This window comes from Pyxicephalus adspersus, chromosome 9 (assembly GCF_032062135.1).
Source record: "Pyxicephalus adspersus chromosome 9, UCB_Pads_2.0, whole genome shotgun sequence".
Taxonomy (NCBI): domain Eukaryota; kingdom Metazoa; phylum Chordata; class Amphibia; order Anura; family Pyxicephalidae; genus Pyxicephalus; species Pyxicephalus adspersus.
The window spans coordinates 27787612-27859700 of record NC_092866.1 but is presented as its reverse complement, the minus strand read 5'-3'; the positions used below and the strand labels follow the sequence as shown (position 1 = coordinate 27859700).

General features: G+C 36.9%; 1 long non-coding RNA gene across 1 annotated transcript; it reads right to left on the bottom strand.

Annotated features, from left to right (window-relative positions):
* Window positions 1–22099: 22099 nt before the first annotated feature.
* Window positions 22100–57292, bottom strand: LOC140338312 (uncharacterized). The gene is made up of 2 exons (XR_011922222.1): window positions 57212–57292; window positions 22100–23829 (listed from the first exon to the last, which is right to left on the bottom strand). It is a non-coding gene; the product is annotated as an uncharacterized lncRNA (long non-coding RNA).
* Between the last annotated feature and the right edge of the window lie 14797 nt (window positions 57293–72089).

Sequence of the window (72089 nt, the reverse complement as noted above, 5' to 3'; positions counted from 1 at the left end):
ACACAAAATAACCACCTACCCACAGAAAAATAGATGACACTTAACTGCTTATCCTTTTCTGACACCCCCATCTGCCAATGATGATCTATCTGGATCTTAAACTTCAGCTTGTAATGTTTGTGGACCAGTACCAAAATTTGTCAAGAACTGACAAGATACTCTGAACAGGCCAGATGCCTAATGCTTGATGTGTTCTTGTCCAATGGTGGTGATTCCCACAGCACAAACAGTCTGTCACACTCTGCAGAGCACTTTAACACAGCGATTTGAGAAACTGAGGGGCAATAATTCACTGGATCAGCAAATAAAAAGAAGGAAGTTGCATCCTAATTTTTTACCTTCAGACAGACATAAGAGTTATTCTAAGTCACTGCATAACCTAAATCTGTGTAGTAAAGCACCATTCTGTATAGTTATGTTGCTGCTTAATGGTATCTGTGGTGTGTTGATAATCAGTTTTGATCCTAGAGCCAACCCCTGAATAGTACAAATATTAATTTCATTTGTGAATAAAGAATACAACAGAGAGAGAGAAAGAGGTTTATTTTTGGCTCTGTATATTAAAATTATACAAAAATTATACAACACAACAATGTGATAGATTGAAATAATACAATCTTATAGTAGCACATTTGTAGGACCCTTCCTTCATCTGTATTACCTTCATACAATTAGGAAGGGCCTTTGTTAACAAAACCCCGACGCGTTTCGCCCTATTGGGCTTCCTCAGAGGGTTGGGAACCTTTATGTTTGTTGATGCTTAGTCAGAAATAAAATAGTAAATAACCTCTGCTTGCGATGGGTGAAAATGACTGGTTAGATAGGCTGATCGTTTTGTGTTCTGACTTTATATTGACTAAAGGTTTTGCCAATATTTCACAGTAGTTGTGGAATGCGTCTTAAATTGTATGAATGCTACGTTCGTTTAGGAGATTACAGCTTGGAAGGCTGCTGCCTGGCCTGACCACTATACCACCACGATCTAATACAAGTAAAATCTTCATTGTATACACTTGACTGCAAATAAAAACTGGAACACTTCTATTTATCTATAGGAGAGAACACACTAGCATGAATTAAAGAACGTATGACAGCACATTTCTGAATATTTAGGAATATACTACAGATGTATTATGATTACTGTAATGCTCAATTAGAAGTTGTAAGCAGTAATCATCAAAAAAGAAAAATATGTCGTTACACAGTGTAATCTCCTAAACAATCGCACCGTACATTTTTCATTAATGGTCTGTAAGGGATGAGGCCTGCGTAGTTAAAGAAATATATAGGTGGATGTCCCTCTAGATATCATTCTAAAATGTATCTTTTAACAAAAAATCATTAGAAGCACCTTAGAATATCCACTAGAGAATGACACAAAACAAAGAAATTGAGGGTTTGGTACTAGCCTTGTTTATTCCTAAGGGTCATACGGGTATACTTACTTATTACACATTACGCCATTATATGTATTGATATTTATTTTAATAGGTTAAAGAAAAGACACATTTTTGGTGTTTTTTTTTTTTTATTATTATTATGTGTTTATGTAATAGTGAAATATTACACTGAGTTTTCACTTACTGTCCTCTTTTTATTCAAATAAATGGGCTTTATCTGTAGGCACTGTCTGAATTAAGATTTATTGTTTGCCTGTTTGAAAAAAAAAAAAATAGGTTGAAAAATCATTTCCATGGGGTGTACTCACTTTTTGACATGAATAAAACTATGCCACAAGAATACAACTATTATAAGAATAATATAATTGGCAAATACTTATTGTGAGATTTGCACTTGTTTGTCATCATATCAAGACTTATGACATTTTAAAAATTCATATTCAAAGTAAAGTAGGTTTACTTTGATGCTTTTTGAGGGGTAGTTAGTGATATGACTATGGACTTTGTAATGCGCTGCATATTATGTCGGCGCTATATAAATACTGGCTAATAATAATAACAACAATTTTAATGCTTCTCCCACTAGCTGCATATACATTCTTCGCCTTAAGGCTCACTTTCAAGCAAATAACTCACCTCTTTCCAACCAATCATTCCATTCACATTCTTTACTTTGTAAAGAAAGATTTACACACCCAAATTCATATTACAATTCTCTTGCCAGTGCTATTGTTTTGTGTGGGGAGAGGGGAGTGCTAATCTAACTCTAGAGTTTCCCCTGAAAGGACCAGTACCCTGGAAGGACTCTTAAATGGGCAGCCAATAGGAAAAAGAAGAAGGACCCCTTCTGTAAACCTAAAAAGAGAGAAGAATTTAATCATTGGCACCTAGTCTGGAATAACTTAACCTAGTAATAATTGGAATTTTATCATGTCTGTTATTAAGCTTTCCCCAAAGTGCATCATATAATCTACCACATCCCTTTGACTGTAGTAATTCTCTGGAGGAAGCAAATTTTGAATTCCAAGTTGATTATATTGACTTCTGATGAATATATTCAGATTACTTACTATATTACCTGACAAATCGTGTTAATTTGTGATGAGCTGAATGAATACACAAAGTCAGTTTTGTGTGTCATATGTTCATGTATATCACACTTTATTTGTAGGCACTGTGTCAATGAAGATCTGAGGAAGGGCAACCCAATTTCCCCAGACCCCCCGAAGCGAGGCTTCTGACAAGGGTGGGTACTGAGTCCCTCCAGCCGAAGCTGAAATGGACCTACTAGCCCCCTGGCCGAAGCCAGATGGGGTCCTTTTCTCTATGGGACCGCGTAGGCAGTCCCAACTGATACTAGGCTGGGAGCTCTCCTGAAGAGACACTCCCAGTAAGGGAGAGTACCTGGCTGTTAAACCAAAGTACTCCCCAAGACGTCAGGACTAGCCCATAAGGGAAAAGCACCCTCCATCAAAAAGTGACACACAAATACCACACCAGTGACAGTGACAACAGAAAAACACTTAAAAAATATGTACTCAGTGCATAACACACTGGGCAAAGGTATAGAAATTGCCCATCTGCACTAGCCGCAGCTAATTCAGATTAGAGGCGATGTGCTAAAATCAGCATGTGACGTGCCAGTGTACTAAAAATCAAAGTGGGTTCCCGGGCCCAAAGTAATTGTAAGGTACCCCTAGATCACCACTCCAGGGGGACGACACTAAGCGAGATTCTGGCAGCTCTCAAGACCTGATAGCCAGACCAAGGTTTCCCCGCTCCAACCAGCAGGACAGTCCACTATCTAGGAGCTGGTTGGAGGAATTAGCATAGGGCGGCCCCTTACAGAGCTACACCATCAAGTAGTCCGTCCTTACCAAAGGGAATAGTGCACTGCATTCTTGCCAGGAATACAGCGCCGTTCCACCCTGAGCACTCGAAGGATTAGGTACTACACTTGACCAAAAGGCCGAGAAGTGATTCTAAGAATTACACTTAAAGGTTACATTTAGTTAGAAGTGCACTAAAAGCCACACTTAAGCACTTTATATATTTAATGACTGCATGTTGTTTGTTGCTATAATTAAATCAAGTGGAATGAACTTTTGAGATGAATATTGTATTTACCTAATGTGTAGTGCCTGGGTCCATATTATGCAGATTGTATGCAGAAGCAGATGTTTTTTGGTAGAAGGATGCAAAATCAATAAACAAAAGGCTCAAACCTAAACTCTATGCAAACAGCTAAACATGCAGATACTTGTGTGTTATTTGTGTTATGAGTGTTTATTTAACCAAGGCTACCTGAATGATTGGTATTTCTGTTAATATAGGTCTATCTATTTGGCTCTGACACCATCACAGTTTGTGCTGGTAAGAAAACAGATCTTTCTCTGTTACAATTTAACTTTCACTTACATGTCCACCTTCCCCATCCTCTCTCTCTTGCTGATCCCAGATCACTTTTATTCCTCTATCATGACCTCTGTTTTAAACGCGTTGGGAGCAGTGATTAACACATACGCAACTTAAGCATATAGTTATGTCCTGTCTCAAAACTTTAATATCACATCGCAGTTTATATAGTCAGACAACCAGGTGGAAGACACTTAGTAGTTAGTCAGTAACAAGAAACTTAATTAACAACTTCACTGAGCAAGATGTTTCAAGGTAAGAAGCTTCAAGGTAAGGATGGAGCAAATATTGACCTATTGATAAGGAGAATATAACTAGTTTCGACACCACTCAATTATTTGCAAAATATAGCAAAAACACAAAAACAACCTAAATTCAAAACTCAGGAAAAATATATTCCTTTCACATCCCCCAAGCTACACTGTACAGGGACTTCAGAAACTCGTTCAAGTCATATATAGGTACTTATGCTACTAAAATTAAAAATGCATTTATTGATGTATAAATTAACACAGTACTGGGTGTTTGTGCATTTTCTACAGTATGTCTGCCTTAAATTCAATCTCATTTGTTTTCTTTAACCTACCATCGGTAAAGCACAGTAAAACACTGTACTCACAAAATAGTATGTGGCATCACAAAATGGCTATGTTGTATTCCTATAATTCTTTGCATTTGCACTACTGACAGAAAGCATCATTTTCTTCTTCTTATTATCATTAATATACTTTTGTAATTGGTACTTTACTGGTGTAATTTATTAGCAAACACCGAGTAATTTCAAATTTCCAAAGTATATTGTTAGGAATACATAATTACTTTTTACTGCAGAGACCTTATTAAAAAAAACAACCCCCCCCTTCCCAAAAGAAAATTTCCAGTTTATGTACAAATAGTGTAAATAAAGATTCACACAGAGCTTACCCGTAGATTAACCAGCTAAGAATTATGTTTGACATAATTATCTAAAGGGAAAACATTACAATTTACCAAATATGTGCCCTGTTTTCAGATATTCACAGTTTTCTAAATCAGTGGTTATATAATATATAGGAGTTTTACCAGACCTTACAGAAAAGTATTGTGTATTATTTTTGTACTTTTTCTTTTAGATGTGCCTTGTAGTTATAGACATTTTCCAAGTCACATATGTTTTCATACATATTTTCCAAAGGGGAGTCATTCATACTGCCTGATGTAATTTCTGTAGTCTAGTATACCAACATTATGCATGGGAAAACCAAGCAAAGTACCAATGTTGCAATGCTAAAAAAATAGTACAGAATTTTTCTGAAAAGAGTTACTGTTTTTAAGATGTAATTGTTTAGTGTGCTAAGTGGCTGATTTATTAAATATTGACATTCAATACCCAATCAGGTTCTGGAAAAAAATGCTGTAACTTATATGACCTTCATTGAATCTGATTGGGTATTTAGAATCAATACAGACTAAGGTTAATTGTTAGGGAGAGAAATATGTTAAAAGATGATTTCCCAACCCCATCTATGTAAAAACGCTTTATTTCATTCACTTATGCATACAAAAAAAAAAAACACGAATTCAAGTAACTGTAAATAAGTACATGTATATAAAGAACAACATGTATTTGAGACCCCTGGACTAATATACCTATTAAGCTGTAGGACCATTATCAATATCATGTTACACCAACCAAGTGTTGCTACCTGAAAAGTATCAAAGAAGAATATACACTGCTGTATCAACATATGTCTAAGTATATGATATTGCCAAGTAGTACTATCACATTTCTATTTGCCTAACATAAACTTTATTAGTTGTAGAGAAAAGTATCAAAGTACTCTGTAAACAATTTTCCATGTCAGCCGGACTTGCACTCAGACATTGCACTTCATTTTACTGGATTCCTCTGCGCTAGGAGGGTATTAAAATTTCATCAACTGTAAAGCTTTATGCATTGTCTTCATTAAGTATTTCCTGATAAGTGCATTCAATTGATTTATTACAAATTGGGTATTGTCAAGATAAATCTTTCGATTCCAAGAATTTATTTTTGTATTGCATATTCCCTCCACATAGGTAAACTGGTTTATACCCAATGGGGGACTCACTTCTTATACATAAGGATATTTTGTGTATGTAATAGCCTATATTATCTGTTAGATGAAGATAAAGAGTACTTTACTAAAGATCTCTAGAACTAATATGCTTTGTCACATATATCGTATTGGTACCATTTGGTAATAAGATATATAGGCTGTTTGTTTTTCTATCAACGTACGTAAATGAGAGAAACAAAGTGAAAATTAATTTTGCAATCATGTACAGGGAACATCTGAAAATCTGACCTGTAAGTCATTCCAGATTGCTGTCCATTATAATTTATTTACTATGTCAGCCAAATAATGGATATTTTGCTTAAGACTGCAGATTGTTGAGGTTTAGAAATAGAATTTTGTTGTTGCCTCCCTCTGCTTGGCTTATGTGGTAAAAACATGTATTTCTTATCATTTCGTAAAATAATCCAGGTCTTTTCAGGGTAAAATTCAGTTGGATGAAACGTTTATATTAGTAGTTGTTTTGTTTTTTTTCTGACACCCATGTGTCACTCTTTAAAATTTCTGGGCTTTCTGTTTCAAAGCAGGCATTCTTCTTTTAAAAAAAAATATTAATAAAGGTTGGCCTTTACTCTCAAGTCACATATAGTTATGCTCATGTGAGACACAGTATGACTATTTTATTATTATAACACAATATTAACATTGTTGTTACAAATTCACTGTGTAAACAGAATAAAATGTTGCAAGATAGGACCTAATCATGTTTTGTCCATTGACTGGCCAATAAGTGTGATTGAATAGCATAGAAAATACTTTCACACACCAAAAAAACAGTAATGCATCAGGCAAAATAATCAAGGAACCTTATCAGGGCCTCATTATGTAGGTGCACAGAAACCCACAAGCCTTGGAACAGTGATAGTTATTGTGCAGTGGTTAAACTAATTTGTGGCTATATGGTTAGATGTCCACTGAAATGGTACCATAGTGTGAGGTACAACAGTGCTTTCATCCCACTTGTCCTAAATTTGTCTTAAAAAGCAAGTGGGCTAATCAGAATTGCCAAGAAAGAACATAAAAATAAAACTGTGATAAAATAGTATATGCAGAGTGTGGATTAGTGTGGAGTTTGATTGGGAGTAGCTTGTCGACTGTCCTGTCCTGAGCCCGCAAATTAGATGAAAACCACTCTTGCATTACTCTTGCATCTGATTGCAGGAAAATTCCACTTTATCAAACAGCTGTGGCTGAGCCCAAATTTTCATATCTTTTCTAAGGGAAGATAAATATACAGTTATATATGCCAAATATTAGACTGGTGTATACCAAAATATGTTCTTGATCAAACTTGTAATTTTGCCTCTCAAACTAGCTAATGGGGGTGCAAATGGAATCCAAGTGTGATTTCCAACATCTATATGAAGAAATTACATTTCTGTTTCAATACTTTTTTATTAAATAAAGAAAGCAATGTATACACAGAGATGTACAAGAACAATGAGGCCAATGTTAATCAAACAATAGTGAAGATGGTAGGATCAAGTATAATATTCTTCTAGATTATACACAGGTATACAGGTATATTATACAGCTATATTATCTAAAATAAGGGAGCCAGAGCATTGAACAGGGCCATATACTTTCATGCAGCGTAGACTCATCCACAAACATGGTAAATAAGTGATTAGGCTTTGCTCGATCCCTGTTAAAAAGACCCAGATTTCATCCTTAAATATGATAATCCCAAGGATTCACTTTCACTATAGGAAGATTTGTTATTGGATAACTTTTTTTAAATAAATACATGAGCAATTACAATATTTTTTGTTTAATTTGTTTACCTGAGTTTTTTGCATCCACATTTTTTGGAATTCAATTGGATAATGTTCTATTGCTTATATGTATCTAAATCTATTTTTTTTTGTATGCCTGAAAAATATTGTTTTTAACAACATTAATACAAAAATATTGAACATTTTAGAGGGTTCAGAAATTTTCAAGCACCAGTCCATAATGACTAAACTTTTTTCGAAGGCACAAAAACTCACATAGTTTGGACACTCTGACAAAAAAAACACAGATAGCCCAGGTAATTTTCTAGGACAGGGTGCCAAATCAGTAGAAATAGATTTCAAAATGGGAAAAGGCTCTTGCATTTGTTAGGATAAGTAGTCACCACATCCCTCCAGTTCACTCCAGGGGCCTGATTTAAAAAAAGCTCTCCAAGGCTGGAGGGGATACACATTCATGAGTGAAGATGGGTGATCCAGCAAACCTGCAATGAATCTGATCCAGGATTCAAAAAATTTGCTAGCAAATGACTTTGAAGAAATCCAATCCTAACAAAAGATCTAGCAAACCTGGAATGGTATTCCTAAAAGTCATTTGCTATTTGTTAGTAAATGTTTTCAGTCCAGCTCGGTTCCAGGTTTGCTGGATCCCCCAGCTTCACTGGTGAAAGTGTATCCTCTACGGGAGCTTTAGTAAATCAGGCCCCAGGTATTTACCTGTTGCTGAGACGGGTTGTGGTAAAAAAAAGGTAGGTGTAGTGATTCTGCAGGATGGAGAGTTTCTATGTTTTTGCCCCTAGAACTGCTTGCGTGTAAGTTAAGAAGGCACTTAATGTTGTTGACCAAGAAGCTTAAAGCTTAGTATACTTTAAATTAGGTTGTCCTAATACATCTTTCCCACCAAAGTTTAGTAGTTGCTCAGATTCAGGCATCAAGACTGCTGATTGTTTACATCTAGCTCCCATATGCTGCTTGCTGTACAACTCTTTTCACTTCTGTGAAGCCTTATTCACTTTTTCAAGGCTTTGTCTTTTTTTGTCTTCCCTGTCAGTAAACAAACCATAGAGGTGAAAAGTGGGCCTGTACTGCTTAGACACAGGGTGCAGAACTGGCAGATTGATTACCGATTGCTATTGCAATTCTGTTGGTTGAGAGTGGGTTAGTTTAGCTCAGTTTAGGGTAAAGGAGGATTAGGGCTACTTCTTCAAAGTATATTTCTTCCTTTAACTTTGAGTCAGTCCTTGTAAAACCCCCAGTATGCTAAAGCACCCTTTTGAATTGCCTTAGGTTATTATTATTAATAAACATATTATGCAGCGCTGTACATTAACCACCCAACCGATAACCCCGACCTTGGTTCGGGCTAAAAAAAGTTACAACTATCGACAAGCCCGAACTTTTCTCCCTACCTAATTTCCCCTTACTTACCTGGTCCCCGCTGCGATGATCCAGCGTTGATCGAAAAAAAAAAAAATACTCACCTTCTCCCCCGCAGCTCCTCCGGACACGTCTTCCGTCTTCATGCTTCAGCCGGCGAGTGCAGTGACGTTCACCGGGGTGGGAAATTCAAAATTTTGTATTGAGTTCCTTTGCATTAAACTCAATACAAAAATGCTGTATTGAGTCCAATACAAAGAAATCCTTATATAATATATATATATATAATTGTATTATATATATATTATATAAACTACTGTACATTACATTATACACTATTTTTTTTTTTTAAACTTTTTTTTAAAGATTTTTTTTTTAAAGATTTTTTTTTAAAGGTTTTTTTTATGTTTTATAAAAAAAAAATTATTATTAAATATTATAAAATTTTGGACATAATTCGTTGAGTTATGCGGTAATTCGGTGAATTATAAGTAATTATTGAGTAATTCGGTGAATTATAGCCTACAATCTAACATAAATTTCCATGCAAAAAATGTAACACTTTTTGCATGGAAGTACAGAAGTTTGGAAAGAATTAGAATATCCGGCGTTCGCGTACGCGTCCCTCGGCGATTCCTGATGATGTGCGTGCATGCGCCCGTCGATGGGGATTTTATTGGATTCAATACAAAGTTCTGTATCCAGTCCAATACAAAATAATAGAAAATATATTTATGTGCTTTTGTCTATAGGTATGTGACGTTGGACTGTTGGACACTAGGGAGGTGTTTTAGAAAAATATAATACTATACAGTATACCGAATTATCGCATTTTCAGTATTTTTCATTTATTTATGTATTCTTGTTTAAGCTTTCTGTACATTACCACAATTATTTTAAATGAAACAACTTAGATGCAGTTGAACTGCAGACTTTCAGCTTTAATTCAGTGGGTTGAACAAAAAGATTGCATAAAAATGTGAGGGACTAAAGCCTTTTTTTACACAATAACTTCATTCCAGGGGCTCAAAAGTAACTGGACAAATTAAAAAGCTGTAAATAAAATTTTCATTTTTAATACTTGGTTGAAAACCCTTTGCTGGCAATGACAGCCTGTAGTCTTGAATTAATGGACATCACCAGATTCTGGGTTTCCTCCTTTTTAATGCTCTGCCAGGCCTTTACTGTAGCGGCTTTCAGTTGCTGTTTGTTTGTGGGCCTTTCTATCTGAAGTTTAGTCTTCAACAAGTGAAATGTATGTTCAATTGGGTTCAGATCAGGTGACTGACTTGGCCATTCAAGAATATTCCACTTCTTTGCTTTATTAGGCTCCTGGGTTGCTTTGGCTGTATGTTTTGGGTCATTGTCCATCTGTAGTATGAAATGGCTCCCAATCAAATTGACTGCATTTAGCTTTTGAGCTGACATGTCTCTGAACACCTCAGAATTAGTTCGGCTGCTTCTGTCTTGTGTCACATCATGGATAAACACTAGTGTCCCAGTGCCACTGGCAGCCATGCACGCCCAAGCTATCACATTGCCTCCGCCATGTTTTACAGATGATGTGGTATGCTTTGGATCATGAGCTGTTCCACACCTTCTCCATACATTTTTCTTGCTATCATTCTGGTAAAGGTTGATCTTGGTTTCATCTGTTCAAAGAATGTTTTTACAGAACTGTGCTGGCTTTTTTAGATGTTTTTGAGCAAAGTCCAATTTAGCCTTTCTTTTCCTGTGGCTTATGAGTGGCTTGCACCTTGCACTGCACCCTCTGTATTTACTTTCATGCAGTCTTCTCTTTATGGTAGACTTGGATATTGATACGGCTACTTCTTGGAGAGTGTTGTTCACTTGGTTGGCTGTTGTGAAGAAGAAAAGATTCTGATTCACCATGGAAGTGATTCTGTGATCATCCACCACTGTTGTCTTCCATAGACGTCCAGGTCTTTTGGCGTTGCTGAGTTCACCAGTGCTTTGTTTCTGGTGAACTCAGCAACCAGGATGGGTTTTTTTCTGTTTTTGCAGCTTAAGGATGGCTTGTTTCACCTACATGGAGAGCTCCTTTGACTGCATGTTGTCTGTGAACATGCAGTCAAAGGAGCTCTCCAAAATCTTCCACATACAAGCACCCCCTCAAATTAACTCCAGGCCTTTTACAGGACATAACCAAGGAATTGCCCACATCAGCCCATGAAATAGCCTTTGAGTCAATTGTTCAGTTACTTTTGGGCCCCTGGAATGAAGTTATTGTGTAAAAAAAGGCTTTAGTTCCTCACATTTTTATGTAATCTTTTTGTTCAACCCACTGAATTAAAGCTGAAAGTCTGCAGATCAACTGCATCTGAGTTGTTTCATTTAAAATTATTTGTGGTAATGTATACAACCAAAATTAGAAAAAAGTTGTCTCTGTCCAAATATTTATGGACCTAACTGTATATTCTGTATATCTACTGTATTTACATATCAACATATTCTGCAGCTCAATATAAAATATTGTCCACTTACCCCTCTCCACACCCTGCCAACGCAATTGCACCTTAGGCAAACAACCGTACAAAAAGAATTTTAACCTCTCCAATTCATTTCAATGGTTACCAGGACTTTAGGGTGGTTGGGGACTTGTTAGTAGTGACCCTTGGTGGTATTGCTGTTAAAAAAATGCCCATCTGAACCTAGCCTATCTTGTGTACTGTCGCTCTTGTTTTGTTTTTGTGTTGAAGCTAAAGAATAGGCACAACATGCTCAGAATAATTCAGAACAGCTTCTATAATCCAGAGAAGCTATTTAAACACCAATGCACTAAAAAAACCAAACACCTGTACTAATGTTGTAAAGAGCTATGATGCACACATCTTGGAAATGATAGGTATCTAAAGAAAATGTATAAACATTGGAAACCAGATGTTCTGTTTTACTGTATAATGTATTCTCCCTAAATTTACTATAAATTATAAATCAGCAGTTGACATCATAAATAATAGTGAAAAAGGTTTACCTAATTTTACAGAAAATTGATTTGTATTGTTAATCTAGGACATTTATTACTAATGTTTAAATTTGTTTTGAGCATAGGAATCAGAATGTCAGTTTCACGACTCGATTATGTGGTGTATATTGGTATACATTTTTCATGGTGAACTTCAAAAAATATAGAACAATACCAGGATCCTGAAAAATAGCAGAATGAAGAATGTATGAGGCAGCAGTACTGAGAAGCTACTAAAATGTGTGACAAAATAAGCCTCTCCTAATGCAAAACTGACCCAGTCTCAAAAAGAGTTCTGCTGTAAAATGTTTTCATCTAGTTTTAAAGTTGCTTGCATACACCTTGTATGGTGTGTTTGGTTATGTTTTATATTTAGTTTTTTTACTTTCAAACACTGGTGGACTTTAAAGGGTTTCCGAGGACCCCCTAAAGCAAGTTTATCTGGGAGGAAAAAAACACCTACTTGGCCTTAATGGGGTGCAGGTAGATGGGACATAAGTCTTTCCATGCAAAACTTCTTCTCCTGAATTCGTGGGGTGCCAGGGAGCCCACTGTTTATAAGCAGCACAGCAACAGTGGTCGAGGTAGGACCCCTGTTTTTTGGATAACCGTATTTCTCTAATGCTGAAAGGCACAAGGGCTGAAATCAGAAGAATAGCATATCTGGTGTACCAGCCTGATTTGTGTCATGCCCCCACTTTTTTTTTCATTTTCATGGCTGCTGCTGCCACACACACTTCACACAAACTTCTTCTCCTGAATTCGTGGGGTGCCAGGGAGCCCACTGTTTATAAGCAGCACAGCAACAGTGGTCGAGGTAGGACCCCTGTTTTTTGGATAACCGTATTTGTCTAATGCTGAAAGGTACAAGGGCTGAAATCAGAAGAATAGCATATCTGGTGTACCAGCCTGATTTGTGTCATGCCCTCACTTTTTTTTCATTTTCATGGCTGCTGCTGCCACACACACAAGAGCTAATCATAAAAAGAACTGGAAGGGGGCATGGAGGTACACTAGTAATTAGTAGCTCAACATACTATACCCACTTCATTGATAGTTCATACAAAATGAGCCCTCTGTGGAACTAGAGCACTATATAGTACAGTATAGCGATGTCTTCCTTTCTCCCTAATACCTTACATACTACAAATGACTGGCACATACTCAACCCCACTGTTGGCCTTATAGTTCTGTTGACCATGTTTTTAGGATTAGGTACTGTATCATATATGGCACAATATACAAGGTTCAGAAGTCTGTTTTATAAAATATATAGTGTAGATTACATACTACGTTTTGCCATAGTTTTGTATGTTTTGCTGTAGAGTACATACCCATGTTAACTACTTGAGCCTGCATCACTCTGTATGCTGGACTGTACATTACATACTTCTGACTGCTGCATGGTGGGCTGTATGTTACATATTCCTGACCCCTGCACTCAGTATGCTAGACTTCTCATTACATACAACTGACCACTGTTTTCTGTTTGCTAGGACATACATTAGATGCCCCTGACCCCCTGCTCTGTATACTGTATACCAATAGTATTTACATACTCCTAACTCAAATGTTCATGGTCAGACGTTCACTAGTTGCAGAAAAGCATATATAGAAGAGGTTCATTTTTTAAAAATGAACTTTAGAGTTGTTTTTATATTGTAAAGGTTTATTTATTTAAGACTTTTGTTTGTGGCATATGTAATTAAAGCATATTTGGAGGGTATAAGGAATATGGCATAAAGTATAGGTGCATTGCACTAAAGTTTTTTTTAAGTATACTCCTTCTACCTTTTTCCACTGTCAGTGCATGGTGGCCACATTGTATGCAAACCAGCATTTAGGAAACAAATGTAAAATATCCTTTTTAAGAAGAATCATGTTGCTAAAAATGTTGTTTTCAAAATACCCTGATTTTTAGAGATCTTATAAATATTTTTGTCAATGATGTGTTCGTTATGTAATGAAAATTGCTCACAATTGTCTTTGATTGAAAATCAAGGAATATGACAATTTCTTTGGTTAGTTAGATCAAAAATAGACTCACTGACAAGCAATCAACAACTGCTTACTTATAATTAAGCCACTGTTCTTATTTTTTTTCAGTCTGATTAAAAAATAGAACAGCTATTGTTATGTTGCTATCCAGATTTAGCTTTTACATCAGTGGTACTTGCTTTCATTTTAAGTTTACCAAGGTCCATAAAACAGGCATACAATGGTATCTGCTCAACAATTATCTGCCCAGGGATCCCAAAAGCCTATCAGTGAATTAGGTGCCAATAAAAACAAGTGTGGGAGAAGCCAATAGTTCAACCAATAGTTATGAGATTATTATTTACTTTTAAGTTTAGGGGACTCCTAGGTGCTCTGAAGTAGGGTTGGCAGTACTATATTAGGCATTTTTAGATCTAACAGTTAAGCTCCAGCTCTTGGGTTGTTCAGGAGCCTGAACAAATCCTCAGCTCCAGCTGGACGAAAATTCTGATTTCGGAGCTGCTGCAACTACAAATAGTGTGCATTTTCATAGGTGCTTTAGCCTTACTACAGGATTGTTTTTTATTTATTTTTTCGTGGGTCAAGCTACCTATGTTAATGGTCCAAGTAAAAGTGTGCCCTGACAAAGTATAGAAGACAATTATTAAATTATTTAAGCTGAAGGGTGACTTGTTATTGGACTCTCTTGCCCAGAAGGTGAGGATTGGGGTCCTACTTATGTGTAGGTAGGGGTGTCAATTACTGCTCCTGAGCTTTTCAGTTTCGTGGCATTTTCCCATCTTATTTGTTAGTTGTTATGGCTTTTTCATACAGCAGTTAAATAGTACCTGCCTGATCTATGCACATGAGCATCAGGGGTCTGTGGTTTGTTACATGCCTAGGCCGGGAACTTTTACACAGGCACCAAAAGCAGTTAAGCTGTGACTGGCACAGGTTTTATATTTAAAATATTAGGTTGTTTTTGTATTGTTCGTGGAAAAATTATGTGGTTTATTGATTATAGTTGTGGTCAAGGTGCAGAGCTTTGCCAATTCTACAATTATCAGTTTAAAAGTCTCCACGAGGCTAAGTATGTTTTTCACCACCCAGGAAACCTCCGCATTCCCTAGTTCTAGAAATGAGCAGGCAACTGAAAAGCAGTAACTTACTTCTATTCTAGAGCCAAAAGACTGATTTACATCAGGGAAATAGACCACAGCTTCAGTAGAGTTTGTGTAACGATCAGGGGTCAGGCTCAGAGTCCAGTGGCTAAAACAGCAAGCAAGACGCAGGTGGAAGCAGTCCTGGATCTATGCACAAGCAGCGGTAGCAGAGAAGGAGCAAACACAAACGTAATAAAAGCACGAGCCAAGGTCGGTAGCCAATGGTGTCAGTTGAAGACGGAGTGAGAGGAAGGTAGCAGTTTGGAGAGCGCAATGTAACAATAGCAGGAAGAGGAAGATATTGGCAGAGCACATTAATTTGGCAACAGGATGTTCAGAGACATGGCTTAAATAGAAAGGTCATGGGAGAGGTCAGGAGTTCAAGGTGCAGCAAGAAACTAGGTATCAAGGTATCTTTGTCCAAGGAATCCAACAGAGTGCAAACCCTCAAGTGGCGCAGTAGACAGAGCTACAGCCAGACACCAAAGCATTCCTGGGTTGGGATCCTGACAGTTTGCTTACATCTCTATGCTACTATGTCATATTGTTGCCACCCCAGTATTATGAATTGGGCTCCAGCTTCAGAGATCATCAAAAATTTTTAATTAGATTCACTCAGACTCAAGTCAAGAGAGCCAAAGCCCTACCAAGCCTACTGTGATGATGACCGCCTCAGCAATCAAATAGGTAATAATCAAACATACAGTTTACTCACTGATAACTGTCCTCCAATTGGCCAAGTTTGCAATGGTTTTTGGAATCTGATTAGAAAATGTGGTGAAAAATTTGTTCGAAAAGAATACTAAATCACATGCAAGGAAACCAAAAAAATTTGATTTTTGCTTGACATATCATTAGGTTGACCTGAAAGAAAGAAATCTACCTCTGAAACAAAAACTTCTGCAGCTCCCTGGAATGGAGTAGAGCAAAAACTACCCAAAGGTAGCTAACATAAACCTTTTTTGTTTTTATATTTAGACTTATGGGCACTTTTGGATCATGGGAGATACTGAGGACATACATTCCTGCACCTTCTCTGTAAGAAACAACCTATGCTAACGGGTGTATATTCTGTAACTCATACACACTACTGACTGGTTTCAGATTTGACTTTTCTAAATTGACCCTCACAACCCCTAAATGGTCGGGAGGATCTTTTTCCAGTATGTACAGTATGTGTGTATAGTACCTCCATGAAAAAATCAAAAGGTCCTTTAGATGAGGTATTATTTTTATATTTTGCAGGTGCAAAACAGCCATAACACTGCACAACAACGATTTAGCTACTGGGAATAACACATGTGATTTTCATGATATTGAGTGTGCTGATTCCAAATCTAAACTCAGAATTTGCCTATCACGTACTGATTTTAGGTTATAGGCGTGCTAAAGCTGTTCAAATGGTTGGTAATTGGGTAATGTATTTTTACATGGGAATATTATAACAGTTGCAGCTACCATTATGCCTGCTGCCACCTCAGCTGAATCACGTCCCCTGGTGGCATGCATGTTCCTGCAGCGGCTGGGCATGTCTGGAAAAGTCAAAAAGCTGACAGCTCTCAAAAATAGGTATATAAGGCGAGATGGACCAAGGGCTTGTCTCCAGTGCGAAACCATCCTATTGGATAATACAGCTAGGCCATAGTGAGTCTGTTTCAAGCTAAAGGTGAGTAGGCGCAGCTGTAGTAATAATTAAATTTTTGCTACATTTGTGGCAAATATATCCCGCGTGATCAATGCAAGAACCTTACCAGGAGGGTGAGATTTGCTTTGGATGTGAAATTGGAGACCAGGATTAAAGCTGGACACCTCATATCTACTGTCAGGTGTGTTAAGTTGGCCTAACAGAATGGTTGAATAGGAAAAAGAAAAAAAAAGCCTTTTGCTGTGCCTATGGTTTGGCATGAGCCAAAAGACCATCACTGGAACTGCTACTTCTGTAAGTGAGTAAAACTGCTGGGTTTTGGAAGAAAAATCAAAAGAGTAAAAAATTGTCTATCCTGATTGTGAATCTGATCTGCAGCCAGTGCCACATGACACAGAGAATCCAGTGCCAGTCCCTCCTCAATCTGTTGTTACTGACAGTGACATGTTGGAGTAGGAACAGGAGGATGATGTAGATGTTAATAAATGTTATGAACCCCAATTTGAAGAGGGTAAGCCACATTTTAATAGCCAATCAGATTTAGATGATCTAGTAAGGGACCTGTCTTTGTCAAAAAAGAAATCTGAACTGTTAGCCTCCAGATTAAAGGAGTGGAATCTGCTACAAAAAGGAATGACAACACTTTTGTGATCGTCACATAAAGTTTGCAGGTTATTGCAAGCTGGAAAACGACATTTGCTTCTGTACCAAAGTGAGTGGTCTGATGATGGAGTTAGGTTGCAAATACATACCAGAGCAGTGGAGATTGGTTATAGACTCGAGCAAAACAAATTTGAAAGCTGCATTGCTGCAAAAAGGTAATGAAAAACCTTCTGTTCCTCTTGCTAATGCCGAGGGAATGAAAGAGACATACGAATCCATGGAGGTCATTTTGAAACTGATTAACTAATCAGAACACAAGTGGAATGTTTGGGGTGACCTGAAGGTGGTGGCACTCCTTCTTGGCCTGCAATTGGGATATAAAAAATATATGTGCTTTCTGTGCCTGTGGAACAGTCGTGATGACAGCAACCATTACAAAGTGAAAGAATGGCCACCTAGACCTGAACACAGTGTTGGTCAGTACAATGTGAAGCATAAAGCACTCATTGATCCACAGAAAGTTTACCTTCTGCCACTTCATATTAAACTTGGATGAACGAAAAACTTTGTTGTTGCAATGGATCATGATGGTATGGGTTTTTAGTATCTGAGGACAAGTTTGGAAAAGGTATAACAGATGCTAAACTGAAAGCAGGCATTTTTGTTTCTCCCCAAATCCGCAATTTGATGCGTGATGCCACATTCAGAGACAAACTCAACTCACTTGAACTTGCTGCTTAGGATTCATTTGTGTTAGTTGCACAAAACTTTCTGGGCAACCAGCAAGCTGAAAACCATGCTGAACTCGTGAACAACACGCTAACAGCATACCATCAACTTGGCTGCCGAATGTCACCCTAATTTAAATTCTTAAATTCCCATCTGGACTTCTTCCCACAGTGAGTGATGAACAAGGGGAGAGGTTCCACCAGGACATTTCTGTTATGGAAACAAGATATTAAGGCCGGTGCAAACCCAACATGATGGGCGACTGCTGCTGGTTTCTGCAACGGGATACAGCGGGAAGCCACAAACACACTATACATGTGTGTTGAACAAAGTGGTGAATTATGTTTAATTGTATATGTTGTTGCAACATTAAACTACAATTTTGTAATGTCATGAAACTTTAAGGCAAAAGTTAGTTATGTATAGAGAATGTAGCTAACCTTAGATTTTGATTCAGCACACTTGATTTAGTATAGGACACATGGATTAGATCAAGTAGCAGACAATATTTATTTTTTTGTGATGCAGTGTTTGTGGCTAACTTTGTAAAACTGGGGCTTTGTAAGTGGCTAGAGGGAAGTGTTGTAGACTCCTCTTTATATAGATGGAAAATGCCAGGAACTTGTTGTGGTTTTTGAATAATAACATGCAGAAAAGCATTTTGGAGAGACCAAAAGGGTGTTTGAAAGAAAAAGGCTCCTCTCCCTCCAAAACCCTTAGTAAAGGAGAAATGTGTTAATTTTCTTTTAAATGTATGATCAATACTTGAAATTACCATATCTAGAACAAAAGGCCATCTTCCATTCATCCATTCCTAATGCAAATTATATTTTGTCATGTACCAGGGCCAGAATCCATTTAAAAGTCTTGACCAAGCTGGTGCTGGGTACTGTAGCTGGAGTGGCTATAGTTGTAGCCAAGGCGCAGAGTCCAATGGCTGTACAGGTAGTCCTCCTTTAATGACTTACCTGTTTTTCAACTGCCCACACTTATGACTGGCTCTCCCGATGATTACCACGCGTCTCCTCTTCTGTCGTCTGGAGAGACGTTATATCTGTTTTCTTGCTTTGCTATCCTTCAAGATCCACAGTCTGCAGAGTGTCATTGAAGCATGCAACCCTGCAGACAGGGTCTATCCTATGCTTCTCGCCTAATGACAAATTCGTTTAATGACCAGGTTGCAGGAACGGAACCTGGTCATTAATCTAGAAGCATCTGTAGTTATAAATTCTTTGCTCATAAATTTAGTCATTTGTATTTGATTTTTGTGTTCATGCAGTTCTCTCTTCAATTCATTTTAATACTAAGACTCATTCTGGCACCTAGTGGCCAATTATCAACAAAGCACAGCAGTCACAATAGCAAAGGTTATATCTTCTTGTATCAAACAAAAAAATGGCCAAATTCTGGCTGAACTGACAGATAACTTATTTAAAAGGAGTATTGGACTATGTGGATGAGTTCCAGGCTGGGGTTCTCAGAAACACAAGAGCAAGTAACCAAAATGTGACAAACCAGGACTAAAGACTAAGAGTCAGGGACAAGACACAGGTCAGGATGAGCAGCAAGCAGACATAGCATCAAGGTTTCATCAGACAGGTAGCACAGGATCTTTCCAGGTGCAATGTGACACCAGGTCTTTACCAGTGCACCCTGCGAGGAGTGGTGGGCTAGTAGCCTTGAGCCACTGGTCTCTTTGCTGAGTGCCACCAGGTCACAGCCCTCAGGGTCACCCTACCTAGTCATCCTGATAAGCAGATACCAGAGATTGTAGGTATTGCTCCAAGGACTGATTGCCCCTTTCAGTTTGACTATTAGTTTAGGGATAGTAGGCTGAAAAATACTTTAGGATTGATGGATTTGCAGAAAGTATTCCAGTAATAGGAGGTGAAACCTAGTCCAAGATGATGGGAGATATGTACGATGCATTGGTACAAAAACGATATGTACTATTCAATCTAAAGATTTCCCTGGTGAAAACTCCAGCCAAGGGCAAATAGCAAAAAAACATGAAGTGCTCCCTTTTTAAAAAGCACCTCACCACATTCCAAATCACTGTACAATTATTACAGATAGGGGATCTGTGTTGGTCCAGCAAAGAAACTTTAGTCCTTAGTTTCGGCATCAAGGTTTTACCTGATGAAATGGACTATTCCTAAAAAATTAAACCAGAATAGGGTGGGAGGAATAAAGAATTTTGCTTTGGGCTCAGGTTGAACATCAAAGAAAGGAGAAAGCACTTTTGCTCTGGTAGTGGTGTATCTGGGCTTGAAGTTGATAAAATCATGGCGAGAAAAAAACAGGTACAAATAAGCTTACCTGGGATTTAGATGAACAGTGGTTTGGAAGCACTGTAAATATTTTGATTTGTGTATATCTAAATACCATGGGGTGAACCCTGGAAAAGGTACTGCCATTCCTGTAAAGCCATTTTGGCAAGCAAAAGATCCCAATCCCTGATAGAATAGTTCTTAGGACCTTAAATAGGCTCCAACCACCACACAGAAGGGTTTTAAGATGTCTGACCTAGTTAAAGGTGAAAAAGAAAGGTAAAAGGAAAGTCTTTTTGACAGTATAGAAGGTTTCCTCTCTATTGGGTGGCCGCCAGACTTCAGCTTCACCAGTGGACCCCACTAGGGGTATCGACACTTCTGCCAGCAGATGTAGCACGCCTGCAGAACATTCTAGTTCTCTGGGGTAAGAGGGCAAGTCTCCGGGAGTCAAATGAGCCAGAAGTGACCAGTGGATAGTTCTTAATGAGTTGTAGTTTATGCAGCTTTGAAAATTTGAATTGATCCTTACTATCAATCTTCACATTGCTGTTATCTAGATGGTAGGTAGATGGAGATCAACAAGACAGGATGGTATCATCTACCTTTGATATCTGTGGAGGTTGTGATAGAGGTTCTACCTGCCAGGCATAATTCTGGACCAGGGAGACTGCTCTTAGGTCAAGGAAGGCATGCATTTAAGGCATTTTAATAATTAAACTACACTGACATAAATTGATTGTAATATTAGTAAAGTTCTGATTCCCCTCTTTTACAAATCAGGCAGCAGCTGTTCTGATATGATTGAAAAAGTTCTGTTAGGAATACAAAGCATATATATGTGTGTGTTAGAAACAGTCTATTACTACTATGTGCTAATTCACTAGGCCTGATTCAATAAAGCTCTCCAAGGCTGGAGAGCGTACACTTTTATCAGTGAAGCTGGGTGATCTAGCAAACTTTGAATAGTTTTCCTAACAGCAATTTGCTATTTGTTAGCAAATGTTTTCAGACCAGATCCATTCCAGGTTTGCTGGATCACTCAGGTTTGCTGATGAATGTGAATCCTCTCCAGCTTTTTGAGATCTTCAATAAATCAGACCCTTTGGGTTTACTAGGGCAAAACATTGCCTTCACAATGTTCTGAGGATATGCATGTTTTAATGCAAATTTGACAATTGGTGTGTAGAATGCAGCAGAAGTATACTTTGCCTTGGGACTAGCACTATGTGAGGCAATGGCATCTGCCAGCCTGTCCTAGCAAGTTTCATTTTGTCGAAATACTTTATTACTTCAGCATTTATTTCTAGATAAAGTAACTTCCCAGCACCTTTATATAATATTTAAAGTATTTCAATACAAGAACACAAATACATTTCTGCTCCTGACTGCTTTTAGAACTTTCTTTGCACAGTGTAAGTATTAGCTGACCACATGGTGGTAGCAAAGAGTTATTTTTAAAATCAGTAAATGTAGCATTGTGTTACCTAAATTCTTGTACATCTACTAAGGTGTTTGACATATATTACTCCGGGCAACCTTTTTTTTTTGTTGAGTTAGACACTTGTTTTTTACTAATTTTTGGATGATGAATCCAGAAATGACCCCAGATTTTTGCTATCACATCCAGTTTTTGCGGTACAGGGTACCCTCCATGTCAAAAAACATACAAATTTTACATACAATGAAAAAATAATGTAATATTAACTTAAATGTACTGTTTATTTAAATTTCTTTTGTTCATACAAAGGATTTATTGTTACTCTATGACATTTTTTTTACAGTAAAACATTTGAAAATTAATGGGGTAAGTGGTTAAGGTCAGAATTTATTATTTTAGCTTTTCCTGAAGTGTTCAGTGTTAGGACAATCCCGCCGAATGCTCCAACAATAGTCAGCCATCATATGTACATCCCATCTACTCTGATACCGTCCTTCCATGACCTTCAAATCTTATTGGAATCGTTCACCTTGCTCATCACTGACTGCACCAAGGTTTTCCGGGAAGTTAGAAAGATGGCTATGCAGAAAATGCACCTTGATACTCATATTGCAACCAAGCATTTTGTAGCTCTCCAAGAGTTTCTGGAGTATTTCTGTGTAATTATTTGCTTGTGTGTTTTCAAGAAAGTCTTTGAAAATGGCTTTGAATGATAACCAAGCATTATTTTCAACTTTTTTACACTGTCCTGATGATGTTCATCTTTGATGAGCTGCTGAATCTGTGGATCATCAAACACACCGGCCTTTATTTTTTCAAATGACAGGCTACGAAATGCCATAATGAGGTACTTGAAACTCCTCAGTTGGCAAAGCTTTAACGAACTGCTTCATCAGACCCAATTTCATGTGCAGAGGTGGGAATATAATATTCTATCAACAAGTGGCTCATGTAGAATGTTTGGATCACCTGGTTTTAGGGCAGACTTTGGAGGCCAAATCCTTTCCACCCAATGCCTCTCACAAGCTCTGCTGTCCCACATGCACAGATAACAGGGATACTTGGTGTATCCGCATTGCTGACCAAGAAGGAAGCATACAATTTTAAGGTCAACACAGACAACCCAATTGTGTTTGTGATATTGCAACAACTCAATGACTCTCTTTTTGTCTGCATATTCTTCACTAAAAGAAACTGAATGGCCAACTTGGACTGACCCAAATATTATGCCATTGTGAAGGAGAACACGTTTTAAGCTCTGCTTTGAGCTTTCGATGAATAGTCCCCATTCAGTTGAGTTATAGATTGGAATTCCCAATTCTTCCATTACCCCAGGTATGTTATGGCAATACACAAAGCCACTGTCAGTTCTAAAGTACTGCAGAAATGCATTTTCTCTGGTTTGAAAGTACGATACCTTCGTTCCTTTTTCAAATACGTTTTTTTCACGCAGTCTTGATGCTAGGAGTTCTGAAGCCTTCTTAGGTAGTCCTCTTCAAATTCAAACTGTTCATCATTGTTGTCACCTAGTTCATCACCATAATCATGTTCTTCAAGAGAGGATAGTGTAACGAAAACCGGCACTGGGATTTCATCTGAAAGAGGCACTGGGCATATAGCCGACGGTAGACTAGGGTATTCTACATTATATTTATCTTTCTTGTTGTATCCTGAAGTTTTCACTATACAAAAGTAACAGTCACTGAATGATCACCTGGCTGTCGCCAAACCATAGGTGTACCAAATGGCATCTTATCACGTGTTCCCTTTGTCCACATCCGTAAACCCTCGACACACTGTTTGCACATCTTATGAGGGGCCCAAGACTTTTCTTGATCACCAAGTTTAACTTTGAAATATGCCAAATAGGCTTGCTCTACAAATGTGCTGATGTTCGCTCTTTGACTTGGAATGTTGAAACTGCCACAGGTATAACAAAAAAAATCTGCGTTTTTTAGGCACTTACAACAAGAAACAGCAGAGCCAGACATGATCTGAAAGACAGAAAATACGTGTGTAAGTGGAAAAAAAATTTTAAGAGACCAAATTTTCCATTATTAGGGGCGGCTCTCTGTGACTTGGACTGGGAGAAAATATTATCCTTAAACAACACTAAACTAAAGCTATAAGAAACGGGCATTCCAAAAATAAAAAAAAATAAGGATCACCTTCATCATTTGAAAACTATAAAGAATATAACAAAAGATGTAAAAAGGAAAAAAATGTGCAAAACTTCAAAATGAAAGACAGATTGCAAAGGAAAGTAAGGCAAACCCCCCAAAAATGTTTAAATATACTATTAGCAAAAAGATCAGATCCGAACATGTAGGCCCCTTAAAGGATGTCGCTGGGTTGGTAACTGGGGATAAAGAAAAGGCAGATTTACTAAACACTTTTTTTTAGCTCTTCGTACATAAAGGAAAATGGCAGAGCTCAAGTCCAAATTCACAATAGCAATGTCAGTGCCTTAAAAGAGGCACAAGATCTAATAATTCAACCATCAATTATCTAAAAGTTCACTGACAGGTGTTGGAATATCTGTACATTTCTTATTTTAGCGCCTATTAAAACAATGACTCTTTCTGCTACTTAGTAGCGAGTTGTCAAAATGCTCAGCAGTCAAAATAGGAAATGTTATGTTTGAACAAATATTATATATTATATTAGGTAAACCTCTACGTGAACTGCACTGTCCTTAACACAGTGGGAACAAAACCTACTTCTTTTTTTCCTAGTGAAAATATTATTGATATACCAATAATGGTATACTAATTTTATTTAGTAAGGCAGTATGATAAGAAATGAGGATGCTCAAAGTTCAGTAACTTACAGCAATCAGTCACAAGTTAAATACTGATCTGATATATATATATATATATATATATATATATATATATATATATTTGTTTCTATTCAAAACCTGTATGTCTGTTAGGGTTTTGACAATAATAATGTCCTGTTTTATGTTTTTTATTTAAGATAAAAAAGATGGCAGAGAGCTAAATGTGGTCCTGAAGATAACATTATGGGTGGCTTTGACCAAGTATGTGTATGTGGCTGTGTTTGGTTAGGCAAAATAAGTGTTATGAAAATAAACAAGTATGCTAGCCAATCAACTGATGATGTATGCTAAATGATCAGCTATTAAATCCTTAGAGGTTTTCAAGGAAAGAGAATATGTGTGGGATGATCAACTGTTCGGTCAGGGGAGGAGGTAGCACAATTGGGGAAAATTGCATTTTTATAGCAAGATAAAACCTTCCTTGTCTCTTTCAATTTGCTGTCTATTCAAGTGATCCTGTACTGTCCTGACAGTGGTACCTTGGTATTACACCAAACAAATTTTCCCCATAAGAAATAAAAAGAAATTGATTAATCCATTCCCATGGAAAACAAATCCTATTGGTATTGGCATATTATACATTGATGGGGCTGTATAAAATAATTTAAACATGTCTAATACTAAAAAAACATAAATACAAAAGGAACTGGACAAAAATGAAAATTTATCCTCACTTTACTTTGCTGAGAAGAGTTGAGTGCCTACTAGGATGGTGCTGAGAAGGGAGGAGGAGGAGATGTTATGTAATTCACAGAGAGTTATAGCGCGGGTTGTTCACTGAATGGTAGCAAATGGCGTACTGACGCTCGTGGCCAGTCATGGCTTTGTCTCGAGAGAGGTAATTTTGAGCCATACAAGTTCTAGCAAAAAGATTGTATACCAAGCAATATTTTTCGTGTTCAAACAGGACTTATACCAAGTTGGACTTTTTCCAAAGCAGACCTATACCGAGGTACCACTGTATTTAAAATATTGTGGAAATAAATAGCAACACAGGGATAGAAAAAGGAATAGTGGAATGTGGTGTAAGTGTAAAGTATTTTTATGCACTCAGATCTTTCCTTCTCAAATCCTAATACATTTTTTCAAGGGGAATTAAAACTGCCAATTCATAAAATGTTGGCAATATGTCTATGAAATATAACTCCTGGCAAAGAGCACAATATCAATATTATGGGATCACATTATGGGATAGCCACGTGGTGGCGAACCAATGGCACACGTGCCAGAGAAGGCACTCAGAGCCCTCTCTGTGAGCATCATCTCAGCTGGCCTTCCATTGGCCATGCTATTGACCCTCTGTCATCCCTTGCTGGCTGCGGAATTTCCCTTCTCCGTGAGTCATCATTTAATCCTCAGAATACCAGGCAGTGGGGAGGAGAGGCAGCTGATGTGTACTGAAGCTGATGTGTCTTGATCCAGAATTGAAAGGGTGAAATACAGAGGGAGAGAGGAAAGTGAGCAAGGGGTTAGGCAGAAATGGAGGGGGGATCTTGTTTTGCTCTGTCCTAGTTATGGGAAGTACAGTATGAAAGCTGAAGACACTGAACAGAGCTACACAGCCCAGGGACAGGAGTACCACTCTGTGAGCTATACCCAGTCAGGACCAGGTGAAAGCAAAGCATGTGGTGGAAAGTGCCTTTTGAATGTAATAGCTCTTTGGAAATCTGTCAAGGCTCTAAATATAATGTAAAAACCGGCAATCTGTTAGCGGAGACTTTTTATATATAGCTGATTGAAGAAATGCAGAAGAACCAAACTTTAAACAATTATTAGCAGCTGGGTTATAAAGTAGCAGTATAGTTGTTCTGTGGTTATAGTGATACTTCAGAGAAAAAATCAAAACAATATTCTTTACCCAATTGGCCCTCAGTATGAATTCCAACCGAACACATGTCTGTCTCCTATATTTATAAGTAGAGATACCTCCAGGAACACCCCCTCCCATATTTCTTCCCTTTTTTATGTTTCCTTGGTTTATCCCCTTGTTTGGAAATTACTGTTATTGTATTATTGAACTGTTTTGACCAAAGTGTACTTTCTGCACTATATGTGTAGGAAGGAATGTGAAACTTTCTACAATGTGTTTATCATATTGGCAGAATAAAGCCATAAGGGAACTGATAATTTACACTATTATGCAATACACAAATATGTACTATATGGTCAGCAAGTTTATTTTTATATACATTGGTCTGTTTCTATTATATTTAGTTTGTATTCTTATGAAAAAAAACAAAAACAATGAAAAACTTTTAAAACAAAAAAAACAAACAAAAACAAAACAACACTCCCTGCATATTTATAAATGGCTTGTCACACTGTAAATATAACTTATGTTGTTATGTTGGGGTGCCATTCTTTGGTAATGCCCCCTTCAAACAAGCCTTTGAAATGTGGTATTGTGAACCTTGTAACTGTGTGTTGCTGCCCACAGTGCTTTAAAAAAAATGTGTGCATTGTGCTGCATTGTTATGCAATTGTTATGCGTTTAGTAAAACTCCCTGCATTCCTGTAATGTGAGCGAGCCTTTAAACTCCACTCTGGACTGCTTTTTGATTTACCCCGTACCCCCCCATTGATGTCCTCTCCTGCACTAATTAGACTAAAAGTAACTTGAAATATTTAAGGTGTATGCGCAGGCAATATATATAATTTTTTTATAGCAGGGAATTGTTAAAACCCCTATGAGGTTATTTATTATTATTATTATTATTGCTGTCTGCGCCCTACTAGAAAGATGTTCATCATTTTCTGTCTAAGTGACAATGTCTTAGTTACCGAAATAAATAATGGTGTTAATTCTGCACTGTGGTGATGGCATATAGCCTAAATGCCTTTAAGAGGCGAATGGACAATTTCCTGGAGGAAAAGTCCATCACGGGTTACTAGGGCAGAAAGCTCAGGCTGTGACCCCGCCTCCAGATCTGGTTGGTGCTCATTGCTGGTGTCTGGTTTTGGATTGGTTCTGTCAGAGATCGACATACATGTACATTGCTTGAATGACATCCACGCTTATTGACATCTGTTCTGTGCGTCCAGTACACAAAAGGTTACAATGTCATTGCATAGTAGTAGGTTGCTTATACCTGACATCACATGACCCGTGTAATGCTTGGTGTGTTGGGTTAGGTTGGTGTGCAGGGTTCAGCTCTCTATGGCCTGTGTGTATGCTATATGAGAGGACAGGACAGGCATGGCACTCATTGTACTGGGATTGTAAGGGGGAACTTTCTATTGGCTGCTGTCCATAGGAACCAACCTGGGCTCCTGGTAATGGGAAAATGAGAAATGCGCTACTCCTCCACTTAATCTTATTTATGCAAATTTCCCAGGAAGTTCGTCCAACCCATGTATAGAAGAAGGGAATCAAAGGTAGGAAATGCACTCAGATGACTGAAATGCGCTGGTGGTCAGCAAATTCTAAAGGAACCCCAGCTGAGAATCACTGCTGTAGATTGTTGATTCGGGGAATATCTATTTTTTTACTGTTAACTAATAGTGTTAGCTATTTTTGGTATAGGGATAGATTTGTATTGGGTGCTTCATTTATTTTTTTAATTTTGTGTTTTTGTAGACTCCAAGTCTTGAACACCCAAAAATGAGTACAGCAAAATAGGAAAAACAGATAGTGGAAGGTCATTCCAAGAGGCCTGGACAGTCATTTGGAGTGATTGAACGCAATGGGAAAGCGTTATGTATTCTGTGTAATGAAAGTGTTGTGTGTCACACATCAGTTAGACAGCACTTTGACACAAACCACAAAAGTGTTGCCAAACTTGGTGAAATTAAAAAAAAAAGAGTTTTTTGAAAGGAAATTGAGGACATATCATTTTCAGTATCTTAGTTTTTGCAATTATCCTTCTAGAACAAATCATCTGACAGCTACCAGTTTTCAAATTTCACTGTGCATAACAAAACATGGTAAGCCCCCCTCAGATGGGGATACTATGAAAACCATGTTGTCTGGGAGTAATTCCCTTTTTCATGATTTCCCAAACAAGGATAAAATTAATAGCACAGATATAAATAATCATGCAAGGCCAGTAGTAAATTTCTGTTATGCTGTTGGTGACATCATAAGAGAAGAGCTGGTGAAATTGGTGTTTTTGCCTGACAGAAAACAAGGGATAGATGCTGTACAATGCTGTAATGGAGGCTTTTTTGTCACAAGACATAAGACCAGAAAAAGTGGTTTCTATTACTATTGATGGGGCTTCTTCTACGGTGGAGGTTTCATACAGTTCTTTGTTAAAGAAACAAAACATCAAGTCATTCAGTTCCGTTGTATTATACATCACGAACCTCTTTGTGCCATAGAAAGCAGCAAAAAATTTGATGATGTCCTCAAAGATATCACAAAAATGGTGAATTACATCATGGCTCATGCTCTGAATTTTCAACAGTTTCAAGCACTTCCAGAGGAGGTTTAGGCACAATATAGTCGTTTACTTTTATACAACAATGTCCAGTGGCTGAGCAGAGGACTAGTCCCGGAGAGATTTGTAGCCTGCTTGGATGAAATTAGGCTGTTTATGAATGAAAAATGGCAGGAATATCCACAGCTCACTGATATGGCCTGGCTTACTAACCTCATGTTTTTTTTACAGATTTTACACAACACTTCAATGTACTGAACAAACAACTGCAATGTGTTAGGAAAACAGCAGAAACTGCTGTTTTTGAAAGAGACCTTAAAAGTGGGCTGCTGAAATATTTTCCACATCTAAAAACGCATTCACAGTTGGGTCCATAAATATTTGAGACAATTTTTTTGCTTGGTTGGAGACAATTTTGGTTCTGTACATTACCACAAATAATAAATGAAACAACACAGTGGAACCACAGACTTTCAGCTTTAATTCAGTGGGTTGAACAAAAAGATTGCATAAAAATGTGAGGAACTAAAGCTTTTTTTTTTACACAATCACTCAAAAGTAATTGGACAATTGACTGAAAGGCTATTTCATTGGCTGGTGTGGGCAATTCCTTTGTTATGTCATTATCAATTAAGCAGAAAAAAGGCCTGGAGTTGATTTGAGGGGGGTGCTTGTATTTGGAAGATTTTGCTGTCAACAGACATCATGTGGTCAAAGGAGCTCTCCATGCCGGTGAAACAAGACATCCTTAAGCTGCAAAAACAGAAAAAACCCATCCGAGAAATTGCTACAATAGTAGGAGTGACAAAATCTACAGTTTGGTACATCATGAGAAAGAAACAAAGCACTGGTGAACTCAGCAACGCCAAAAGACCTGGACGTCCATGGAAGACAACAGTGGTGGATGATCGCAGAATAATTTCCATGCTGAAGAGAAACCCCTTCACAACAGCCAACCAAGTGAACAACACTCTCCAGGAAGTAGGCGTATCGATATTCAAGTCTACCATAAAGAGAAGACTTCATGAAAGTAAATACAGAGGGTGCACTGCAAGGTGAAAGCCACTAATAAGCCTCAAGAATAGAAAGGTTAGATTGGACTTTGCTCAAAAACATCTAAAAAAGCCAGCAGTTCTAGAAAAACATTCTTTGGACAGATGAAACCAGGATCATTCTTTACTAGAATGATGACAAGAAAGATGTATGGAGAAGGCGTGGAACAGCTCATGTTCCAAAGCATACCACATCATCTGAGGTGGTGTGATGGCTTGGGCGTACATGGCTGCCAGTGGCACTGGGACACTAGTGTTTATTGATGATGTGACACAGGACAGAAGCAGCTGAATGAATTCTGAGGTGTTCAGAGACATACTGTCTGCTCAAATCCAGCTAAATGCAGTCACATTGATTGGGAGGCATTTCATAAAACAGATGGACAATGACCCAAAACATACAGCAAAAGCAACCCAGGAGTTTATTAAAGCAAAGAAGTGGAATATTCTTGAATGGCCAAGTCAGTCACCTGATCTGAACCCAATTGAGCATCCATTTCACTTGTTGAAAACTAAACTTTAGACAGAAAGGCCCACAAACAAACAGCAACTAAAAGCTGCTGCAGTAAAGGAGGAGACCCAGCATCTGGTGATGTCCATGAATTCAAGACTACAGGCTGTCATTGTCAGCAAAGGGTTTTCACCAAATATTAGAAAAGAACATTTTTTTAGCATTTTTTATTTGTCCAATTACTTTTGAGCCCCTGAAATGAAGTGATTGTGTAAAAAAAGGCTTTAGTTCCTCACATTTTTATGCAATCTTTTTGTTCAACCCACTGAATTAAAGCTGAAAGTCTGCAGTTCAACTCCATCTGAATTGTTTCATTTAAAATTAATTGTGGTAATGTACGGAACCAAAATATTTATGGGCCTAACTGTAGAAAATTCTACAACATTTGCAGGCAATCCTACAAGACATCAGGAAATCTACAAGGAATTTTCTAGCATTGTAGCAGCTGCAAAGGTGAATTTTAGTATTACACTTTTACAGTTCCGTAAGATGGAGACAATTCTGTGTTTTCTTACCTCTCCAGATAAAGCCAAATTTGAAGAACTTGATCTTTCCTGCTTACACTGGTTAGATTTACGAAATCTGGAAATGGTGCTTTTTTAGGAAAGCTCTATCTGGAAAAATAATTTCTATGGCCTGCGAGAAACACTTGAGAAGATAGAAGGGATGACAAATGACAGCACAGCTAGTTCTTAAAAACTCCTAAAGTGTGAAATTCTGTGCCACATAATTTCAAGTCAATGAAAGCACTTTGGGATTGCTTTCCTTAACTTGTTTAGATCATTTTATGCTTGTGAGTAGCTGTTTTTAGCTTTGAATTATTTAAAATCTGACACCAGAAACAGACTAACAGATGACGTGAGTGCTGCATGTGTTGCTCTCAAATTTACAAAGTATGAGCCAAGGTTAAACAAATTATCAGCATGCATATAACAGCAAAAATCACATTAATTGTTCAAAAGCATGCCAAATGCAAACTTTTACCATTCAATAAAAAGTTGTTTGTATCATTGAAATCTCTGTTATTGTGTTTTCCTTTTAAGACAAAAGATGTTAATGTATGAGTTTTTTTATAAACTTAAACCTCAGTATTCAGGTTAGGTTGCAGTGTTGGCATTTTGCGATAAATAAGTGGGTTTTGGGTTGCAGTTTGGGTACTCGGTCTCTAAAAGGTTCGCCATCGCTGTCTTAGCCTATAGTTGGTGGCATCTATTGGCATGATCTGGAACTGCATTTCACTCTGATTTGTCAAATCAAAACTGTCAAAGACAAGCTGTATGTAACCGTATACATGTGGACACCTTCCCATCCATCACCTGTTCCATCTATAACACAGCTCAACAAAAAAAAAATTTCACTTGCCAAGGATTTTTTAAAATATTTAGTGTATTTCAGGTCTGCTGAATCCAGAAATTACATCAGTTTAAATAGAATTTTCTCTAGTTCTTGTGATACAGGTATCGGAATAGACAACAAATGTTAACACAGCATATTATTATCAGTCTTTATTTACACCGATGTTTTGCAATTTATATATTAAATGTAGCATTATTTTCATTAAACTTTAATTTGCCTTCTTTTTCTTCATTCATTTTCTTTTTTTACAGAAATCTGAGTTCTTCAATAAGTTGTTTAAATGACCCTAATGTATTTTTGCTACAAGCAAAAACAGAGAAGAAACATTACAGACTTTGTGAAACAAGCATATTGTATTTCGCATATTTTGGTATTAAACTTGGGGACCAAGATAAGTATTGGGCTCCCCATAATATTACACAATATATTATTATTACACATATGTAATATTATTAATAATAATATTATTACACATATGATATGCAAAACTTGTGTAGAGTGCCTACGTCATTGGAAAAATGGAAAACTGAAAAGTTTGAAATTTGGTGTACCTATGGTATTACGAGAGCCCAAAAATCATTAAAAAAGATTGTTATGTTTGTGCTCTAAATGTAAAGGGTTTCAATCATTACAAGAAAAACAAGTGGGAGTACCCTGATTTGGAATCAGCAGGACAACCTGTGCTGCATAGTGCTGATGTTACCATACCAGTGTTCAGTACACTCCCTGATATTCCTGTATCTGACATGTAGGATATTCAGGGTTTGGAACGTAATTCAGGAGGAGCAGTGGAAGTTAATATAAAGGAAGTTTCTCATAAAACCAGCAGTTCTCTCAAGAAGGGCTCAATGATTTAATACATGACCTAAGTCTGTCAAAAGAAGCATCTGAGCTTTTAGCATCCAGGCTAAAAGAAAAAAAGCTGTCTGAGACCAGAAGTTAAAATAACGGTTTATAGGACAAGAGAGGTGATACTCCTACCATATTTCAGTGAAGATGGAGACTTTGTGTACTGTTGTAACATCCCTGGACTACTAGCCCATATGGGAGTACCAGAATACCGAATACACAGTTCCACTCGAAGTTTGAAATCTGTTTTACTGCATAATGTCAACTGCTATGCATCAATTCCAATTGGACTCTTAACAGAACTTAAAGAAGAATATGAAAATATCCAAATGGTCTTACAAAAGCTTTGCTATCATGAACACCAATGGTTCATATGTGTTGATTTAAAAATGGTGAACTTCCTACTTGGACAGCAAAGTGGATACACAAAGTGACATGGACTCCAAGGGAAAACATGAAAAAAGGTGCAGCGAGCATCAATAACGAGCCATTGGTTGACAAAGAAAAAATCATTCTCCCTCCCCTACACATAAAGTTGGGATTAATGAAGCAATTTGTTAGAGCTCTGAACAAGGACAGTGATTGCTTCAAATACATTTGTAGATTCTTCCCTGGATTGAGTACTGAAAAATTAAAAGCAGGAATCTTTGATGGACCCCAGATTCGGAAATTGATAAATGATTCAAATTTCACAATTGATTGATTGACTGATACTGAAGCTTCTGCCTGGCACAGCTTTGTCATGGTTGTCAAGAACTTCTTGAGTAACCATAAAGGACAAAATTATGAAGACCTGGTAAAAAACTTTCTCTTTGGGTGCATGAGTAGCATGAGCTACTATGAGCATACACTATCTAGGTACTATGAGGTACATTATCTCCATAGCCATTTGCAAAAATTTCCAGAAAGCCTTGGTGATTTCAGTGAGGAACAGGGGAGAGGTTTCAACAAGAAATAAGGGTGATGGAAAAAAAGTATCAGGGCAGATGTGATAGACACTGTCCTGATCATCAGCATAAAAGGAAATCATAAGGAAATCATTTGCTAAATTTTCATGTTTCTTTAGTTTTCCATGAGGTTATTATTGAGGCTAGAGCCTAGAGCCAATCTAGCAAAACCAAAACCATATTTGGAATCTGTGCATCAAACATAACCTAAAAGGACTTTAATCTGTTTGGCAAGAAAATGTTTACCAGTCTAATAATTATGGACAAAAGATCATGATTGCCCAATCAAAAACTCAAAAGTATAAATTACTTTAACAAACTGTCATTAAATGTAATTTTTTTAGGGCAGTGCGGTGGCGCAAAGGTTAGCATTCTGGCTAACAGAACACTATCTGCATGGAGTTTGGATGTTCTTTCTGTGTTTGTGTGGGATTCCTTACACATTTCAAAACATGCAGTTAGTTTAATTGGCTTTCTCCCTACCCTGAACTTAGACTGTATCAATGACGTATGACTATAATAGGGACATTAGATTGTGAGCCCCTTTGGGTGATATGACTACAGTAAAACCCTGCCTAATATGTTGGCGCTATATAAATTCACAATGTCTTCAGAATATCCTACCAAAATCAGACGTCAGGTGTTCAAATTAGAACCTGTTATAGTTTTAATCCTTTAGATATTCTTTCTGAAGCCAGGCATGCTATGTAGAGTCTAAGTATGTACTTGATGTTCTCTAAGGACACCACTTAATGCCTGTGACCTGTGTTCTGCTTCAACAACCAATATCAAAAGACTAGGGCTCCACTGGTTCTCTGAAATATTCTTACTTTCCCAGAAACTAACAAGTAAATGTCAAGTCTTTTTTGTGGTTCTTACTTAATTATTTTCCTTGTAACATGATTCATATGTATTTGACAATGTCTACTTCTTATGCCTAATGCATTAATCAACTATTTGTCCACCTGACATTTCATAATTTCTGAAAGCCATTTATTTACCAGATATAATGCATTAACTTAAAATTAAGTTGATGACATACAATATGGGACACCATCTCCTCTGTACAGAACCCTTATTGTAACAGCAATTCTGGAAGTCCTTGTGATACCCTGAAATTTTTAGCTTTTAAACTGCTTCCTAGTTCGTTTTAGATTTTCATGATCCACCTGTCATAACAGGATTAACCCATTCAAGTAAGTTGCTTTTCCAATAAGTTGAAAACCCAATTTTAAAGATTTGAAATCAAAATTATCCTTCTGATGTAATATATTTACCACACAAATAATACTTATAGGAACAGAAAATCGTTAAAAAATAAGTACCTAAGAACCTGAAGTGGGCAAACTCATTTGTTTTCTATTCTGTCTTGTATTTACTATTATAAGCAGCCCTTCAAACCAAAAGTGTGCCGCAAGTAAATATTTTGCATTGTTGTGGAAAGAGATGGAGATAAGATTCTAATTGCTGAGTAAACAAATTTTAGGTCAATTGCCTCAAATTGTCATTTGAAAGATGAACTGATCCTAACCTCCAAAAGTTTTTTTCCTCATATGTACAGCTCTCCCTCTAAACAGAAAATGACCTTAATATTAATATGCTGACTGCTGCATTTTACCCCTATAGCAATTGTAAGCAGACAATACTATCCAAAGCCTATTATTACCAGACATGGTAGCATCTCCAGTTTCATTTGTCTGATACCAACTATTGCATCATGGGCCAGTAACAAACTGTTATCTCCCCCCACCAACCTTACCATTTCTAAACTACCACATCTGACCATCTGACAACCACACTCCCAGTTTCCACTTACTATCATTTACCTTGACATAATACACAAACACTCTTCCCTCCCTATCCATATACTATGTCCACTGTCCTAGTCCCTAAATCAAAATATACCAGACTTTTACAGGCTTGTTACCAGTTACCTTTAATCCTGAATACGTATTTTGAATATGTCTCATACTAAACCTACATTTTCAAATAGTATTTAGTTTTATCAACCCAATTTTCCACCATCATGAAGGTACAGTCAAGTATACTTTCTTTCATTTCCAAGATTTTGTGTGTTAGAACACAAAAAAATCATCTGGTCTTTAGCAGGTATTACATTTAGGTAAATACAGCATCAGATGAACAACAGCACATGGCCTTTTATATTACACTGTGTCATTGTTTATGTAGTTTTTGTAAGTCAAAATGCAGAAGCCATGTGTGAGAAATTAGGTACACCCTTACCACTTTTATAAGAATTGAGGGGATAAGTAGCAGACATGTGCTGATAAATACCTGCACTTGATTCACTCATCATTAACAAGTGTGATGACATATAAAAAAGGTGAGGTTTGGGAAATTTGCTGGACAGGAGCATTCAGATGTTTAACACTTTTTTTTATAATATAAGGGATATAGGATTATGACTTTATGCATCTCTTGATGATGGCACTTCCCTAATTTTCCCAAGAAATAACAAGAATACAAGACAACAAGTGGGATTTTCTCTCCAATATTCAACTTCATTTATTACAAATAAATCAAATGCATATTAATAACCATTTCTGCAATATTTATTGATAAAATTTTAACTTATATATGCAACATTTAACCATATTAGTTCTAAATACTTAGAGCAATTACATAAGCATTTTTAAATCTTGTTGATGCGAACATTATCCTTTTATTTCACATTTTTATCTTTCTTTCTGTCTTATAGACATTTGCTTGATATGTTTTGCAGACTTAATCTGCTTCATCAGGAGTACATGGACAAAACGTGTAAACTCTATAAAGGGAACATCATATATAAATATAATCAAAATTCAAACAGTAAAAAAAAATAAAGCAACAAAGTAAACAAAAATAATAAAAATTGCAAAACCAACTAAACTTACTTATTATATAAAGATTGTCCAAAGCAAAAGAGAGAAAACAATGAAGAAATGATTTTTAGAGTAGCAGTATCCAACCTTGAGAAGCACCACAAGCTGAAAAGGAGGAACAAGGAGGAACATATGCCCATAAAGCTTTAGTGTCTACAATAAAAAATAAAGTGTGAGGATGAAAGTGTGTGAAGTAGGAAAGAGTAAATATCCTTATTATCTGGACTACAACTACCTCTGCCTTGCTAATGACACAAATGCTTTAAAAAGACCAGTTACAAAGTCATATAAATTTATATTGTACAGGCCACCAGGGGTGGGTCTTGGATGGCTGATACATTTGCCCCTGCTTTAGGTGGTGGCAAATATAGAAAAAGAAGGCAGTTATAAGTATCTCTGAATTATTAAAAAAGGTTTTATACCCAACAAAGAGCTCAGAAGTTAGATGTTTGTAAGGTTAGTTTCCTTCCAGTGATGAAAGAAGGCAGGAGACTCTAAGCCAGGGAAAAAACATGGGTTGTAGAGGTAGCATTGTAAGGTAATATGGGAACCCACCACCCCCCATGTATTTATTCAAATTTCATATGTGCAGGGAATGGGAGGGTAATCAGAAGGCTCAGAATGCTCAATCCCTTTACAGTAGATGTTTTAACTGTGCTCTAATATTCAGGAATAAGATATTTAGCATTCAGCATTACAATTGTAATAAATAATTCTACTGGTATCGATGTTCTTACTGTTTTACAACCCATAAATCTTTTTTTTATATATTAGGCCAGACTATAATTTGGAGGTATACCTAAATCATATCATATACATAGATTCTCCTAAATGATAACTAGCCATGCCTATACAATACTAATCAGCCTCTGTAGTAGTTGGGAACCTATATTACATTTTGTCACCTTTGTCAGGACCAGTGATTAAAGTGAATCTAATATCTGAAACAAGACAATATAATATATTGGACTTGCAGCCCCCCAGTCCTAACTTGTTAAATAGCATATTAAATGTATAATATCATATTAAGGGTGGCTGTATAATTTATTGTTTTTCAGACATTCTTCCCTAATTCACCTACATCCTGCCAGTAACAAACATCCTGTCTGAGAGGCGAAGCGTAACAACTGTACTATATCTGTGGAAAAGAAGCATTGACCTAGGTTACTTTGCTGATTTGGAATGCACTTAAGTGTATAATCTTTTTCTTCCAATGTTTCAGTATTGTTCTCTTTTTTCCTTTGTGGATGTCACAATACCTGTTGGTTCCTGCAGCGCTCTCCGCTGAACCATTCTCTGGGTTCCCGCACCTGTCTACCTTATTGAGGTGCCAAGCGCGGCACTCGGTCTCTGTCTCTGCCTGAGTTAGCATGTAGCTCTTCCTGGCCTTGCATGTCTGTGGACAGTCTTGTACACACTGACACAGCTTAGGGAGAAGGAGCTCCTTAAAGGGGCATAGGCTATTTTAGCCTTTAGCAGTAATAGTGGTCCAGATCAATACCTTGATTCATTCACAGCAATTAAAAGTTTACATTTATTTACCAGAAAGCTTTTTTTGAGAGTGCTACACTTTAAACCATCCAGGGAGCCATACTTCTGTCATATATAAATCATTTGACCATAAAGACTTAAATAAATAACTAAAATATTAAAATATTTTGTACATTTTTTATTCAATAGTTTAGGATTTTCCAGGTAATACAGTCTAACTTAGAACTTTCCACACTTAAAAATAAATCTCAAGCTACCCCATCTTTAACGGAAACCCAAACATGGCAACTTTTGTACAAGTTTCTAATAGGATAGGAAATTACAAAACAAATTATAAAAACATCTGGCTCCAAGAATTATAGCCACAATCACGATAACATAAAACCCTTGAAAGCATGGCAACATGGTGATTATGGACAACATCCAACACAAACAGAATTTTCCATGTATTTATGCTTTATTAACCTCCCTAGCGGTTCATTTCTTTGTGGTTTTATATGTCTACATTATTTTTCATGAAAATCTATTTTACAGTATATTATAATAGTATGAGTATAATAAAGTTCGAAACACAAAATCATTTAAAAACAATAAATTGAATAAATTAAAAATCTATATATTTAAAAAAAAAATTAATTAAAAAAAAAAATATACATACTGTAAACTAAATGTTCTTGAAATCAATGTACTGCTTTTACACATAAAAATCCAATGTATTGCATTCAATACAGTTATTTTGTATTGAATGCAATACAAATGGATTTTGAATTTCCCAGCCCGCCCGGCCGGGACGTACACACACACCGACGTCACCGGGAACTTCTTGACCCGGGGTTACCACTTGTAGCAACTTTTTTATACCCCGAGTCACTCTCGGGGTTACCACTAGGGAGGTTAAAGAATACCATTTCCCACATTTTATGTGCTACCTAAGATACTATACATCAAAAATCAGAAAAATTTCCCAAGTATACCTATCATTTTGTTGACTAACATTAACTACCATGTCTTAAATGTTTCCCAATATTTATCAAAGATACTATTGATTCTTTCAAATCCATAAAGGGACTAACAGTTCCCCAAAATTCTGTTCTTGACATCAAAGCTTTTTAATCAAGCATCCTGCATAATAAAGGTTTAGAAGTCATTGACACATTTCAGTGACTTCTAAAAGAGAAATAAAAAAGATAAATCTACTTGGCCTTTTAACAAATTTATTACCAAATGTATTCTAGATGTGCTTAAATACATCATTACTAGGAATGATCAAGGACACCTGCTGCGCATACTCATGCAAATATGTATGTGGGGGATGGGAAATCTTTTACCCAATGAGAATATTTTTTATGTGCATCTGCCACAAATGAATGTGGTGAAGATAAATAGATGATATTTTTTTTCATTATTATTAAATAGTACTTATATAGCGCAAATATAATACGCAGCACTGTACATTAAATAGGGGTTGCAAATGGAGGAGGAGAGGACACTGGCATGAAGACTTGTTTGATTTATTTGAGTTATTGATTTCAATCTCAAGTTTACAATGTTGCATAAATGTCACAAAATTAATATCCTTCTGTGGAGGGCTCCAATAAAGAAGATCTGTCTTTAAATCCAAATTTGTGTAGAATGCTAACTTCAAGAAACTTAATTCCTGATGCAGAAAGCTTGCATTCATATGCCTGTACTAAAGCATTCCATATAGTCAGTACTTCTGAATTAGGAGGATTTCTCGAAATGAATCTGGCTTTGTACAACAAGTGTCCACTTTAAGTACATGGTTGCATAAAGGAGGCGACAATAACAAAATACTCAAATGCACTCAAAATCTTAAATAGGCAGGATCTTCTTTTTCTGTCCTCACAAACAGCGAAAAAGGTATTGGAAACTACCCATATTAGAACTGCTTATTCTACTTCGCATAATGAATTGCATGAAATATATGAAAAATGTTGCAGCATATTGACTGGCTATTAAATTGTCAGAAAATTGATTCTACCATATCCACAAATTGCTTATAGTAAATTGGCTTCCTTAAATAACAAAATAGTATGCAGTTACTATGTATGTATTGACGAAGTGACCCATGCAGCTAGGTTTATTTTTCAAATATGTCAAATATCCTATTACTCTTAGGTCCATACAAATCCTATTGAAACTTTTCCAAATAGTCAATCCTTTCATGCACACCATTATGTAGATTGCTTACCTTTAGGTGTAATTTGTTTCTTAAATGCAACTGAGATGCCTTTATATATGACAGATAAAACCAAAAGGCCATTACACTGTTGCATTTATGAACAGATAAATTCAACTGAAAGTGGTAGGCTAGTTCAGTGGTCCCCAACTCCTGGGCCACGGACCGGTGGAGGTCCATGGCTGGTGATTTGGGGGCCGCAAATGACAGGAGGCAGAAGCATCGGTGTCCCTCCTTACACTGCTCTAAAGCTAATGACAGTGTGACAGCAGGAGTGCAGCCAGCAGGAGCGCAACCAACAGGAGCGCAGATGGCTCTCCTCACACTACTTACACAAGCTGCGGAGAATGACAGAGCAATGTATGTAAGGTTTACACATTATTATTATTATTATTATTATTAATAAACAGGATTTATAAACCGCCAACAATTTACACAGCGCTGTACATTACATAGAGGTTGCAAATGACAGACAAATACAGACCGTGACACGGAAGGAGAGGAACCTGCCCTGAAGAGCTTACAATCTAGTAGGTGGGGGAATTAACACATACTAGGAGGGAGATATGTAGTGGTGGGAAGTAGTGACGGTTTTAAAAGACAGAAGAAGATGGGTAGGCAAGTTTGAAAAAATGGGTTTTGAGTGCCTATTTAAATGAGCAGAAAGTAGGAGCAAGCCGAATAGGATGAGGACCATTCCAGAGAATTGGGGCAGCTCTAGAAAAGTCTTGTAGTTGTGTGTGTGAAGAGGTTATGAGTGAGGAAGAAAGTTGCTAGTTAGGTTAGGTCAAAGGAGAGGGGAGAGCGGCTGGGGGAGTATTTTTTTTACCAGGTCAGAAATGTAAGTGGGACAAGAACTGTGGAGGGATTTGAAGGCAAAGCACAGGAGCTGGAATTTGATTTTAAGGTGAAATGGAAGCCAGTGTAAAGAACTACCAAGAGATGCAGCAGAAGAGGAGTGGTGGGAAGGATGGATAGGTGGCTGCAGCATTCATAATAGATTGTAGAGGAGGGAATTGGGTTAGTGGAATACCAGAGAGAAGGATGTTACAGTAGTCCAGGCAAGAGATGAAGGCGCGTGTACAAGGAGTTTGGTGGTCTCTGGGGACAGGTAGGGGCAGATTTTGGAGATGTTGCGTAGGTGAAAGCTGCAGGACCTGGAAATGTTCTCAATATGAGGAGTAAATGAAAGGGCAGAATCAATAACAGTGTTATTAACAGTTAGAATATTGTCAGAGGTAGATGTAGAATCTGAAGGTGGGAAGATGATGAGTTCGGTTTTATCCAAGTTGAGTTTCAGGAATCAGTCAGACATCCATGATGATATGGCTGACAGGCAGCATGAGAGCTTATCCGGGACTGAAGGAGACAAGTCAGGACTGGACAGATAGATTTAAGTGTCATCAGCATACAGATGGTACTGTAGGCAAAAGAAGGAAATGAGACTGCCGAGAGAGGAGGTGTACAGAGAAAAGAGAACTGGTCCAAAGACTGACCCTTGGAAAACACCAACAGGGAGGAGAGTGGGAGAGGAGGATATACCCTTGAAAGAAACTTGAAAGGAGCGGGCAGACAGATAGGAAACAAACCAAGAGAGAGCAGTGTCACTGACACCAATGGAGCGCATGATTTGTATTAGAAGGGGGTGATCAAAGACAGAGTCAAACGAAAGGGGTGTCTGTCTGTATTTGAGAAATGATCTAAAAGTGAATGTGAAAGAAGAAATTGCGGATGGAACAAGCGATGAGGTTGAGCCATTATGGGTGGAGTTGAATAACACACAACTAATTATTGGAGTCTGCTATAGGCCCCCCCCCCCAGTGCTAAGGAAGAGATTGAAAATCAACTACTAGCACAAATAGAAAAAGCAGCAAAAAGTGCAAGTGATTTAATCATGGGGGGTTTAAACTACCCTGACATTGACTGGAGTAATGGCACTACAGAAACCGCAAAAGGGAGGAAATTTGTGAATTTAATACAAGATATTTTTATGGTACAGTTTATAGAAGCCCCAACTAGAAATGATACCCTGCTGGACCTAGTTCTTTCTAACAATGCAGAGCTGTAAATAGGAAGCAAAAACAGGAAAGATAAAAACATTTAATTTTAAGAGAGCAAATTTTCCAATATTAAGGGCGGCTCCCTGTGACTTGGACTTTGACTTGTCTTTAAAGAACACTGAACAGAAATGGGAATGTTTCAAGTCTGTTTCACAAAAGCACACTAAAAAATATATTCCAATGAGTAATGAGTTTAAAAGGCTAAAATTAAAACCTATGTGGCTCACAGCTGATGTTAAAAAAGCCATAGGTAACAAAAAAAGGGCATTCCAAAAATATAAAAATGAAGGATCACCCTCATCGTTTGAAAACTATAAAGAATAAACAAAAGATGTAAAAATAAGATAAAATGTGCAAAACTTCAAAATGAAAGGCAGATTGTGAAGGCAAACCCCCAAATTTTTTTTAGATATAATAATAGCAAAAATATCTAAACATGTAGGCCCCTTAAAGGATGTCACTGGGTTGGTAACTGGGGATAAAGAAAAGGCAGATTTACTAAACACCTTTTTTTTAGCTCTGTGTACACAAAGGAAAATGGCAGAGAAATCCAAATTCATAATAGCAATGCCATAATAGCAATGAGTCTCAATGGCTGAGAATTAATATGATTGAGAAACAGCTGGGAAAAATTAAGGTTGACAAAGCACCAGGACCCGATGAATTACATCCACGTGTCCTCAAAGAGCTGAGCACGGTTATTTCAAAGCCATTATTTCTAATTTTTATGGACTCTTTAGTTACTGGCAAGGTACTGATGGTTTGGCGTAAGGCCAATGTGGTTCCTATCTTCAAAAAGGGAGCCAGTACCAGGAAACTACAGCCCGGTTAGTTTAACGTTCAAAGTTGGAAAGGTCCTAGAGAGTTTGATAAAGAACCACATAGAGGAGTTTCTGCTAGAAAATAATATTATAAGTGATAGTCAGCATGGCTTCAAGAAAGACCGAAGTTGTCAAATTTACTTTCTAATTTTTGGAGGAAGTAAGTAAACAGGTAGACAGTGGAGTAGCAGTTGATATAGTGTACTTGGACTTTGTTAAAGTATTTGACACCCCACAGATGGTTAATATGCAAGTTAGGGTCAATAGGTTTAGAAAAGTCAGTCTGTAAATAGATAGAGAACTGGCTTAAAGATCGCATCCAGAGAGTTGTAATTAATGATTCATACTCTGAATTGTCTAAGGTTATTAGTGGTGTACACCAGGGTTCAGTTTTGGGACCTTTACTGTTTAACATCTTTATAAATGATATAGAGTTTGGGATTAAAAGTACCATTTCTGTGTTTGCAGATGACATCAAACTATGTAATGGAACTAAGTCCATACAGGATGTCTATATTCTACAAGCAGACCTGGATGTACTGTTTGATTGTGCAGCCAAGTGGCAATTGACATTTAATATAGATAAATGTAAAGTTTGCCCCTGGGGGCTAATAATGTACATGCTTCATACTGTCAAGGGGGAATACATTTTGGGGAGTCAGGAATGGAAAGAGATCTGGGGGTTCTGGTAGATCATAGACCTAATAATAGCATGCAATGCCAAGCTGCAATATCTAAAGCTAGCAAAGTACTTTATTGTAATAAAAGAGGAATAGACTGCAAAGATGGAGACATAATCCTGCCCCTGTACAAAGCATTGGTCAGACCAATATGCAGTCCAGTTTTGGGCACCAGTTCACAAAAAGGACATTGTGGAATTGGGGAGAGTGCAGAGAAGGGCAAATAAACTAATACAAATAATGGAGGAGCTCAGCTATGAGGAGAGATTAGCTGAACTAAATCTATTATCCCTTAAGAAGAGACGTTTAAGGGGGGATATGATCATCCTGTATAAATATATAAACGGTCCATATAGAAAACTCTCTTCACCATTATTCACTTTATGATCTTTACAAAGAACAAGAGGGCACCGTCTGGAGGAAAAGAAGTTGAAGCTTCAGATAAGCAAAGGAGTCTTCTCTGTAAGGTCTGTAAAATGTGGAATCGGCTCCCTCAGGAAGTAGTTTCAGCAACTACTATAGATTGCTTGCTGGATGTTTTTCTAGAAGCACAAAATCTAACTGGGTATTAAGGCATTAAAGTAAAAATAACAGTGACTGTTGATCCAGGGAACATCCAATTGCCTCATGGAATCAGGAAGGAATTTTTTTCCCCTGTTGAAACAAATTGTACCAGGGTTTTTTTTTGCCTTCCTCTAGTCCAACTATGTCCTAAAGGGTTTTATATCTGGGATATGTTTATTTCCCTAGTTGTTGAACTTATGTCTTTTTTCAACCTAACCTACTATGTAACTATGTAACAGTGTCAAAAGCAGATGACAGATCAAGGAGAAGGAGGAGGGAAAAAATGCCTTGAAACTTAGCTTTGTGGAGGTCATTGGCCACTTTAGTAAGGGCTGTTTCAGTGTGATGGGCAGCTCAAAAGCTAGACTGGAGAGGGTCAAGGAGAGTTTGTGCTCAGGTAATTGGTGAGTCTTTTGGATGACTCCTAGATAGGATCGGAGGATTCCCTGCTTGCTTGTGTGCAGGACAGAGGCTGAATGGGGGGAGGGGAGTGTTTGCATGACTTGCAGAAGAAATCTTTTGCTAAACAGAGCTGAGGATGTGGGTGATCTTAAGAGCTGAGCTGATCTGTAACATCTTGTAACTCTTTAATGACCAAGACAAACTCTGCAGCTGTTTCTTTTTGCATATCAAAGCACAGCTTGCTCCAGAAGGTAATAAATGTCTAGGCTGCATATTTTTTTTTTGCTTTGTTTGTGATTAGCTTACAGTGAAGATTTTATACAGTAACTGACACCACGCTGCCTAATAATATGTTGAGACAAACATCTGACCTAATTGCGTATATTAAAATACGTTCCAACTTACATGCAAATTCAACTTAAGAACAAACCTACAGTCCCTATCTCGTATGTAACCCAGAAACTACCTATACCAGGTATATGTTATTGGGCCTGCTGTCAGAAAGGTTGGGGCCAACTGGGCTAGTCAATCCAGTCAGCAGACATTTTGCTGTTTGCTTTATCTTTAATACATCAAATAATAGGTTTTTTCTTCTTCATTACATTCAAATAAAGGACTATATGAGAGACATCATTAAACATTTACTTCAACGTGAAAGATTCTAGATTGAGACAGTAAGATCCAGTAGCGTCTTGGAGAGATTATTTGAAATGTGGTAATCCAGATCTCCGTGTATTTCAGTTGGTATTGTGGTCACTTTATTGAAGATATTCTTACTAAGAGCTTGTTTAACAGTGGTTTTGCTGCTTGTAAAAAAATATATATACTTGAATGTGATTTTTTTTGGACACAGGTTAATTTTCAGAAAAAAGATAAAATATGATTAGTTGCCCTGTCACTGATATCGTTTTTTCTTTTTCTGCCTAACATTTTTCTTGTTTTGTCATGTCAGCCAGACTGGCCCAAATTTACTTCTGGTAGTTTTTATCTATTCTCATCACAATAAAAAGTATGAACTCGTGACCCCTGGTTTACAAGACCAGTGCTCTAACCCCTGAGCTATGGAGCCCTAGATAACTTTGGAGCCCTCAATAACAAGTATAAAATGATACAAAATATATAATTTAAAAAGTAGTACTACCAATATGCTGGCTGGCAATTATGCCAGCTGGTATACAATGATTAATGGTAATATCAGGCTTTTTTTTCTCATTTAGATTCCAAACAAGTTAACTAAATTTTAATTAAAAACACAAAACCCCAAATTGTATAAGTACAATATAATTGAATCATCACTAGCATGTCCAATTCTTTTTCAAAGCCACTTATAAATACTTGCATTAACTAAAAAAGAGAATAATGGGACCTTTAAGGCAGAGCACAACAAAAGAACTACCTAACAAACCAACCTAAACAGTTAAAAACACAACATTTATTGTACTTAAACATCTACATGTAATATTCAATGTACAACAAAGTAAAAACGAGGGCCAATCTCATTTGTAATTTGACGTGTTTCATAGACAAAGTTTGTACCTTAAAATTTTGTACTATAATTGAGTATGTCCACAACCATAAAGCATGACAAATGCCAGGTTGCGGGGTAAAGAGAGGTTACTTTTTGTAGGTATATGATTTTAGATTTAGGATTATTTGTGTCGTGTATTGAGTCATTACTTCAAAACGATTTCTGCTACCTTTCCTATACTGTATTATTACACAAGTACATTTGTATTCCAAATCATTACCTGTGTCAGTGCCTTAAAGACTTGTAGTCTATTATAAACTACTAGAACTAGCTTCTCCTTTATACTGTTACTACATGAACTGTAACTATATGCTGAAATCGGACTCTACAAGTACACACATATTGTGCCCTAGAATGGAACAGAGAAAAGTGCATATTGCTAAAAATATAAGGAAAACATTTATTATCATTATTATTATTATCGCATTAGCAATTCTGCTTTGGTTATCATCTATATGTAACATTTTCCATATAATTCTTAATTATGTGTATATATGCTCTTACTTGTTTCTGATAAAAATAGCACCTCTCTCCTATCCTTGACCTTCTCTATATATATGCTTTACCATTTTTCCCTTTTGTTTACCACCTATCTGCTCTGTGCACTGTAAACTGTATGGTATTCACACAGAGTGATACATTATTAGTTCATCGTTTGCTATTCTTTTGGATCCTACATTGGCAACACACTACTAGCCTGGCTAAGTAATAGAAAAATAAGTAAATAATAAAGACTGTAATTATCATATACCATTTTTCCACTTTTATTTAATTAGATATAATACATTCTAATGTTTTTTTTTATAATAAGAATATATTTTTTCTGTAATTAGCATTGATTACACTGCATCACAAAAAAATAAATATTGTCTGATACTTGGTCTAATCCATATGTCCTATACTAAATCAAGCGTGCTGAATCCAAATCTGAAGTCAGATTCTGCCTAGGATGTCAGGATCTTAAGGTAATTAGGCATATAGACACAATTAGCTACATTCTCTCGTTCCACAGTTACTATGTAATCTCCATGCATACCTAACTTTTGCCTCATAGTTCCATGACATTACAAAAACTTAGTTTTACGTTGCAACAACATATACAATTACACATAATTCAACACACATGTGCACTTCACTGTCTCCAGTTGTAGAAACCAGCAGTAGTCGCCCATCATGTTGGGGTTTCATCGGCCTTGATATCTTGTTACCATAACAGAAATGACTAGTGGAACCTCTCCCCTTGTTCATCAATCACATCACCCAAATTTTGTGGGAGGAAGTCCAGATGGGAATGTAAGAAATTATTTTGAGGCAACTAGCACAAATGAATCCCAAGCAGCAAGTTCAAGCTTGAGTTTGTTTCTGAATGTGGCGTCACTCATCAAATTGCAGATTTGGGGACCAACAAAAATGCCTGCTTTCAGTTTAGCATTTGGTATACCTTTTCCAAACTTGTCCTTCAGATACTGAAAACCCATACCATCACTATCCATTGCAATGACAATGGCGGAAGGTAAACTTTCTGTGGATCAATGAAGTGATTTATGCTTCATGTTGTACTGGCCAACAGTGTGTTCAGGTCTGGGTGGCCATTCTTTCACTTTGTAATGGTTGCTGTCATCACGACTGTTCCACAGGCACGGAAAGCACATATATTTTGTATATCCCAATTGCGGGCCAAGAAGGAGTGCCACCACCTTCAGGTCACCACAAAGGTTCCACTTGTGTTCTGAATAGTTAATCAGTTTCAAAATGACTTCCATGGATTCGTATGTCTCTTTCATTCCTTCGGCATGAGCAAGAGGAACAGAAGGTTTTTCATTACCTATTTGCATCAATACAGCTTACAAACTTGCTTTGCTTGAGTCTATACCCAATCTCCACTGCTCTGGTATGTATTTGCAACCTAACTCCATCTTGAGACCACTCACGTCGGTACAGAAGCAAATGTCGTTTTCCAGCTTGTAATAACCTGCAAACTTTATGTACCGATCACGAAAGTGTAAAGTTGTCATTCCTTTTTGTAGCAAATTCCACTCCTTTAATGTGGAGACTAACAGTTCAGACTTCTCTTTTGACAAAGACAGGTCCCTTACTAGATCATCTAAATCTAATTGGCTTATAAAATGTGACTTACCCTCTTCATTGGGGTTCATACCATTCACTAACATAGACATCATCCTCCTGTTCCTCATTCGACACTGTCACTGTCAGTAACAACAGATGTAGGAGGGACTGGCACTAGATTCTCTGCATCATGTGGCACTGGCTTCAGAGCAGATTCACAATCAGGATAGATGATTTTTGACTTAGTCTTCTTTGAAAACCCAGCAATTTTACTCATACAGAAGTAGCAGTCCGAGTGATGGTCTTTTGCTCACGCCAAACTAAAGGCGTGCAAAAGGCATTTTATTCATTTTCCCATTCAACCATTGTGTTAGGCCAATGTAACACACCTGACAGAGGATACGGGGTGCCCAGCTTTTACCCTGATCTCTAATTTCACATCCAAAGTAATACTTGTAAGCAAATCTCACCCTCCTGGTTAGGTTCTTGCGTTGATCACACGGCGTATATTTGCCACAAATGTAGCAAATGTATCACAAATTGTCCGATTTATTAACACAGTTGCGCCTACTCATTTTAGCTTAAAAAAGACTCACATTGGCCTAGTTGTACTATCCAATAAGCTGGTTTGGCACTAGAGACAAGCCCTTGGTCCATCTTATATACCTTATATACCTATTTTTAAAGTTTCACTGACTTGCCCAGACGCTGCAGGAACATGCATGCCACCAGGGGACGTGATTCAGCTGAGGCGGCAGCAGGCATAATGGTAGCTGCAACTGTTATAATATTCCCATGTAAAAATACATTACCCAATTATTCACCATTTGAACAGCTATAGCACGCCTATAACTTAAAATCTGTATGTGATAGGCAAATTCTGAGTTCAGATTTGGAATCAGCATACTCAATATCATGTAAATCATATGTGTTATTCCCAGTAGCAAAATCGTTGTTGTGCAGTTATATATTTGCCTTTTTTATCTTTCTTTTTAAAACCAAATCTTTCCCAAAATGACCAGACCAATTCTGCAGATATGATAAAAATACAATTGTTTTACAGACCAGTAAGTCTGATTTAGTGTCCTGTTTCATGCCAGCAATCAAAAGTTTAAAGGGATTTCCCTTTTCTGAAACTTTCCTTCCCTGGTGAGGTGAAGGAGAGAGAGGAAAAAACCTGATTGTTTTATTTTTGGAGCGAGAAAAAGTCCTTATAAGGCTGTCGTCTGGCGCATCTCTCTCCTCCCTCCCTTCTCCCTCCATCCCTCCCTCCCTCCCTACGCTCCTTTCACGTAAGATGCTGTTGCTGGGAGACAGGTTCCTGTTGCTAGGGCTGCGTGGGAGTAAAACCATGTTAAAAGAGTAAGAAAGAAAGGAGGAAAGAACATACTATTTAAAGTCTAACACTATATTTTTTTAAATGTTTTACCTAAACCCCAGGTGTTGTCTAAATGGCACCTGTGAGAATTGTGTTTTAAGCTTTATTTTCTATCTGCTGTAAAGACTCTCTGCATGCTTTCTGTACTAAGGATCCACAATAAAATGTTCCTTTACATTAAGTTTGTACATTCAGCTCCCTGAAACAGTGTTTGTTTCTGTGTGGACATTGGTAAGGAAAATTTACATGTAAATATGAAAATACACATGTATACATATAAAACATTGCATAATCTGGTCTTTACCTTTTTACATAAAACTTTAACGCCTGGTATTGTTGTATTAGTAAACAATAAACAAATGCTTTTAAATGAAAACTAGTATAATTTATGGAACATCTCAAGAGGAGATGTGCAAATCACATAGTAAATACTGCATATTAGATTGAGAGTCAGCAAACCTCTTTTTCTGCAGATAACCATACAGTCCATTTTCTGGATTAATGCTTGGATTCACAATTGTAAAATTCTCCACAGAAAAATCTACATTCAGATCTTTAGAAAATCACCAAAATAAGTCAAGATCAAGAGAATTTGGCAAGTTTGCGCAATGCCAGCTGAAGGCAATCCAATGCCAAAGGATCTGGACTTTTAACCACCAAGGGTGCGCCACTTGAGCATAAATGGGTATAGAGTATTTGTGGACGGATCTGCTTACCACATAGGTAAATTGTTTTACCCAATCAATTGATATTCCCTGAAGTTGGGAGTACTGATGACAGAGAGAGTCTACAATGTAACTTTATAGGCAGATCACATTCTAAATGGTCCTGTTTCCCCACGGAAATCTGGATTCCACAGCAAAAAGTTGTGCTTATTTTAAAATGACACCCCATTATTTACAAAATTTAAATGTAATTTTTTTCAGAGAACAAAGCTTACCCATCTGCTTTGTTTGCTTTCACACTAGTATTGTTTTCATATATCTAGCTATTTGTTAATCAAAATAAATAAAATGAATAAATAAAAAAGTAAATATAAGCAAAGTGGTTTCAAAACACCTACCTCAAAAAGAATGTTGGCATGGCATGTATCTTACTATTCACACCGATTTTAAATATATGTACATGTTCCAGAATACTTTTTTATAATCATACATAGTTCATTCAGAAGAAAGAAACAATTCATGCACCAAATGGGTCCCCACTAACGATTCCTAAAGCACATGTGCAAGCTTCTTTGGAAATAGAAAAAATGAAAATCAAAAAAAATGATTGGCAGTAGGATGTAGACAGAAGCAGTGCAAAGGTTTGAGGTAGGTTGTCCTGACTTCCGGGAAACATAGAGAATGACTTAAAATATGCTCAACTTTATTTGCATAAAAGCTGAGATATTATTTGTTGGGTTGGCTTTGGTTTTGATGAATGAATTTCAGCAAAATGACAGAATTGTAGGATAACGCCATGGTTTACTGAAGGTTTCTACACAATGTTGGTTTTAGGCAAGGGCATACTGGGCAGTTGGCTAAGGCTATGTACAGTACTGTATTTCACAGTACTGTACAGGTATTCCTTCAGTATAGAACTATAGGAGCCAGGTACTGTATATTTTCAAATGGGTGTATGTGTAGTAATTTTCTGCTTGAGGGTTTACTTACGAGAACAGATGATTAGAGTAGCATAATACAGCATACAACACCAAAACAAAGTATTAATAGCGAAAATATTATCATAATTATAATAAATGAAAATTTAATTACAGCTATTGCAATCAGATCCACAGAGTATTCCACCGACACTAACAACACCATACTGACAACACCAGAAGCTTGTATGCAGAAACTATTAGCACAAACCTGGCAACACCATTTCTGCAAATGCAATCAGCACCAGCAAAAATCAGGGTCATTGCTATTGACTATAAAAAAGAATTTATAAATAAAATGAGCACCCACTGATAATGCGTATCTTGTACACACTTGCTGGCCATTTTATTAGGTACACCTGTTAAACTGCTTGTTATTGCAAATATCTAATCACCCAAGCACATGGCAGCAACTCAGTGATGTTCAAACTAAGCATCAGAAAAAAAAGAAAGGTGGTTTAAGTGACTTTGAAAGTGGCATGGTTGTTGGTACTGAGTATTTTAGAAAATGCTGATCTGATTGGATTTTCATGCATATCTATACAGAGAATGGGCCCAAAAGCGTAAAATATCCAGTGTCCCGCAGTTCTCTTGGTGAAAATGCCTTGTTAATGCCGGAAGTCAGAGGAGAATAGCTAAAGTGCTGTAAGCATATATATATATATATAAAGGCAACGATACCTCAAATAACCACTTCCTTTTACCGAGGTATGCATAAGAATATCTCTGAATGAACAACATGTGGAATCTTGAAGAAGATGGGCTATAGCAGCAGAAGCCCATACAGGGTGCCACACTTGTGGGCTTAGAACATCAAGGCACAAGTGGCTACAATTTGCAAGAGCCAAAAAAGGACAAGAGAAGGTTTGAAAAAGGTTGTCTGGTCTGATGAGGCTTGATTTCCTCTTTGAAATTTGAATGGTACGAATTTTGTGTCAACAACAGGAAAGCATGGGTCCACCCTACCTTCTGTCAACGAATCAGATGGTGGTAGTGTGTAATGAGGTCTTTTTCTTGGCACAGTTTGGGCAATTAGTACCAACTGATCATCGTTTAAATGCCACAGCCTACCCTAGTATTGTTGCTGACCATGTCCATTCCTTTATCACCACAATGTACTCTTGTGATGGCTACTTTCATCAGGATAGCATCCCATGTCAGAAAATATTTCAAACTGGTTTCTTGAACATAACAATGAATTTACTGTATCCAAATGGTGAATGGTGAACAGAGAACCAATGGGATGTGATAGAATGTCAAATTTGCATCATGGATGTGCAACTGACAAATTGAGGAATGTTTACAGTACCTTGCTGAATATATGCCACAAAAAATGATGGCAGTTTTGAAGGCAAACCTGGGTCCAACCCGGTACTAGCAAGGTATACCTAATGTAGTGGCCAATGAGTATATACAAACCCATCTTCTCTGACATATATTAGGTCTATGAACATATACAGCATCAAGGGGCCAGACTACAAAGTATTCTGGGAGGTTCTGATACCCTAGGCCTCAACCTATGTGGCCTAGTTAAAAATCCTGCCCTTAGTGGAAAACCCTTTATTTTGGAATACCCTTTATTTCCTGATGTTAATGAACTATGTTTGTAACTGATCAATAATAAAACATTTATTTTATATTTTTGAATTGTGTCTACTTGGTAAAACTTGAAAACTATGGGACAGGACCTACTTGCAAATCCTAAAAGCATTGCTAGCTTAATGTAAGCAACTCAAAGCATATCATAGGCCATTCCAGCTGTGAAAGGGTTGGTATCACTAGTTCAGATTATGGGTAAATACCGGTGTTTATGCTGTCAGAACAACAATATATGTGTGGGAAGCGGAAGAAAATATATCCTACACAGAACGGAAATGGCTTATTGTCAATATGGAGCTGCAAGGAGAAAGTGGGTGGCAGGATGTAGACAAAGGTGATAAAAATAGATTAAAAAGGAATGCTCAAAAATTGCATTGAAACAAAAAATATAGAGGATAGTTGCTAAATAAATGTCTATAATTTTATTACTTGTAGATCATAATGTGTTTTTAAAAAAGCTAACATCATCGTAACTTTGACTGTCATGGGTTTATTTCTGAATAATACACAATTTAGTATTGGAAGGCCAAGAATAAATAATGCTTACATAACCCTATGTGTTATTGGAATATGATAGAAGAATAAATGAATTCCCATATTATAGTCAATCAAATCTAAATTTTCATGTTTTTATGGTCAATGGAAAGTAGTATCAAATACTGGCCCTGGATATTTCTAGATTGCTTATGGACTTAAACAGTAGGGTAATTCTACCAAGGTGAAGTTAAATGTGGCTTTGTTTTTTATGGATTCTAAATCTGTACTTTAATTAAAAAAAATAAGGGTTATGAGTATTAGGGGTACAAGTGAGAAAGGCTTCTAGTTTTACCTTATTGGTAGTTCAGAGATGCAAATTAGGAACATCTTTCAATATAATGACATAATATATATATATAGCCTTCTTACTATAGCACTAGAAGCAACAAACTGTTATTTACTCAGGATGAAAAGTTTTAATCTTTCTTGCCATACACATTACACAAGTTATGTCATTTTGTGTAAGGTTCATGACGAATAGCACAATCAGGTCAATTAAAGAGACTGGACACTGCACAAACAGTTTTCAATTTTTCCACAGGAAAATGTATGTGTTAAGTGTTCATTTGCTAAATGTAATATCACACTGGGTGGGGAGCAACAGTTGGGTTGGCACCTTATAATTCCTTTGAAGATGGTTGGACACCAAGTACTTGCATTTTCAGTACAGTTTACCTGTAGTGGTCTTCAGTAAGGTGAGGCCTTTGCATTCCAATAATGCTTTCTTATCAGCCTGTTTTTTATATAATGCGAACACATTTCACTACAAAATTGAAGAGGATACAGAGTGGTCATTATGAGACTATTGTCATGTTCACCACATTTTTATCTTATGATATGACTGGCTTTGTATTGATGTGTTTCCTGTCCTTCTATCTGTTTGGTGAAATCAGGCATTTTATGGTAAGTTAGGCTGAAAAGGACCAATCATTTCTCCATTAAAGTGTGAACATTACAACTTAGAACAGTACAATCTTAGTCTACAGTCATAATACAAAAAACAAGGATTCTAGTCTTGAGTTTTGGATTCTGAGCAAGGTCAGGCATAGCACTCATTTTGCCTTTGATTTAACTGTGCATGCTGAACTTCTGGTTTACATCACAGATACGGTCTATTATTATATTGCCATTTAATGAATAATTAGATTTTTTGATAAAAGTGAAACATGCAGATACCTTTTGGTGGTGTTTTTTTATTTTCTATCTATTTTTGTTTTCTATGTAGGTTTCTATAAATGTTTTTTATTTTCTATCTATCTATCTATCTATCTATCTATCTATCTATCTATCTATCTATCTATCTACCTACCTATCTATCCATCTATCTGTATGTCTTTCTCCATTTTTATACATTTATTTCTGCCTAGATGCTGTCCTTGCTCTCCCTCCTTTCCTTTCGCCCACACATTCTCTCCCACGCTCTCTCACTCTCTTTTCACCCCTCCTTATAATGAATTCCTTATTTTAGCTTTTCTATTTATAACACAGTGCTGGCAACACATAGCAAGCAGTGCCAAGAGAAACTTCTGCATCCAAATACAGTTACACCCCAAATTTTATACTGACCATAAACTGCAGCATTAACTATCTGCATTTCATAGATTGAACACACACACAGAAGTAAGGCAAAATAGTAAGAAGCAGTACTAGTATAACATACCACCTGTTACAGAGCGCATACAGACTGTTGATCTTTCTATATGGTTTTAATAAGTGATCCTTGATTAAAACCCAATCAGATACATCACGAATATACCAATATTGTCTACAAAAATAGATTTTGTACAAATCCTTTGTAACTATTTAAATGTACAGAACAGAAAATACAATGCATCTTTTTAAGCTGGACCAGAACAGTCTCTGAAAAAGTAAGCAAGTTATTCAAATCATTATATCACAATATTGTCAACCTGCATGAATCTACGCTGTTGATTTAATACCTACAATGCTGGCATTATATTTAAATTTACATATACAATCCATTTGGATTTTAGTACTAATGCCATGTTTGTGTATTATTTTGGATTCTAGTGTTAATTGTAAACAATATTCCAACAGTTACATTCCTTTGCAGCCACCTATAGGTATAGAAGTGTATACTGTACCTGTGCCTTATGTCCTATATGATCCAGCAACACAGGTAATTTTTCTGTTTTGTCTACCAGCATAACAACCAAAGCCAAGCATCCATCATTTATCCCACCAGTTACATAAATATATATATAACATACATACATTATATATATGTGTGTGTGTGTGTGTACTAATGTTTCAGTGTTATATATAGCTTGTACATAGAGTACATATTTTTATCTTCAGTATACATTTGTCCTGTAATTTAAAAATAGAGTGAAGAGCTAAATTTAGTACTGATTATCAAACTCCTCTGTCTCTCTCCTCCATCCCTCCCTTTCTCCCTAACTCAGCCTCCCTCCTTTCTTTGCCACTCTCTTTCTATTGTGTGTGTGTGTGTGTGTGTGTGTGTGTGTGTATATATATATATATATATATATATATGTGTGTGTGTGTGTGTGTGTGTGTGTGTATATATATATATATATATATATGTATAATTCACTGGCTCCTTGACCTTTTTTTCTCTTCTTCCATGCTATCACTCCTTTATCACAATCTGTCATCATATAATATATTATAAGCATTTCTGTAATTATGTACCTATTGCCCATATTTATATTTGTTTCTGAGTAAAGCTGTATAATTGAATCAAATGGTTTTCTCTTTTTAATACAGAATGGCTTTCTCTCCACTGTCCATGGTGCTGAAGAGTTAAACACTTTTCCTTCTTTATGGGGACTGATCCATGGGTTTTTGTAAGACTTGCATGTAACAATGATTGTGAATACAGTCACTATGTGCTTTAAATACATATTTGTCTCTTAGTAGTTTGCTGTGAAATTAGAGTTCATTCTACTGTTATTCAATTTTGTTGATTAGATTTCTGCCTTTGCATATTGTATCATGTAATCAGCACAGACTATATTTGTTAATATTTTAGGATTCCTGTGTTTTGACAAAATGTTGTCTCTACATAATCATTAAAAAATGGGTATAGACTGGTATTGATAGATTATTTGCATTGGGTTTTGTAGGTTATTGTAAAAATAAGACAATGGAAATTTAGTGATACAAAGCAACACTGAAACTGTCTGTTGAATACGCAGGAAGAAGAATACAACATTTATAGCAGTGTAAGATACACAGAAAAGGACAAATTGTACAGGCAGTCTAAATCTAAAATAAAAGGCATTAGATTAAACATTAGTTTTTTTGTCTTTTACTGAAAAAGATTAAAATTAGATGCCTATACGATGGCTTACTTTATAGCCTGTTGTGACATCATCTTAGCAATATGCCATATTGCATGCACAGATGTCATCAGCCCCCATCAACCTGATTCCCCTTTTACCTTCCAATCATTTGTACATATAGTAAAGGGTGTCAAGTGTAAGACTGGAAAAACTGCAGTAGAGAGGGCGAAGAATGCGTAATGAATGATGATGTGAAACAAAGGCATTTTAATATCTTTTCAATTTTCATTCAGATGTGATTTCACTGTTAATCATACCTTGTGTCCTTTTCAACATCTATTTTTTGAGGAGGTAAGATGTTCTCTGCGTTTCCAATTCCATACTAGTCTTTATTCGCCTGTGTGCAGCCCACCCTCTCTCTCACTCTCTCTTCCCCACATGTTGGTGAGTCACTGCCTGCCAGTCTGAGTCACCTAAGGTATTTTTAGCAACAGATTTAGGCAGCATTGTAGTCCACTGCTGGGGACAAGGGGACAGAGGCACATAAGGAATGGGGGGGATGAAGAAGGGTCTGTGAGGGGGTGGTTAAATTAACATTGGAGCATTTATATGCTTCTACAGCACAGAAGGACTGTTTAAAACGCCATAATCTTGTATTAAACAAAAAGGAATGAATGGAAGATACTGATACAGAGAAAGCATGTACACAAATTTGATCCAGTAAACATATGCGCAGTAAAAAACAGCACATACAGCACTCCATACCACAAAAATGTTCATACACTATTGCACAAACATAGTCACACTTCCCGGCATACAGATTGACATACAGTAAATCATGCCTAACCATCTTCTTCTGTCTTATAAAACCCTCACTAATTTCCATCATTCCATATCCCCCTTCCTACTGTGTGATTCTTTCCCCACCTTCTAGATTGTAAGCTTTTCGGGTCAAGGTCCTCTCCTCTTCCTGTGTCACTGTACCTGTCTGTCATTTGCAACCCCTATTTAATGTACAGAGCTGCGTAATATGTTGGCACTATATAAACCCTGTTTATTATTATTATTAATATTATTATTAATAATAATAATATTAATACTATTATTAATAATAACATTATCTATTCAGGTAATTGTACCTGTGTATTGTCAAAACACTTTGAGTACAAAATATATATTATTATTATTATCCAGTATCCAGTGCAGACATATTATGCAGCTCTTCTCAAAGTCCATAGTCATGTCATTACCTTTCCCTCAAAGGAGCTTACAACCAAATGTCCCTACCATAGTCTTATGTCATTACCACAGTTTAAGGTGAATTTGGGGGAAGCCAATTGTTCTAACTGCACGGTTTTTGTAAAGTGAGAGGAAACCAGATTACCTGCAGGAAACCCACACAAACACTAGCGCTGCAAAGGCCAGAGTTAGTGTTGGTGTCCGAATTCAGGTTGTCCTTATATTTGACCTGAATATGGCTGTTCGAATTTGGATAGACCGACCGGAAAAACACAGGATTCGACAGCGCAAATTTGTGTGTATAAAAAATGTGTTAAAAAATTTATTGTTAAAGTAATTTATTGAATGTGTAACTAACTTCTATTTTTTTACAGATTATCCCACAATGACAGGGTGATTCCCATGGCTGCACAGCCGTTGGAATCCTTCTGTCAGTGTGGGATCCCACGGGCACTGGAGGTTAAATGGGGACAAGTTTACCCATTCATCACCTCTAGTGCTCGGTGATTGGCTGAGGAAAGTTAAACCCTGATGACATCTCAAGCATCATCAGGATTTTTCTTTCCCCAGCCAATCACAGAGCACTAGAGGTGAATGAATGGGGAGACTTGTCCCCATTTAGCCCCTAGTGCCGGGGATCTTATCAATGAATGCGGCTGCGTTCATTGAGAACAGTGTGCAATCCGCAGCACTGAAAGTTAAAAGGGGACAAGTCTCCCCATTCAAAATCTCTAATGCTCAGCCAACCAGGGAGCACTATTCTTACTCCTGGATAGAGTTTCTCTATCCAGGAACACAGGACTCCTGTGTTCTTGGATAGAGAAACTCTATCCAAGAACACATACAACTAGTAAAGGGCTGCAAGAGCAATCAGGGGAGCGGAGCTGTCAGCTCCGCTCCCCTGATTGCTCTTGCAGTTCTTCACAGTCCCGAAAAGTACCCCAAACTTTCCCACTATTGACTTTAATAGTGTTCGAATTCGGCATTCGATCACCTAAACAATACCCCCCTATAAGTGAGCGCCATATATATCCTGTTTGTTATTATTATTATTATTAATAATAATATTAATAATAATAATTATAAATCATGCCACCGCCTAGACATAATAATATTGCACTATGGTGCAAATGCTATATCATTCTATAAATTATTTATGTCTATGTAATGGAAAATGGGAATTCAAATGGGAATGAACACCTATAATGGGGTTGAAAACACCTATAAATGAGGCTTATGTTCACACACTGACCTAGAACAAACATTCATATCAGGGAAGTCAGAGTGAAGTCACAGCTCTTGATCTGCATAGTTAGTCTGAATACTGAAATTACTAAATTATCATGGCAGCTGGAGCCAGCAAAATAGTCATAAAACATTTTCAGACGGATGTCATTTTCAGCATAGGAGACTCCATAAGATGGTTGGATGTATGTATGCACAGAGAACATTTTTAGATAGATAGTGTAGGGGACTGCCTTTTTCTATCTGCTTGCTGAGTTGTAACTTTGTAGATTGCAAATAAAGTTGTTGAAGTGTTGCCTGCCCCTGATAGTGGCCTTAGAAACCCCATCAGAGATCACTTAAATTCAGGAAGTACAGGGGCAGATATGACAACATGTGCTCAGCCAGGGTAGGTGCCTGCATTCCTACCAGAACACACTGACTGCTGTGTCTGTGTGTGGTGCAGTATTATATTATTTCCCTCTGTAATAATAGGGTATATGTGATATCTGTTATCAGAGGGAAATCCCTACAGTCAGTGTATCAGCTACATACACAAATATATATTGGCTCTGCCCTTTCAGTTATTTTTACTGATCTGCACCCTCAGTTTATTTACAGTTAGCATAGGTTAGGCATGCAATGGCCCATAGGTATCAGAGGTCCGGTTGCATTGGCAGATTAGTGTGATTGCTAGGGTCTAAGTGGTAGTGCAGATAGATTGTTCCTGAACTCCGGATACTTTGCCTGCATCCGTGCAATCCAGGATCTCAGCATAACAGCCCAATTGTCAGTTGGAGGATCTCCTTGCTGCTGTCTTCAGAATCATCTCATCAGGACATCTTTGCTACAATCAACTCCAGAGGCCTCTGCAACTCATCCTGACACTGATCATTACTGGAGGTATTTGTGGTTATGGACTGTATATATACCCGGGTATATCTGTGCACAATTCTCCTCAGGACTCTTGCTATGAGTATTCATCTATGTTTATTGATTGTAAATATTGCTATTACTGTTTTGAGATATAAAGCTTACAAATACTCCAACCTGTGTGTTCATTTAGCTGTAATGATTAATGTTGTATGCTGGGTGTAGTGGTTCCTCGGGTTCTGTTTTATATTACTGTTTTTAATTCTGGTTAATGTCCCAGGAAGGGAGCCCCTCTGCTAACAGAGACCCTGTCCTGGGTGGAGGCACTGCCAACTTTATTAGTATCCTCACTCTTCCACATAGCGAAGGCCCCGGATCCTCTCTGTTATCTACAGGTTAGCGCCATAGCCTGGTTTGTGAGGGTCATTTACACAACCCCCCCATAACAGGGCTACAATAGATAGATAAATGTATAATTGCTGGACAATTTACTATAGTTAATTACAACCAGGCTTGATTTCGTGTCTTTTTTGTAATATTTGTTAAGTAAAATAAAAAATTATGTTTAGAACACAATTCAAATTTTGCAAGCCAACCACATCTCTGAAACACTGTTCTGATTGTTTAAATATGAAAAGCTGTTAAAATGAATGGCCAATTATAGATTGTCCAGATGAGGAAGAAGAGAAGCAAGATGGTGGTGCCTGGAACTGGAATGTGGACAAATAAGTCAGCCTGGGTTTAGTTCCACTTTAATGCAAAAATTGACCATTTTCTATCATATAAAGTACATACAAAGACAATATGTTTCTGTAACACCACCTTCTCTATATCAGGCTTTTTTACAGCAAATGTCATGTAAATGTAAAACATTGCATCATGAGAGCTTTATATCCTGTTTTGGACCCTCTTTGCTATAGCATGCTAAGAAGTAGTCACACCTATAGGAACCAAAACATAAAACATGACATTTAACAAATATTACATGTTTTGTGAAATTGTGGTTAAAAGACCTATACTAAGAGCATATGTAACCTGCCATTAATGACCTTGTTATTTAAACTACTAATCGTCTGGTTTGGGTGATATTTCTCTTGCTTTATTACTTTCTGTATAACTGACCCAGAAAGAGTATGCAGCTCAAGTGTTCAGCAAATTGTCACACAACTTGCCAATGCAGTTATCTGCATTCTTGTTTTGAGTGTGTGACCAAAAACCAAAATTTTATTATTTCTGTTCCAGAAGTAGAACAAAATGTCTAATACTTTAGAGCTTTGCAGTGACCTGTGCTCATGTCCTGTGTTATCTCATAGAGCCTGGTTAGCCCTCCCAATTATTATCTTGGGATCACTGATCAATCAGCCTTTTAGATTGTGCAGAATAGGATAAGAGGAAGATTTGAGTAGTTTACCAATATAAAACTGGTCAGGACTGGCATTGGATTTTTATAACAAAATAGTACTTTTTAGAGTTCTTTGGTGACTGTTTATCATAACCAGAAAATAGCACAAAAGGGTAGTTTGACTTCAAGTTGTAATGACTTTGTGACGTAAGAATACATGGTTTGTGAGAAGGACAAAAGAGAATGTGAACATTTCATGTTATATGGGACATGTCTCAGCTTGTGGGCAATGGTGACATAATGCATGGGCAATTGTGCTGTAATTTATTTTATTTTAGTAGATCAATAGTTTTTCTTTTGTTGTGATTCCAGTCTATTTCTAAATATACAATCTGCTTTCTAAAAATACTCTCCTATAGGGGTTTATCTATTATAACTACACTAAAAAAGAAATTAGAAAGTTTAGCTGTTTTTATTTACAACCAATGAGGTTTTAACTTTTATTTGTGAAAGTTTTAGAGTGAATAAGCTAGTATTTGGTGACTCTTGAATTAGCCAGGGTTTGGCAAGTCTTGTTTAAAATGTAGTCAACCCAAACTTAATGACATATCCTAATCAAGGAATAGGAATCTTAGAGGTAATTGAGTTTACCTTGGTACAATTTGCTGGATGTTTGTCAAATCCTGCTTGAATTTCAAAGAATCCAAATTAATTTCTCATTCTGTCCAGTTTTAAGAAAAATACTAAATCTTCTGTGAAGTCAGGCAAAGGTTGCTTGACATTGCCATAGGGACATGTATGAATGCAAAAAAAAAAATACATGATAGAAAGTGGGTCCTTTCTTTCACTGGACTTCGTGGGTCACTTGGAACAAACAACAATCCTTTAAATTACATGCCTCCAAACTGTATGCAGTGTTATGGAACAATGCAAAGGATTTGGACAGCAACAGAAACAGCATATTCTGGCATTGCATATTTTGGATGTTTGATTGATTTTTACTATCTGCATTTAGCTTCCCATTAATACAGTAGCACCACCCAATCTGAATAATTTCAACTTGAAAAAAATGTTCTCTTCATAAAAATTAACTGGCTTTTTTTCTGCCTGCCCGGTATGATCAGGAGAGGGGATGGGGACCCATATGCTCACTGACCCCCTTTTTCTGTGTTTTATGCCTGTGTTTTTGGAATAAGTTCTGTATGTCTGCATGTTATTAGGTTCTGAAGTTACCAAAACAAGAAAACACCAGAAAATAACTATGGACATGCACATGGACACAGGTATTGCAACTAAATACACTACAAATCCAGAATAAATTTTAACAAAACAGCCTGCTGCAAACAATAGTAACAATGGCAAATGTTGATAGGATGACTCAGAGAAAATTTACTGATTTCATTTTACAGGCTGTTAGAAAGGCAAAAAATGTAAGTATTACCATACCATTGGGCCCTGTACACTTTCTGGAGAAAGAAAAAGAGCTGTACACACTATGTTTGTTTCTATGGAGAAGGGAGGATGAACCCTGCTACTCCCTCCTCCATCATATGGTACAGCAGTTTTCCCTACTTTGTCATTCATTGAACTACCAGGACAAACTGATGAACGACATTAGAGGACCATTCCACACACGCTAGAATTTCATCCAAAACAATCACAATTGTTCATCTGGGGCAACAATAATCTAGTGTGTGAACGTAGTTTTACTTCCTAGTCTTCCCTCTTCAAATTATGAGAGGTCTACACTTCTCTCTATCACCACTGATGGCGTATATTCTGTATTTAGCCATTGGTTGTGCACTAATGACATACCTACTATGCCTTGCTCCCAGGATTTGCATTGTTCTAATCCCCACCTCCAACCGGCATCATCTTACAGCCACTGGATAATAAACTGCACTGACCTCACAACTTAGCAAGAACACAAATAGGGTTTTTGGCAGAATATACTAAAAAAATATATCTGATCATTTTTTAAAATGTATGTTTATATTACCCTAAGTTTATTTTATATTACTCCCTAAAAGTAAATGAATCTTTACAATTTTATGAGTTGTGAGACTTTACTGAAAAAAAGAGCTGCAAAAAACTAAAATTCGAGACAATTATTGCTTCTTAGTTCCGCGAGAGGGGTCATATAAGGAAATCAGTCACAGCACTATTTGCAGAAAGAGCTACTTCTTTGCCATTGCTAGAATTATATTTATTATGCCTGTTTTATAATGCTATGTTTGCTTTTAAATATGTTGGTATTGTTCGGAAGGTCTTTGTGCCAAACGCAAATTCTTACTACCTCTGTTGCTTTCTTTGTTTGCAAGCTTAAAGTGTATTTTTAGATAAAACTCTTTTATTCATTTCAGATTGTGAAGGGATTAGATGCACTATTAGGCTACAATACTGCCCGTGTCCCTGCTAAGGAGGATCACCTTCTTTGTCCTGGTGACCTTTGTTACCAGGACAGAAAGTAATAAAAAATGTAACATTTTCAGTTCTTACTAGAAATGGGGATACACTAGTATGGGAACACTAACACTTATTCTTGTGACAGCTGTTCTAGACAGAAAGTTCCCCACACTTTTGGTGACATTCTAAAATTCTGAGATGTGCAGACTTTCCTAAGCTGAGTATTTAACTATTAGAACTCTTTGGGTGTGTGAAGAATCTGTACTTCCGGTTGCACAATCTAGTTCTTTACACCAGCTTGCACATCCTGTAACAGGATGCAAGCCAGTGGAAGAAAAAACTGCATGCAGTAGGGGAGTAGCTATTTACCCAACCAGACTTGTGGAACACATGCAGTCATCAGAGAGAAATTGTGGTGGCATTTCAACACACATGGCATTGGAGAAGTAATTACTGAGCTTATTTTTAATGTAGCTCTGTAGTGACAGGACAATTTTTTAAGTACAAGAGGTTCAAAAAAATAACTCACCTTTACTTTTGCAGATTTGTCAGTGCCTCTGGAGATTTTCTGGATCGGGTCCCTCATTGTCCTGGAATCCTCCTTCATACTGGTGGGGAGGAAGCATCGGATGGCACCATCTTCTTTGTCCCTCTTCCGCGTTCTGCCTACGTAAACTGATCTCTCGCACAGACGCAATATCGGGTGATGTAGCCTGTGGTAGATGGTGAGTCCGAAGGAATTGTAACCTAAGGTGCCTATTCTTAGCTGATAGGAGTGGCATTCAGTGTGGTCTTTTGTTGCTGTAGCCATCTACCTCAAGGTTCGATGTCTTGTGTGTTCAGAGATGCTCTTCTGCATACTTTGGCTGTAAAAAAAATGAATATTTGAGTTAGTTGTCTTTTTAATTTGCTTTTTGTTCATATCAAAATTAAAAGTTAAAGGTAATTTCATCAATAGCACACAGCCATTGTTTAGTCACTGAAAAAGTAACTCATTTTTTAATTCAAACAGACGCAAAGAAGTAAAACAATACATATTTTAAAAGTATTTTAATTTAAACTAGTTAGTATTTCATATTTTTTAATAATTTAAAATAAAAATACAGGTTGTGTAAACAATATTTCTTAGTCAAACCTTTGTATTATACTTTTACTTTCTACATAATAGTTCTTAGGAGTCGTGAAAGGCCATATCTATTCTTGTTTGTCAACACCTTCAAAAATAATGAATATTTTTATTTGTATTAGTTTTTTTTCACTGTTTGTTTGTTCCTTAGGGTACTGACTCATGCCCTTATGATACCGACTATTCTTTTTCTGCTGTATTCATCATTTGACCACTTAATAATCCACATTGTCTACTTTATTATTCACAGAATTCTATAATATAATTAATTTGTTTGCACTGACTCTGGACTTCAATATCTTGTAAACATGTTCTAGAAAGTCATATGCAGTACAGTGAAAGCAGAAGACTTACCACTAGTCTAGTTCTCTGGGTTGTTGTTCAGATGTGAATTAGTCAACTTCTTTATGTGTCATCCCACTAATTAAGATGCCTCCTAGTCAGAGAACAGTAAATTTTCTCAGCAAAAAGGAACATGCTGTCTTTCTAAATATATAAGACACTTGAGCTTTGTGGGTGTTTGGACTCATAGTTGGGAATAAACCCAGAACATTTACAATTCCGAGAAGCCTATATTAACACACTGGTTGACTAAGACTCCCCTCTGCTGATATAAGAGCAGATGGTGGCACTCTTCTTGTTATCTCTAGATATACATTTGTTGTGTTCACATTCAAAGCATTATCCTGAATATGGCAGAAATAAAAAAGAATCCATAGGGCTATGGATGCTACTGGTATGACATCTAATTTTTAAGATGTCCTTTAGTTATCATAGATATCATTTGTTGTTCCAAAGCCATTTACCAAACTAAACATCATGCAAGTTATGGTTGTGTGATTCAATAATTCGCAATGTGTGTGCAGGAAGTTATGAAAATTTTGATCTTTTGGGTTTGTACCCAAGTTTTTGCAGAAATCATTTGTTGGGTTACCTCATCTATAGACTACACTAGTGAAACAATGTTTTCCCCTGTCACTGTCCTTTACTAATGATTTATCTAATAAACTGCTGTATAGGTAGTAGTATACCTCAAAAGCATACAGCACAGCTCTAACTTTTCGTTCAACTTACCTAAAACAGTTCAGTGCTTTTGCATGCAGAAAAACAACATTTTATTTTTGTGAATTCAAGTGTGAATTCAAAACATATTAAAAATAAGTATTTGTATATTTGCAAGTCTTCAGTTCCCATGTATGGGTGCAAATAATCCGAAAAAGAAAAGAAAAAATTCTAAAGAAAACAATAAAAAATTCTATAAAAAAAGCAAATGGATATAGAGGTAATGTAGAAAAAATGTCTAAACATATTAAATATACGTCCTGTACATTTTTTTTTATACACTAACAATATGCATATACTTACAATATGCATCACTTCACTGTCCTTGGCGTTCGAAAGTTCCTTCTGCTGATGTTATTTGACTTGAGTCTCACTGCAATCCTACATTAAAGGGTAAATAAACTTGTTGGTGGGTCTGTGTTTATGTCATAATGTATGCATACTTATGTCATAAATATGCATAGCAAACTTGCAGTTTATGGTATACACCTACTTTTTTCTTTGTGCCCTTCAACAATGATTAGTCCGGTTTGGCATTCTCCACAGCCACTATCTCTGCTGCTGACTGTTCTAGACCCACCACAATCCTTTTATGTAACTGTAAGGCCATCAATATAATTACTGTGCGGGCCCAGTTGTTAATTTGCCTCCATCATGTAGCTCTATTCCCAGCAGTGCCAAGTATAAACCTGGGATCCACACTGCATGGCACTGTGCATTGTAGAGCAAAGGGAAATTATAATAGGACTTTTAAGGCACCAAATTTTTAAAAATGTCATTTTTTTATGTGTACAGTAATTCAGCATTAATCAATTTCTGTTCTTTGCTTTTCTGTAGTAGTTTCCTCTATCTCGTTGTGTAGGGTAAGTGGACTTATATCTACCTCCCTAAGTAGTTTTCTGTAGGCAGCCTGTAGTGGTGGACCTGCCAGGCCCTGCTCTCTGCAAAGACTATATGCAGCACAATGCTGAGGCCAATGCTAATTTTACAAGTTAAGATAATGGTGTTCCAATGCATTTGATGAACACAAAATGGATTTATACTCTTTGGTTAGGAAATATATTTGAATTAGTTTTTTGTGCTTGAAGTTCAGCTTTAAAGATTGTGTTCAGAGGACAGTAATGATTTCTTCATACTCTGACTAGTCTATGGTGTACCCCATAGCTTGGTGTTAGGACTAAAATTTGGGATTATTATTTATTATTATATATTATTTATTGTTGATTAACATTACATACACAGTCAGCATTACATTTTGGCAGGAGTACAACTGAGGGAGTTTTATAATGATTGAGAATGATCTGGGGGTTTTGGAAGATCAAAGAATTATTAACAGCATGCAATGCCTAGCTGCAGTTTCTTTTAGCTTGGCGCACCACCCGGCACTTTTCAGCACCCACCTGGCTGTTTTTGGGTGGTTACTAAAGAGTTTGATCACAATACAGGGGCTACCACCCGCCTACAATTTCCTCCCACCCGGCTTAAAAAAATTTCTGGGTTGAGCACTGACTTGTATTGTGTTAAAATAGGTATGAACTCCATAGATAGAAACAAAATATTGATCCTGTACAAAGCTTTAGTGAGACATAATTTTGAATATGCAGTTTTGGTTTGGTCCCCAGTCAGTTCAGAAAAAGGTTGTGAAACTGGAGAAAATGCAGAGAAAGACAACTAAATGTAAAAAGAGTATGTAGGAGCACAACTATTAGGAAAGATTAGCTGAACTGAATTCCTTCCCCCATTTCAGGGGAATATGAGCATCATGTGTAAATACATAAATGATCCGTATAGTAAACATACTGCATGTTGCAATGTTGTAAGACTACTGAAAATTAGGAATTGGCATTCCTTGTATCTGGAGGACAATAAGTTTAATCTTCTTGTGTGTAGAATGGCAGTAAATCTTCTTTGCAGTAAGATTTGTAAAAAGGCAGGATAAGCTAGTTCTAGTCATGTTAATAGTTTATTAAAAACAAAAATGACTGTTTTTCTAAATAAACATAATAACACAGGTCAACATGTCATTTTCATCAGATATAATTTTATGTGGGCCTTGTAGTACTTTTAATGCAGATTTCAAATCTGTGTTTAGTTTTTATCTAGCACATCTCATTTTTTTGATACAACTCATTATATATTGTGTGAAATTCATTATAAATAGCTTTAACATATTTCAACATTTATTGACAGTTTTTTTTTTTAAAGGTTAGAGACCGCACTTATTGCAATTGGTTTCATTTGCCATCATGCCTAGAAATTGCCTTAATAATCCAGACAGTTTCTGTTGTACCAGTAGTACCAGTTGTTCCAACGGACTGCTTGACTGGCTAAATCGGCGTAAAGCAGCAATGCCATTTGCAATCCCGATAGTGTGGGGAGAACTGCAAGACCATCTAATGGACTGCTATCAACAAAAGTAGATTCTCAGGTAAAACTAAGCACAAAATTGTATATCCCAGCCTCAATTCTGCAATTAGGCCTGTTCCCAATGATGATTCATTGCCAGTTCCTGTACTGCCATATGATGGAGTTGTTTCTGTAGAAGGTGATGAGGAATGCGCTGGAGTTGCAGCCAGTTACAACCCCGAATCATCTGGTCCTGACTACTTGGCCGATGAAGAATCAGAACCTTTACACAAGTAGAGCTGAATGATCTCGTTCGTGATCTAAATCTCTCCAAAGACAAAGCAGAACGTCTTGCTTCAATGACCAAACAGAAGCACTTGCTTGCAAAGGGTGTATCTGTAACTCACTACAGAAAACAAAATTATAACTTGATAACATTCTTCACTAGTGATTGCTCACTGTGCTACTGTCATGATATAAATGCACTCTTTAACAGTTTGTCACAAGAGCATGTTCCATCTGAATGGTGTATCTTCATTGATTCCTCTAAAAGAAGCTTGAAAGCAGTCTTATTGCATAGTGGTAATTCCAAGTTTGTCACAAGAGCATGTTCCATCTGAATGGCTTATCTTCATTGATTCCTCTAAAAGAAGCTTGAAAGCAGTCTTACTGCATAATGGTAATTCCAAACCAAGTTTACCGATTGCCCATTCCGTTAACCTAAAGGAGTCTTATGACAACATGAAGTTACTACTTCATGAAGTAATACAGCATAAAACACATCAGTGGAACATCTGTGGGGATCTAAAAGTCATTTGCTTGCTGATCGATGCAAAGAGGATTCACAAAATATTGCTGTTTCCTATGCCTGTTGGACAGCCGATCTACGGGAGACCATTATGTCAAGTGAGATTGGCTACCAAGAGATACCTATAAGCCTGGAACAAGCTCAAGCTGTCAAGTTTCTGCCTGGTTGATCCCCATAACATATTTCTGCCACCTCTCCATATCAAGTTGGGCTTGATGAAGAACCTTGTAAAGACCATGGGTAAATCAAACTCCATGGGTTTTCAGTACCTTATTGAGAAGTTTACAAACATAAGCACTGCAAAAATGAAGGAAGGGATATTTTTAGGGCCACAGATCAAGTCTGTTTTGCAAGATAATGTTTTTAAACAATCTCTCTCAGAAGCTGAGCTAGAAGCTTGGGATGCATTCAAGTGGCTGTGTGAAAATTTCCTGGGCAACCAAAAGTCTCCTGCATGCAAGGAAGGAACTCAGAATCTGCTTGATTCATACCAGAAACTGGGTTGTCGCATGTCATTAAAATTACATTTCTTGCACTCACATCTAGAATTCTTCCCGGAAAATCCTGGTATGGTGAGTGACGAACAAGGAGAAAGTTTTCATCAGGACATTCAGTTAATGAAGCACCGCTACCAAGGTTTCTGAAATAAAAGTTTGATGGCTGACTACTGCTGGATACTGTACCGCCACAATCCAGACAAAGAGTACACAAGAAAATCATACTCTTAGCATTTCTGAAGAATCAATGCTACCTGACTGACACTGTTAAGTAGATCTATACCACAGTGTGCCTTCAATGGTGCTTAAGTTTTAATACAAAATACATGCATGTACAATGTAACTATAATAGTATTCATAAGTCAGGACCTGTATGTGTTAGAGGAAAACTGAAAACAGATCTGAAATCTGCTCGAAAAACTGATAGAGAAAAGTTTGTTGTGGTTTCTGATGATTATCAAAACTCATTTTTTGTTGACCTGTGTAAATGCAGCTGAATTTTTTAATAAAACCATAATTAATTGATTGATTCACAAAATATCTGATTGCCTTCCAGACCAGGAAAGAGTTTTATTATGCTTGGTAATTCCACAGTGTTTTCTATGTTTTTTTTATTTTCTCTAAATAAACTTTGGGTTTAGTGGTTACAGGTATTTGGTGTATTTATTTATGTATTTACTGTATTTTTCAACTGGTTGACTTTGAAAGATAAGGTCTTCTTCAACCTATCCAGATTATATGCAGTAAAACAACACTAGAGTTAGAAATATTTTATATTGGTATATTTTTTACTTGTTTCATTAAATTTCATCAGTGGTTGTGGAGCTTTAATCTGGGTGAGTTATTTATCTATAGGCTTGTAGACAATTTCTACCTTGAAGCTTCAAGAAGCTCTTCACATTCTATAAATCATTGCAATGTTTCCTCTGTTCCTGTTCCAGATAATAAAACGACTCACAATCTGTATCTTGAATGTTTGAATGGCATGGTTTAAAATGAGGAGGAGGATGCAATTCACTACTTTGTAAGTTGTTTCCTATTGCTGTTGCTTAAACATCATTAGTGGTCTGGACAAGTGTCTGTTATAGATTGATATAGAGTTACTGAAATTGATATTAGGATGTGCACAAAGATGTTTAATCTGGACAAAACATGCTCAGAGATAAAGCATAGAAGATTCCTGAGTGATAATTGATACGTTAAGGAGCAATCTCTATGTAATCATGAGGAACACATTTTGCAGTGGTGAGCCCAAAACAATCAATTTTAAAAAATAATAATTTTAGTTAAATGTTAGACTGTGTTTATCCTGATTCACGAGGGGAGAGATATTGTTAAAGGAGCTAAGTGGATTTTTGGCCTTAAAGCAACACCATTTTCCAGACTGAATGACGTTCTTAGCTTCAAAGCATTTCTCTTACAAATACTTTTTTTTTCTTTTCTCAAGATATTTTTCTGTGATTTGCTGGTACTTGTTTTTGTACTAAGGTATATATTATAAATTGTGTATCAAATTTTGTAAATGCTGTATTGTACACCTTGCTCTATTGTGTGTTGTTTATTCCTAATATTTGGAGGTTCATTTCCCTTATTTGCCTGCAGGGGGGTGCACTGCCCAGCTTGCCTGGTGGGTATGGACTTTTATCCCCCATCCCGTGGAAATTTGCTCCTCCTCTTGAGAGTGTGTGTTCAATGTGATTGGATCTTCAACTTAAACTAAAACTCCTGGTTCTGGAACCAGAATTTACCAGACTATTGGTAGCAGCAAGAAGGAGGGCACCACTATCACTGCTAAGCAGACTACAACAAGCCAGCCAAACTTTTCCCCTGGTGGGATGGCTTGTTTACTCATTGGGCCTGATTTATTAAAGCTCTTCTAAACTGGAGAAGATAGACTATCATAGGTAAACCTGTGTGATCCAGCAAACCTGGTATGGTTTTCTTAAAATAATTAGCTATTATTTGGCATTATTATGTTTTCAATCCTACACCAAATCCATTCCAGGGTTGCTGGATCACCCAGTTGCGCCCATGGTAGTCTATTTATTCCAGTCTTAGAGAGCTTTAGTAAATCAGGCCCAATATCTCAATCAAAGTAGGGAGATAAAGACTGTAAATGTAATACATTACCCTGGAGCTAAGTTACCTTTTGCTTCCTCCACAACACATATAACTGCCTTCTCTGAGGACACAGATTCTTAATCACCTCTTCTGTTTGCAGACAATATTCTAGTCTTTTGGGAAATTAAGGCAAGCAATTTGTGTCACAGGA